The sequence below is a fragment of the Arachis ipaensis genome, chromosome B1, assembly GCF_059453495.1.
Source record: "Arachis ipaensis isolate K30076 ecotype BB chromosome B1, ASM5945349v1, whole genome shotgun sequence".
NCBI classification, from domain to species: Eukaryota; Viridiplantae; Streptophyta; class Magnoliopsida; order Fabales; family Fabaceae; genus Arachis; species Arachis ipaensis.
This window is the reverse complement of record NC_142436.1, coordinates 57,106,921-57,179,009: the sequence shown is the minus strand read 5'-3', so window position 1 is coordinate 57,179,009 and position 72,089 is coordinate 57,106,921. Positions and strand designations below refer to the sequence as shown.

The following is a 72,089-nucleotide window of genomic DNA, read 5'->3' as shown; positions in this document are numbered from 1 at the left end:
ACAAGTCCCGCTCATCTGATTGGAGCTATGTTTCATTGATATTTTAGAATTTATAGTATATTCTCTTCTTTCTATCCTATTTGATTTTCAGTTGCTTGGGGACAAGCAACAATTTAAGTTTGGTGTTGTGATGAGCGGATAATTTATACGCTTTTTGGCATTATTTTTACATAGTTTTCAGTATGATTTAGTTAGTTTTTAGTATATTTTTATTAGTTTTTAATTAAAAATCACAATTCTGGACTTTACTATGAGTTTGTGTGTTTTTCTGTGATTTCAGGTATTTTCTGGCTGAAATTGAGGGACCTGAGCAAAAATCAGATTCAGAGGTTGAAGAAGGACTGCAGATGCTGTTGGATTCTGACCTCCCTGCACTCAAAGTAGATTTTCTGGAGCTACAGAACTCGAAATGGTGCGCTTTCAATTGCGTTGGAAAGTAGACATCCAGGGCTTTCTAACAATATATAATAACTCATACTTTTTCCGAGTTTACACGGCGCAAACTGGCATTGAACGCTAGTTCCATGTTGCAGTTTGGCGTTCAGCGCCAGAAACAAGTTGCAAAGTGGAGTTCAACGCCAGAAACACGTTACAAACTGGCGTTCAACTCCAAGAATAACCTCTCCATGTGTAAACTTCAAGCTCAGCCCAAGCACACACTAAGTGGGCCCCAGAAGTGGATTTCTGCATCATTTACTCATTTCTGTAAACCGTAGTAACTAGTTTAGTATAAATAGGACTTTTTACTATTGTATTTACATCTTTGGATATCTTTGGATTATCTTTTGATCCTTTGATCACGTTTTGGGGGCTGGCCATTCGGCCATGCCTGGACCTTATCACTTATGTATTTTGAACGGTAGAGTTTCTACACACCATAGATTAAGGTGTGGAGCTCTGCTGTTCCTCAAAGATTAATGCAAAGTACTACTGTTTTTCTATTCAATTCAACTTATTTCGCTTCTAAGATATTCATTCGCACTTCAATATGATGGATGTGATGATCGTGACAGTCATCATCATTCTCAACTTATGAACGCGTGCCTGACAACCACTTCCGTTCTACCTTAGACTGAATGGATATCTCTTGGATATCTAATACAGGGAACTGAGTCCGAGTTATTAGTGTCTTCGTGGTATAAGTTAGAACCCATGGATGGCCATTCCCGAGATCCGGAAAGTCTAAACATTGTCTGTGGTATTCCGAGTAGGATCTGGGAAGGGATGGCTATGACGAGCTTAAAACTCGCAAGTGCTGGGCGTAGTGACAGACGCAAAAGGATCAATAGATCCTATTCCAGTATGATCGAGAACCGACAGATGAATAGTCGTGCCGTGACAGAGCATCTTGGACCATTTTCACTGAGAGGACGGGAAGTAGCCATTGACAACGGTGATGCCCAACATACAGCTTGCCATGGAAAGGAGTGGGATTGATTGTATGAAGACAGCAGGAAAGCAGAGATCAGAGGAACGAAAGCATCTCTATACGCTTATCTGAAATTCTCACCAATGAATTACATAAGTACCACTATCCTATTTTATATTTTATTTAATTTTCATCCACTATAATTTCTTAATACAATTTAATCCGCCTGACTGAGATTTACAAGGTGACCATAGCTTGCTTCAAGCCGACAATCTCCGTGGGATCGACCCTTACTCACGTAAGGTTTATTACTTGGACGACCCAGTGCACTTGCTGGTTAGTTGTACGAAGTTGTGAAACAGATATAAGATCAGGAATGTGCGTATTGAGTTTTTAGCGCCGTTACCAAGGAATGGAATGATCACGATTTCGCACACCAGAGACTTATCCTGGTTGGTTTGACTTCTTCAGTTAAACCATGCTTTCTGATAGTGGATGCAGGTATTAGGTTGATGCTTGCCCCAAGATCACATAAAGTTGTCTTGGTTCAATCACCCTCTAATATGCATGGTATCATAAAGCTCCCAGGATCTTTAAGCTTTTCTGGGAAGCTTTTCAGAATGACTGCGCTGCATTCCTTAGTGAGGAGAACTCTTTCAGTTTCTCTCCAATCCTTCTTATGACTCAAGATCTCTTTCATGAACTTGGCATAAGAGGGTATTTGCTCAAGTGCCTCTGCAAACGGAATCTTTATTTCAAGAGTCCTGAGGTAATCTGCAAAGCGAGCAAATTGCTTATCCTGCTCCTCTTGGCAGAGTTTTTGAGGATAAGGCATCTTGGCTTTGTATTCCTCAACCTTGGTTGCTGCAAGTTTATTTCCTACAGAAGTGGTTGGAGAAGCCTTTTTAGAGGGGTTTTTATCAGCACTTGTGTGTGTCTGATCCCTCACTGGCGTTTGAATGCCAGGGTTGGAAGCTTGATTGGCATTGGACGCCAACTTCCCACCTGTTTCTGGCGTTTGAACGCCAGAACTGAGCTTCCATTGGGCGTTTGACGCCAGCTCCTTGCCTGTTCTTGGCGTTTGAACGCCAGAACTGTGCGTGGGTTGGGCGTTTAACGCCAACCTTGCATTCTTTTCTGGCATTTGAACGCTAGAGTTGTTCCTCTCTGGCCCTTACTGTCCTCAGAGGGATTTTGGATAATATTTTGCTCATCCTCTGTTAGTTGTTCTTTTCTTGGCTTTCTGCTGCTCTGAAGTGAGGTATTTAATGTCTTCCTACTTCTTAATTGAACTGCCTGGCACTCTTCTGTTATCTGCTTTGATAACTGCTGTTTTGTCTGATTCAATTGTGCCTCCATATTTTTATTAGCATTTTTAGTGTCTTGTAGCATCTCCTTGAATTCTGCTAGCTATTTTGTTAGAAAGCACAATTGTTGATTGAGTTCAGCAACTTGTTCTGGAGGACCAAGTTCAGTAGACATTGCTTTGGCTTCTTCTTTTATGGAGGACCCATTACTTATGTACAGATGCTGGTTTCTAGCAACTATATCAATAAGCTCTTGAGCCTCTTCAATAGTTTTCCTCATGTGCATAGATCCACCAACTGAGTGGTCTAGGGACATCTGAGCTCCTTCTGTAAGCCCATAGTAGAAGATGTCTAATTGCACCCACTCCGAAAACATTTCAGAGGGGCATTTCCTTAGCATCCCTCTGTACCTCTCCCAGGCATTATAAAGGGATTCATCATCCTCTTGTTTAAAGCCTTGGATGTCCAACCTTAGCTGTGTCATCCTTTTTGGAGGGAAATATTGATTCAAGAATTTGTCTGATAACTGTTTCCATGTCCTTATGCTTGCTGTGGGTTGGTTATTTAACCACCTTTTAGTTTGATCTTTTACAGCAAACGGAAACAGTAACAGTCTGTATACATCCTGATCTACCTCCTTGTCACGTACTGTGTCAGCAATTTGCAAGAATTGTGCCAGAAACTCAGTAGGTTCTTCCTGTGGAAGACCAGAATACTGGCAGTTTTGCTGCACCATGACAATGAGCTGAGGATTCAGCTCAAAACTGCCTGCTTTAATGGGACATATACAGATACTACTCCCATATGCAGCAGTAGTGGGATTAACATATGATCCCAGAGTCCTTCTGGATTGTTCATTTCCACTTAGATCCATGATGGATAAAATGGAATTGATATGAATTACAAGGAAAATATATTTTTGTTTTTATTTTATTGAAGTAGAACAAACCAAATTATTAAGATAAATAAAAATAATAAGATAAACTAAAATAGAATAATTAGAAATTAGAATGTAAATTTCGAAAACTTACAGAAAAATAAATTTGAAAGTGAAAATAATTGCTTAATTGAGAAGATTTGAAAAACTTTGGATATGATTTTTAAAATAAAAATCTAGATTTTTAAAAGTAATTTTCGAAAATTCAATTTAAATTAAAGAGAAAAGATATTTTTGAATTTAATAAGGAAAGAGAAAAACAATAAAAAGACACAAAACTTAAAAATTTTTTAGATCTAATGCTCTTTATTTTCGAAAATTTGGAGGGAAAACACCAAGGAACACCAAACATAAAAAATTTTAGATCAAAACACAAGCAAGACTCAAGAACACCTTGAAGATTCACAAGAACACGAAGAACAAAAATTCAAAGACTCAAAGGACTAAAGAACACAAAAAAAAGAACACCAAACTTAAAACTTGACACAAGATTTAATCAAAGAAAAATTATTTTTGAAAAGATTTTAGAAAGAAAGACTCAAAGGAGCAACTATTCACAAGAACATAGACACGTTCAAGAAATACAAGGATTAAACAAAGAAAAACTATTATTATTATTATTAAATTTTTTTTGGATACTAATAATTCGAAAATACACAAGAAAAAGCAAGAAAACTCACAAAACAAGAAAAACTAAAGATCAAACAAGGAAAATAAACAAGAACAACTTGAAGATTAAGAAAGAACAATGAACAAAAATTCAAAAATTTAAAAGAAAATAAAAAACATACAATTGAAACCAAACTTAAAATATAAAACTAAACTCAAATAGAAAAAATCAATTATTAGTTTATAAAATTTTCGAAAAAAAATTAAAAAAAAAAGAAAATAAGGATCTAAAAAAATTTCAACCAAAAACAATAATAGAAGACTTTAAACCAAAAAGAAAAATTTTTTCTAATCTAAGTAACAAAATAAACCGTCAGTTGCCCAAACTCGAACAATCCCCAGCAACGGCGCCAAAAACTTGGTGCACAAATTGTAAATCACACTTTTCACAACTCGTACCACTAACCAGCAAGTGCATTGGGTCGTCCAAGTAATACCTTACATGAGTAAGGGTCGAATCCCACGGAGATTGTTGGCTTGAAGCAATCTATGGTTATCTTGTAATTCTTAGTCAGGATATCAATTATAATTATCAATTTGGATTGCGAAAAATAAAAGAGCATGAATTAAATACTTGTTATGCAGTAATGGAGAATATGTTGGAGTTTTGGAGATGCTTTGTCTTCTGAATCTCTGCTTTTCCCCTGTCTTCTTCTTCACGCACGCAAGGTTCCTCCTATGGCAAGCTGTGTGTTGGTGGATCACCGTTGTCAATGGCTACCATCCGTCCTCTCAGTGAAAATGGTCCAGGTGCGGTGTCACCGCACGGTTAATCATCTTTCTGTTCTCACTCATGCTGGAATAGGATCCATTGATCCTTTTGCGTCTGTTACTACGCCCAACCCTTGTGAGTTTGAAGCTCGTCACAGTCATTCAATCCCTGAATCCTACTTGGAATATCACAGACAAGGTTTATACCACGAAGATTCTGATTAAGGAATCCAAGAGATACTCATTCAATCGAAGGTAGAACGGAGGTGGTTGTCAGTCACGCGTTCATAAGTTGAGAATGGTGATGAATGTCACGGATCATCACATCCATCATATTGAAGTGTGAATGAACATCTTAGATAGAAACAAGCGTGTTTGGATAGAAAACAGAAATAATTGCATTAATTCATCGAGACACAGCAGAGCTCCTCACCCCCAACAATGGAGTTTAGAGACTCATGCCATCAAAGAGTACAAAGTTCGAATCTAAAAATGTCATCCGATACAAAATAAATCTCTAAAAGTTGTTTAAATACTAAACTAGTAACCTAGGTTTACAGAAAATGAGTAAACTAAGATAGATAGTGCATAAATCCACTTCTGGGACCCACTTGGTGTGTGCTGGGGCTGAGACTTGAGCTTTACACGTGCCTAGGCTGTTTCTAGAGTTAAACGCCAGGTTGTAACCTGTTTCTGGCATTTAACTCCAACTTGTAACTTGTTTTTGGCGTTTAACGCCAGAATGCAACATGGAACTGGCGTTGAACGCCAGTTTACGTCGTCTATCCTTGAGCAAAGTATGGACTATTATATATTGCTGGAAAGTCCTGGATGTCTACTTTCCAACGCAATTGAGAGCGTGCCAATTGGAATCCTGTAGCTCTAAGAAATGCATTCCGAGTGCAGAGAGGTCAGAATCCAACAGCATCAGCAGTCCTTTTTCCAGCCTGAATCAGATTTTTGCTCAGCTCCCTCAATTTCAGCCAGAAAATACCTGAAATTACAGAAAAACACACAAACTCATAGTAAAGTCCAAAAATAAAAATTTTGCCTAGAAAGTAATAAAAATATACTAAAAAATAACTAAAACATACTAAAAACTACATGAAATTAACCCCAAAAAGTGTATAAAATATCCGCTCATCAGTGCTAAAAAGGGAAATTAACTTGCTTTCAAGAAAGGAAATGAATTAAAAGGAAATCAAGCAAGATTGACAAAGCATGAAATAACGAACAAGTTTTTAGCTGATCCGATGAATTATAAAACTTACAAAGAAGGATAACTCAATCAATAGTGATTTCTTAAAGATTCTCAAAGACCCTTTTGATGTATCAAACAAATTTAAAGTTACATCAAGGAGTATATAAGTCAAGGAGAAAATTCTAGACAAGTAAAGGCAGATACTTCAAGAAATTTCAAAAAGACATATGCAGTTAAGATCAAACAAGAATGCATATGAACAAAAGAACAGGGTTGGGAGATAATCAAATTACTTTCCAAGAAAGAAATCACAAACACGAACTTCAAAGCACATCATGAAAGAACAAGTCACATGACACCCGTAGAGTTTCCAGACACCTAATCAAGTAACCTCAAGAATTAACTCCTAACGTTTCCAAAACCCATGATTCGCGTTACCTATAACTCGTATATCGTCTATGATAACCCATTAGTGATTCCATGTACATAATACACTAGTGCTAAGCCGGCCAAACTTAATACCAGGAAGTATGCAAAGATAAACTAATAGCATTAATCAATAGACCATCATGTGCATAAAGCCCTAATTCTCGTTATCCGAACAAGACCTACTACATGACAGACGCTCACAGTATGCAATTGAAGCATAGTTAGTCCATTCCCCAGGCTCTACAAGAAAGACTGCTCTTATACCACAAATGTAACACCCTTGCCACCAGAATATCACGCTACCGGCTGCGCCACTCTAATAGCATGGCAATTACGACGACTTTAATCATATTTAATACTAAGATAGGAGCCTGTTAAAACTTAAAATCATATAATCTTTCCAAAAGAGACTTTTTAGTTGAAAACATAAATATGTACATACAGACCAGATACAATACTTACAAAGTATATATATATATATATATATATACATAATTTTAATTTACAAGCATTGCATATCACAATTCCTATCCCTATTACAAAATTTGTAAAGATAAAGGCGAGAGAAACATAATATCTAAAATAATACAAATTATCGTGTAAACAGAAAACGAGATAAACTCTTCATGACTTCTTCGTCCATGTCCTGAAAAGGGAAAACCTATAGGGGAGTGAGAACATCATCCTCGATGGTTCTCACTATAGAGTTAGAGAATTGCTATAATAAGATAAGTAAAATAAAACAGTGTTCAAACTACAGTGATTGTTACTCGTCTTATTTATCCTTTCAAAAGCCAAAGGTTTACATTCACAAATCCAAATCCTATTTAAAAGAGAAATCAGTTTATTCTTCAAAATCCAAAGCCTTTTTCTTTTTTATAAAATCTTAAAAGTTTTCCTAGACAGTATGAATGACCAACCTGTTCCAAGCATAGTTTCATTAAGTCTATGATGAACCAGTTTGATTCTTCATACTTTACTAGACCACAACTCAAACCAATCACGACCTCCGACCAATCATGGCCTCCGACCAATCACATAATCAATCACGGCCTCAGGCCCAAACAGCTCAATCAACATCCAATTCACCACAATCCAACCAATTTCCATCACAAACACAAGTAATGAGGTTCAAACACAATCAAAGCAGTTATATCAAGTATAGCAATTAGCAGTTAAATATAATTATTCACATAGGCAAACCAATTACAATATGCACACCCAAATAATGTCACATAGATGTATATGATGAATGTCTGTCCTATTGGCTGTCATATCACATTGTCGGTTCAACTGCCAACCCGACACATGGCCATGGGAATGTCGCTTTCGGCCACGAATATAAAGGGGTACCCTTCCCAGGGATATAGTGTCTGGCTCACTTTCCCAAGGATATAGTGCCCGGCTCACTCTTGTGACTCGAAAAGATGTGAGCGGGACATTTAGACTCAGTCCTCACATTACCCAGGGATATAGTGCCCGGCTCACTCTTGCGCCTTACAGAATGCGCCTCAATCAAAACCAAACTCGTCTTTATCCAATTTCAAAATCATTCTTGGCTCATTTTCTTTTAAAAATAAAACATACTCAGTTCACATCTCGCCAAGAGTCACGTTTTCTCAAATCAATTTCCTTTAAAACCAAACCACTTTTGGTAGTTAACAGGCTCCCAAGGGTGTATTGGTAAAGATTTTCTCCAATAAAACCACGTTGCAAGTATAGCTCTACCAACAACAATCTTCAGGGGTCAAATTTAGAGAGGGATTTGGTTGTCACAAGTTCAATCCCAATAGAAATAACCGAAGTATTCAAACCTCGGGTCGTCTCACAAGGAATGGGCAAACATGTGCTTCAACATTGGTTAGAAATTCGGGGTTGTGAGTTATGAGCATGAAAATAAATGGAAATCTTAACAAGCAAGTAATCTTAAATTGCAACAAACTAATTCAACTATCTAAGAAAAACATGAGCAATTCCAATGAACAAGCAACATTCCACTTAATTCTATTATAAACTAAGCAAGTAAATGTAACTAAAGCAAATAATTTGGGAAAATTGGTTTTCAAATATGAATAATAAAAGCAACTCTTGGCTAGGCATGGGAATTGGGGTCACGATCCTTGTCTAACAACCGTATCTTGATAATTATGAGGAACCAAGCTCATTAAGTCTACCCTCAAAGTCTTAAGTACGTGATATCTACTCCTAGACTTGAAGTACGTCAAATGGATTTGATCACATCAACCCATAAGTCCCAACCTACCTACTAATTGGATTAGTAGTGGGTTGGCGTCAATGAGTATCAAATTGACCACCAAGGGCTCCCAAATCATCAAATCCATTAGACCTAATGACTCAAGTTTACCCAATTCCCTTGACCTAGGCCAAGAGTAAAGAAGACTACTCCATAATCAAAGTAAACAATTCATCGAACACTTGGTAAGCATTAACAAAAGACATGTTTAAAATAGCAATTAAATTAAAATCTACAAGTACCCACTAACAATTATCAACATACAATCATCCAAACAACAAGATTAAACATAGAAATCATCAATGTAACATCAACAAGTCAAGATTCACAACATTCATGAAATGGGTATAAAATGACAATTGACAAGAATTCATAAAACTATCACTAGATATAAGCAAAGTTGTAACAAGAAATTCAAATTGAACAATTAAAACTAGTAATTAACAATATCCAATTCATAAATCAACAAGGGAAGATCAAATTAAAACTAGATCTAGAGAGGAACAAGGGTTTCTCTCTCTAGAATAACCAAAGAACCAAAAACTAGCTAAAATTATATCTTAGTGTAAAAATGATTCATCCCCCCTTTCCCCCTAGCATCCTTGGGCCTTTTCCATGCAGAAACAGCTTGAAATTGGGCCTGATGAGCCTCAAATATCGCCAGGCACGATTTCCTTTAATGAGGTCACGTGCAGCTTCCCACGCGTGCGCGCCATGCGTGCATGCGCGTCGATTGCTTTTGCGATCCACGCGTGCGCGCCAAGTGCGCGTGCGCGTCGATAGGAATCTTCTGATCCGCGCGGATGCGTCCATCCTTACGCGCCGCTTCCAGCCAATCCCATCCACGTGTCTGCGTGGAGTGCGCGGGCGCGCCGATGCTGCTTTTCCCAAGATTTCAATTCTTCATGTTCCTCCCTCTTTTTACATGCTTTCTCCCTCTCTTCTAAGTCATTCCTACCCTATAATTCCTGAAATTACTCAACAAATACATCACGGCATCGAATAGCAAAAGAAGAGGATTAAAATATGGCAATTTTAAGGCAAAATAAGCATGTTTTCCATCATGGAGCAATATTGGAAAGTGAACACAAAACCATGCATTTCTTGCGAATAAGTGTGAGAAATATTGATAAAATCCCCCAAAATAATCACAAGATAAACCACAAAATCGGGATTTATCAAATCTCCCCACACTTAAACCAAGCATGTCCTCATGCTTAAAATAAAAAGACCAAAGATCATAATGGAAAAGGGTTTATGAAATGCAAACTACCTAAATGGATGCATGCAACTAATGTAAAATCATCTACCTACTTGGTCAAGAGTAAATCTATCCTCCAAGAATACATGTGAGCATATAGGGTGAAAATAGTATGTGATTCATGAATCCTACCAAATTGAACATCACCATGGAATGTATATGACTTGCTAAACGAACGCTTGTGAAAGCCGGGAACAAGCATTGAGTATCGAACCCTCACCAGAAGTGTATCCGCTCTATTCGCTCAAGTGTATAGGGTTCGTCACTCAATCTTCTCCTAATCATGCTTTCCAAGATTTGTCTTTCATCTAACAATCGACAATTACTTAATGTATGCTTACAAGTATCATGAGGTCTTATTCATGGGTTGTAACGGGGCTAGGGTGAAGGTAAGGATGTATATGGCCACGTGGGCTTAAAATTTGAGTCCTTGATCAACCTAGGATCCACTAGACACATAAAACAACCTATACAACTACAATATATTACCTAGCCACCCTTGAGTTTTACTCTTTTTGCATACTCATGTATTCTTTTCAATTCACACCCATATGCATTGTTTTTGTTACTTTATCTTGGGGCATCTTTGTCCCCTTTCATTGCTTTCTCTCTTTTATTATTATTTTTTTTATTATTATCCCCTTTTTCTTGGGGTTTCTTTGTGAACAAAAGTTTCACTGCATACAGTTTCGTCATTCAACACAAGAGTATGTTCCCAAATCCTAGAATTTTTCAATTACACTACAATTACACACCTATATATCTACCCGAATTTCCCAAGTATACCCTCCTATTTGAATGACACACATTCTAACTTACCTAAGCTAATCATGGATTCAAATTTAGGGACATTCATGGTTTTTCACTTAGGGTTGTTTATGTGCTCTATTTAAGAACAAAAGGGTTTATCATGGGCTCAAAATTGGTTAGCAACAGTAGATAAAAGGGTTAAGGCCATTTGGGAAAAGTGACTATTGAAATGATGGCCTCAATCATGTAAATGCATTCATACACCAAGCAATGGACATATAGAATCAGACAAAGCAAGGATCACAATCATAGCGAGAGATATATGCACACAAGAATGGAAATAATGGTTAAAAGATGTAACCATGCAATAGGCTCAAAACTTTCATGCTTGTGTTCTTAGCTCAATCACTATGTTCTAAAATACATTCTTAAAGCAAGTTTACTGCAAAAAAAAAAATTTCAGAATTTTGGTTGGTCACCCAGAACACAGTTTCTTGAAAAGGAAGTTATTGTTTTGACCAAGTAACTCTATAGAAACTAACTATCATGCAAGGGTATTTACAAGCAAAACTAACTCTACATGCAATATACTAACTTCTAAGCAAAAGATAAATCCATGGGTATTGAGGGGAAGAGAATGTTACCCATGGAGATCGGTCGAACGACCTCCCCACACTTTAGAAATTAGCACGGTCCTCCGTGCTACGAATAATACGCAAGGGACGGTCGGGACCGGAACCTTCACTATCCCCATTATCAGAGCTCCCATCACTTGGATTTGAGGTGGATGTGAAGATTTCGGGTTCCTCCATGCTAGGAGTAACACAACGCAGAAGCTTCTTGATGTAAGTGTACCGGCGGAGGTTGCGCCGCTCATATCTATCAAGCTTCCGGTGAAGATCTTCTATCCTTTGATGTGTGGATCTCAGTGGTGGTGATGATGAACTAGAAGGAAAAAAGAAGTGGTGGGGCCATGTCGAGGCTTGGTTTGCTCATAGGAAGGTGTAGGTATTTCCCACTTGGGACCACATCGCCCTTAGCCGGAACTATGATCTTTTTGTCCTTGGCTTCCCAAGAAACACCCGCAGCAGCAACTAAGTCATACACCAATGCTGGAAATGGCAGATTACCCCGGTCGTGAACTTGACTCATCGCTTGCCTGACAAGAAGCGGAATATTCACCGGCTTCTCCATGAGAACATACCAAACAAGCAAGGTGAGGTCTGCCGTGAGGGACGACTTGTGGGTGCTAGGTAGCACATAGTGGGATAGGATCTAGGCCCAAGCTCTAGCTTCCACAGTGAGAAAGCGAGCGTCAATTCTCTTAGGCCTCATCCGGAGTCGACCTTGGGTCCAAAATGTCCCTGGCTCAACAATGACTCGGAGAATCGAGTCCCAATTGAATCCATACTTCTCTCGCTGACGTAAGACTTCTTGGTAGCCATCCATGTCACTTGGCACTGGTAGGACATTAAGCACTTGCTGAATAGCCTCTTCTGAAACTGAGACTTACTTTCGGCGCATGTATACCGATTGAAGAGAGGGAAGATGGTAGTTAGTGTAGAATTCTTCCACCCAAGAGAGGTTGATTTCCCTTGGTTTCCTCAAAAGGAACTCCCATCCTCGCTGTTCAATGCGGGGAAAAATATAAGGAGTGACCTTGTCCGGCGGAGCGAGTAGATGCTCAGGATAATAGTTTCTTACAGCTATAGAGGGGAATATAAGTTCACAAAAGCGTGCCGGTTTGCCCTTGTCATTCTCATCAAAAGGAGCGGGTGTCTTCCCTTTCTTAGATAGGGGTTTGGCTCCTAATGAAGAGCGCGCCTTAGAATTTGACTTTTGGGGTGCCCTTTTTGCGGCCGGTTTCCTCGAAGCTATCTCCTTGCCTTTCTTGGTGGCCATCCTGAAAAGGAAGAGAAGGAAAGAAAACATTAAACCCAAGAATCAATTTGACAAAAAACATGCAAGTGACTTATGGTGCCCATGATGAATGTAAAAGCAAGGGTCACAACACTTGGCATGGGATGCAAGAGGAAGTAAAGCATGCAATGGCATGAGAAGAGTAGTCTCAAGCATCCATAATAAAGAGCAAGTCAAGTTCAATTAATATCTAATTGGCAAGTATAAACTTTAAGCACACAAATTATACTCAATGCATTTAAGAGAAAGTAAGTGAATGAGGTGGGAGCACCAATTTGAAAATTATATGACTAAAATGAACCAAAATGGTATATGTGCATTTCCTCGAACACTTGGCGTGCAATAATCAAGCAATGAGCAATTATGAGATACTAAATCAATTCAAAGCACAAAATGGAACATCAATCATCACATAAACAACACATAATGGGAAAGATAAGAAAAAGAAGGACAAAAGATCTATTAATGAAAATTAAGCTCAAATTCAATATCCATGGAGAAATAAGGAAAAAGAAAAGGTAAGCAAACAAAAAGCAAGAAACATCATCAGGCAAGTAAAAGGTAAACTAAGTAAAGAAATAAGAAGCATCTAACTAGAGGAAATAATGCAAGAGAAAATAAAGAAGAGAAGTAGAAGAAGTGAAACCTTGAAGAGTATGAAGGAACAAGGTTGAATCTTCTTTTGTGAAGATGAGAAAGAAAATGGGAGAGGTGTAGTGCCACCGGAAAAAGTTGGTTGTCACCGGTGAGTGGCCGGAGACAGTGGTGGTGGGGTAAAGAAGTAGAAGAGGAGAAGGGAGATGATGGAGGGAGAAGGAAAAGAAACTAAGAAAGAAAAGGGTTTGAGAGAAAGAAAAACAGGGCAAGGCGCGAAGTATAAAACTGACTCGCGCAACCGGCGCGCGCGCGCAAGGTGCGTTGGCGCGTCGGTAAGGATGCTAGCAGGGGACGCGTGCGCGTCAGTGGCATGCGCACGCGAGGGGAGTTGTGCCTCAGGCACAGAAGTGGCACAAAGTTGGCTCAAGTCTCTGGTTTTTGTACCAGAGTGAATCAGTGAGGCAGACGCGCGGACGCGCACCTTGCGCAGACGCGTGCTTGAGGTATTCCGCAACTGGTGCGGACGCGCACAATGCTCGGACGCGTCAGTTTTGGCATAAGGTTGGCCCAATTGTGGCACAACTCTCTGGTTTTTGTACCAGAGAGTCCACATATCTCCATCGGCACGCGCGCGCACCGTGCGCTGGCGCGTCGATGGTTGAATTGCAAGGGTGCGTGCAGGCGGCATGTACGCGAACGCGTCGGTGCCTGGCACGAGTTGGGCACAAAGTGGGCATGACTCTCGGGTATTTGGCCCAAGAGTGGAATTTCGCCACTGGCGTGCGCGCACTGTGCGCTGGCACGTCGGTGCCCTTCTTCAAAGAAGTATTTTTGTTTTCTTTATCTTTTTCACATCCTATCTATATGAACATTCTACCTATCCAACAAAAGCAACAGAGCTAGCATTCCTATGCACTCAATCAATCATCAAAAGATCACAAAATCCACAAGAAACTAAAGATACGAACAAGATGGTATAAACAAGGAAGATCTTACCACGGTGGGGTGCCTCCCACCAAGCACTTTTCTTTAACGTCCTTAAGTTGGACGGTCCTTTTCTTAAGGTTCCTCTCTCCTTGGTGCATCCTCCAATATGTACACCTCTAGCTCTCTTGGGGGCTTGCAACCATGATACTTCTTTACTCTATGTCCATTCACTTTGAAAGTTGCTTCACTCTTGGGATCAAACAATTTCACCACTCCGTAGGGCTTCATCTCCTTCACCTTGAAAGGTCCTTCCCATCTAGAACGGAGCTTGCCAGGCATAAATCGGAGCCTTGAGTTGTAGAAGAGGACCTCATCACCTTCTTGAAAGTCCTTCTTCTGGATGTGATGGTCATGAAATGCCTTAGTCTTTTCCTTGTAAATTCGGGAATTCTCATATGACTCGTTCCTCAAACACTCAAGCTCTTCTAGTTGTAACTTCCTAACTTCACCCGCCTTGGCTAAATCCATGTTGCACTGCTTTACCGCCCAATAGGCTCGATGCTCAATCTCCACCGGAAGGTGGCACTCCTTACCGTAGACGATCCGGAAAGGACTCATCCCTATCGGAGTCTTGTAGGCCGTTCTATACGCCTATAGTGCATCTCCTAACCGGAGGCTCCAATCCTTTGTGGATTGACCACTTTCTCCAAGATTCTCTTGATTTCCCGGTTGGACACTTCCGCTTGTCCATTTGTTTGCGGATGATAAGCAGTAGCAACCTTATGCGACACTCCATAGCGCTTGAGAAATGCTTCTACCTTCCTGTTACAAAAGTGGGATCCTTGGTCACTCACGATTGCTCGTGGCGACCCATAACGGCATACAATGTGATTCCTAATGAAAGAAACAACGGCATTGGCGTCGTCAAGGCGGGTAGGTACAGCCTCTACCCACTTTGACACGTAGTCAACCGCTAACAGAATATACAGATACCCACTAGAATTGGGAAACGGTCCCATAAAGTCAATGCCCCATACATCAAATATCTCACAAAACAACATAGGTTGCTGAGGCATTTCATCCCTTTGGGATGCGTTTCCTGACTTCTGATACTGATGGCAAGACACACATAATCGGTTAGCATCCTTGAATAAGGTTGGCCACCAGAATCCACAATCCAACACTTTTTTAGCGGTCCTTTGTGGGCCAAAGTGGCCACCACATTCGGACGAATGACAAGCTTCAAGAATTGGTTGGAATTCAGACTCCGGGACACATCTTCGAATTACTTGGTCTACGCCCCTCTTCCACAAGTGGGGGTCATCCCAAATATAGTATTTGGAATGACTCCTCAACTTGTCCCTTTGGTTTTTTGAAAAGTTGGGAGGGAAGATTCTTGCAACCAAGTAGTTTGCCATTAGGGCAAACCAAGGAAAGCTATCCGACATAGCATGCAAACTATCCAACGGGAATGAGTCATTGATCGAAAATGGATCAATTTTTAAATTCTCAATGCAGCTTAAATGATCCGCAACCAGGTTTTGAGATCCACTCCGGTCCCTAATCTCAATGTCGAATTCTTGCAAAAGCAAGATCCAACGTATGAGTCTAGGCTTTGACTCATTCTTTGTCAATAAGTACTTTAAAGCTGCATGATCCGTGTATACCACTATCTTTGAACCTAGCAAATAAGATCTGAATTTGTCTAAAGCATGAATAATAGCTAGGAGTTCCTTTTCAGTAGTGGTATAGTTGGATTGGCCGCATCTAATGTCTTAGAAGAGTAAGCAATGACATAAGGGAGTTTACCATCGCGCTGTGCAAGCGCGGCACCCACAGCATGGTTTGACGCATCGCACATTATCTCAAATGGTAACGTCCAGTTGGGGCCTCGCACAATTGGTGCCGTGGTAAGAACTCTCCTTAGCTCTTCAAAAGCTTTTACACATTCACCATCAAACTCAAAATCCACATCTTTTTGGAGTAGGCGCGACAATGGCAAAGCAATCTTGCTGAAGTCCTTGATAAAGCGCCTATAAAATCCTGCATGTCCCAAAAACGAGCGGACCTCCCTCACGGATGAGGGGTGAGGCAAAGTGGTGATAACATCGACCTTGGCCGGGTCTACAGAAATGCCTTCACGAGATACTATATGTCCTAACACTATACCTTGTTGTACCATAAAGTGACATTTTTCAAAATTTAAGACAAGGTTAGTGTCAACACATCTAGCTAGGACCTTGGCCAAGCTCTCTAAACAAAAATCGAATGAAGTACCATAAACGCTGAAGTTGTCCATAAAGACTTCCAGGCAATTCTCCATTAGATCGGAGAAGACATTCGTCATGCACCGCTGAAAAGTAGCGGGTGCGTTACATAGTCCAAATGGCATCCTTTTATAGGCAAAGGTGCCAAACGGACAAGTAAACGTGGTCTTCTCCTGATCTTCAGGAGCAATATGTATCTGGAAGTAGCCAGTAAATCCATCAAGAAAGCAGCAGTGAGATTTACCTGCCAAGCGGTCTAGCATCTGATCGATGAAGGGTAAGGGGTAATGGTCCTTCCGTGTGGCGGCGTTCAATCTTCTGTAGTCAATACATACTCGCCACACATTTTGTACTCTTTTAGTGACCATTTCACCGTCGTCCTTCTCGACCATTGTGATGCCCGACTTCTTGGGGACAACTTGAACCGGGCTCACCTACTCACTGTCGGAAATTGGGTATATGATATCCGCATCCAGTAATCGGGTGACCTCTTTCTTCACTACATCGAGGATGGTTGGGTTGAGCCTCTTTTGAGGTTGCCTAACTGGCTTAGCTCCATCTTGGAGAAATATCCTATGCATGCACTTGCGGGGGTCAATTCCCACAATATCCGCTAGGCTCCATCCTATTGCTTTCTTGTACTTTCTGAGAACATCTAGGAGCTTTCCCTCTTCTTCATTTGAGAGCTCACTAGCAATAATGACCGGAAACCTTTGGTTATCCTCTAAGAAAGCATACTTCAAATGAGATGGAAGGGGCTTTAATTCACTTTTTATCTCAAGTTGAGGTTCCTTTTCATCAATCTCATGGGATTCATTCTCAACAACTTCTTCATGTTCATCTTCTTGGTCATCCGTCTCATCAACAATGGGGTAGCACAACTTGTCATGGTCTTCTTCTTGCACTTCCGCTACCACTTCATCAATCACATCACATCGGAGCACGGAATGTTCTTCGGAAGGATGTTTCATGGCTTCCTCTAAATTGAACTTGATAGTCTTGTCTCCAACCCCAAAGGAATATATACCGGTGAAGGCATCTAACTTGAATTTGGAGGTTTTGAGGAAGGGTCTACCAAGTAGAACGGAGGAGGAGCTTCTATTTTCTGTTGGAGGCATTTCAAGGATGTAAAAGTCAACCGGAAAAACCAAATCCTTAATTGCCACGAGTACATCTTCCGCTATCCCATCACTGTGATCACACTCTTATCGGCTAAGGCAAACCTCGCCGCCGACTTCTTTAATGGAGCTAAATTCAACTACACATAGATAGAAAGTGGCATGATGCTTACACAAGCTCCCAAGTCACACATACAATCATGAAAAGTGTATCCACCAATACAACAAGACACTAAGCACGGTCCAGGGTCACCACATTTTCTTGGAATAGGTTCCATCAAGAAAGAAATTAAACTACCCAAGGATAATGTCTCCAATTCTCCTATCCTATCCTTGTGTGTACACAAGTCTTTCAAAAATTTTGCATACTTTGGAATTTGTTGAATAGCATCAAGGAGTGGTATGGTTACCTCAACCTTTTTGAACACTTGAAGCATGTTCAAATCAAGCTCCGGTGTCTTCTTCGCCTTCTTTACCATGGAAGGAAATGGAATAGGAATTGACTCATCCACTATAGCTTTCCTCTTGGGTTCCTTGAGGTTTACTCCTTCTTCCTCATGCCTTTTGTCTACTGCCTCTTCTTCATGTGGAGCTTCAACAACTACCTCTTCCTCATGAATTTCTCCCATGACCCTTGGAGGTATCTTCTCTAATGTAGTCCCCGACCGTAGAGTGATGGCGTTGAGACCGCCTCTTGGGTTTGGTTGGGGTTGGGATGGAAGGTTAGAGGAACTTGAGGGTTGATTGGTGTTGTTATTGGGGGTTGGTGATTGGCTTGACATGTTCATCTTTGAAAGCATGTTGGTGAGGTTGGCCAATTGAGTATTCAAGGCCTCGAATTGAGCCTTTTTGCTCTCATATCGTTTTTCCATAGCGGCTCTAAGCTCATCAACTTGATTGTTGGAAGATGGAGGAGTTTGGTTTTGATTTTGTTGTCTATGGTATGGTGCTTGGTATTTGGTGTAGTTGTTTTGGTTTTGGTTGGAGTGGCCTTGGTTGGCTTGGAAGTTGTTGTTGTTATGGTGGTATTGGGATGAAGATTGGTTGTTGTTGTGATGAGAAGAAGAGTTGTTCCACCTTTGGTTTTGATTGCTTCCTTGTGCATTATCTCTCCACCTTTGATGTTGATTACCACCTTGATGGTAGTTGTTTTGACCTTGAGAAGGGTAGGGTGGACGATTTTTGTAATTCACATTGGCTACCACAAGGGCATGTTCCTCTTGAATTTGATGGCATTGGTCGGTGTAATGTGTGGTGCTAGAGCACAAACCACAAATTCTAGGAGGGCCTTCAAGTTGAGCAATCGGAGGTGGGGCTTGGACGGCTTGGATGGAGTAGTATTCCTTTTGATCCCTTTGGATTTGTGTAAGGATGGTGGTCATATCCCCAAGTGCCTTGGTTAGACTTGCTTCGGAGGGGGATGGTTCTACCACACCCTTGAGAGGATTACTTCTCACCTTGTGTGTTGTGTAGCTTCGACAACATCCTTTATCAAATTCCAAGCTTCTCCCTCCGTCTTGTTTTTCGAAAGGGAACCGCCACTAGAAGCGGTGAGCAATCTTCTATCTTCCGCACAAAGACCTCTGGTAAAGTAGCTAATGAGCAAGTGAGTGGTCATTCCGTGGTGTGGACATGACTCCAACAGCCTCTTGAACCGAGACCAATACTCGTACAAACTCTCTTGGTCTCTTTGCATTATACCCAAAATCTCTTTCCGGATGTAGTCGGTCTTCTCCGGTGGGAAGAACTTATCAAGAAACTCTCTTCTTAAGAAATCCCAATTAGTCACAATCTCATCCGGTAGCGAGTAGAACCATGTTTTTGCTTGCGCTTCAAGAGAGAAAGGGAAGGCAAAAACCATGATAGCTACCTCATCGGCTCCATGCCTTCGAGCCGTAGAACAAGTGATGAGCGGATAATTTATACGCTTTTTGGCATTGTTTTTAGTATGTTTTTAGTAGAATCTAGTTACTTTTAGGGATGTTTTCATTAGTTTTTATGTTAAATTTACATTTCTGGACTTTACTATGAGTTTGTGAATTTTTATGTGATTTCAGGTATTTTCTGGCTGAAATTGAGGGACTTGAGCAAAAATCAGATTCAGAGGTTGAAGAAGGACTGCTGATGCTGTTGGATTCTGACCTCCCTGCACTCAAAGTGGATTTTCTGGAGCTACAGAACTCAAATTGGCGCGCTTCCAATTGCGTTGGAAAGTAGACATCCAGGGCTTTCCAGCAATATATAATAGTCCATACTTTGGCCGAGTTTAGACGACGTAAAAGGGCGTTGAACGCCAGTTCTATGTTGTTGTCTGGAGTTAAACGCCAGAAACACGTCACAAGCCAGAGTTGAATGCCAGAAATACGTTACAAACTACCGTTCAACTCCAAGATTGACCTCTACACGTGTAACATTCAAGCTCAGCCCAAGCACACACCAAGTGGGCCCCGGAAGTGGATTTATGCATCAATTACTTACTTTTGTAAACCCTAGTAACTAGTTTATTATAAATAGGACTTTTTACTATTGTATTAGACATCTTTGATCAGTTTTATGCTATCTTAGACTTTCATGGGGGCTGGCCATTCGGCCATGCCTGAACCATTATCACTTATGTATTTTCATACGGTAGAGTTTCTGCACTCCATAGATTAAGGTGTGGAGCTCTGCTGTTCCTCAAAGATTAATGCAAAGTACTACTATTTTTCTATCCAATTCAACTTATTCCGCTTCTAAGATATTCATTCGCACTTCAACCTGAATGTGATGAACGCGACAATCATCATCATTCCCTATGAACGCGTGCCTGACAACCACTTCCGTTCTACCTTAGATTGAATGATTATCTCTTGGATCTCTTAATCAGAATCTTCGTGGTATAAGCTAGATTGATGGCGGCATTCATGAGAGTCCGGAAAGTCTAAACCTTGTCTGTGGTATTCCGAGTAGGACCCTGGGATCAAATGACTGTGACGAACTTCAAACTCGCGAGTGCTGGGCATAGTGACAGACGCAAAAGGAGGGTGAATCCTATTCCAGTATGATCGAGAACCTCAAATGATTAGCCGTGCCATGATAGGGCATTTGGTCCATTTTCACAAGAGGATGGGATGTAGCCATTGACAACGGTGATGCCCTTACAGAAAGCTAGCCATGGAAAGGAGTAGGACTGATTGGATGAAGACAGCGGGAAAGCAGAGACTCAGAGGAACGAAAGCATCTCTATACACTTATCTGAAATTCTCACCAATGATATACATAAGTATTTCTATCCTTCTTTTATGTTTACTTATTATTTAATTTCGAAAACTCCATAACCTTTTGATATCTGCCTGACTGAGATTTACAAGGTGACCATAGCTTGCTTCATACCAACAATCTCTGTGGGATCGACCCTTACTCACGTAAGGTTTATTACTTGGACGACCCAGTGCACTTGCTGGTTAGTTGTATCGAAGTTGTGAATGAAAAATGATTTATTAAGACGTGCGTACAGAGTTTCTGGCGCCGTTGCCTGAGATCACAATTTCGTGAACCAAGTTTTTGGCGCCGTTTCCGGGGATTGTTCGAGTTTGGACAACTGACGGTTCATCTTGTTGCTCAGATTGGGTAACTTTCTTTTCGTTTTCTTTTCATCAAAAAAAATTTTCAAAAATTTTTCAAAAATTTCTCCTTTGTTTTCGAAAAAAAAAATTTAAAATAAAAATGTTTTCAAAAATATATTTTTCTTTAGAATTTTTAAGAATGAATTCTAGTGTTTCATGAAGCATGTTGAAGCCTGGCTGGCTGTAAAGCCATGTCTAATTCTTCTGGATAGGGAATGTCAGGCATGTCATGTCTGAGTTACATACTAAAGCTTGGCTGGCTATTAAACCATGCCTGACCCTTTGATTGGAGCTTTAGACTAAAGAGCATAAGATTCCTGGAATTCATATTAAAAATTTTGGAATCCTTATTTTTCTTTTTCAAAATGATTTTCGAAAAAAAATTAAAAGAAAATACCAAAAAAATTTAATAAAATCATAAAAATAAAAAATATTTCATGTTTCTTGTTTGAGTATTGAGTCAAGTTGAAAGTTTGGTGTCAATTGCATATTCATCTTGCATTTTTCGAAAAATTCATGTATTCATAGTGTTCTTCATGATCTTCAAGTTGTTCTTGGTAAGTCTTCTTGTTTGATCTTGATGTTTTCATGTTTTGTGTCTTTTCTTGTTTTTCATATGCATTCTTGCATTTATAGTGTCTATACATGAAAAATTTTTAAGTTTGGTGTCTTGCATGTTTTCTTTGCATTAAAATTTTTTTCAAAAATAAGTTCTTGATGTTCATCTTGACATTCAAAGTGTTCTTGGTGTTCATCTTGACATTCATAGCATTCTTGCATGCATTCATTGTTTTGATCCAAAATTTTCATGCATTGAGTCTTTTTCATGTTTTTCCCTCTCATCATTAAAAATTCAAAAATAAAAAAAAAATATCTTTCCCTTTTTCACTCATAAATTTCAAAAATTTGGATTGTCTTTTTCAAAACTTTTTAAAATCTAGTTGTTTTTATGAGTCAAATCAAATTTTCAATATAAAAATCTTATCTTTTTCAAAAATCAAATCTTTTTCATTTTTCTTATTTATTTTCGAAAATTTTAAAAATATTTTTCAAAAATCTTTTTCTTATCTTTATCTCCTAATTTTCGAAAATAACATCATCAATTAATGTTTTGATTCAAAAATTTCAAGTTTGTTACTTGCTTGTTAAGAAAGATTCAAACTTTGAGTTCTAGAATCATATCTTGTGATTTCTTGTGAATCAAGTCATTAATTGTGATTTTAAAAATCAAATCTTTTTCAAAACTAATTTCAATCATATCTTTTCAAAAATATCTCTTTATCTTATCTTTTTCAAAATTTGATTTTAAAATATCCTTTCTAACTTCTTATCCTCTTATCTCTTCAAAATTGATTTTCAAATTTGTTTCAACTAACTAACTAACTTTTTGTTTGTTTCTTATCTTTTTCAAAACTACCTAACTAACTCCCTCTCTCTCTAATTTTTGAAAATATCTTCCCTCTTTTTCAAAATTTCTTTTTAATTAACTAATTATTTTAATTTTTAATTTTAAAATTTCAAAAATTACTAACCTTTTTCAAAAACTATTTTCGAAAACCACTAACTCTTTTTCAAAAATTATTTTCGAAAATTCACTTCCTCCTCTCATCTTCTTCTATTTGTTTATTTATTTACTAACATCTCTTCTTCACTCACCAAAAATCCGAACCCCCTCTCTCTCTCTGAGTTCAGATTTTCTCTTCTTCTTTTCTTCTATTCACACAGGGACCTCTATACTGTGGTAAAAAGGATCCCTATTATTATTATTATTATTATTTTTCTGTCCCTCTTTTTCATATGAGCAGGAGCAAAGACAAGAATATTCTTGTTGAAGTAGATCCAGAACCTGAAAGGACTCTGAAAAGGAAACTAAGAGAAGCTAAAATACAACAGTCCAGAGACAACCTTTCAGAAATTTTCGAACAAGAAGAGGAGATGGCAGCCGAAAATAATAATAATGCAAGGAGAATGCTTGATGACTTTACTGCACCTAATTCCAATTTACATGGAAGAAGCATCTCCATTCCTGCCATTGGAGCAAATAATTTTGAGCTGAAACCTCAATTAGTTTCTCTGATGCAGCAGAACTGCAAGTTTCATGGACTTCCATCTGAAGATCCTTTTCAGTTCTTAACTGAATTCTTGCAGATATGTGATACTGTTAAGACTAATGGAGTAGATCCTGAAGTCTACAGGCTCATGCTTTTCCCTTTTGCTGTAAGAGACAGAGCTAGAGTATGGTTGGACTTTCAACCTAAGGATAGCCTGAACTCTTGGGATAAGCTGGTCAAGGCTTTCTTAGCCAAGTTCTTTCCTCCTCAAAAGCTGAGTAAGCTTAGAGTGGATATTCAAACCTTCAGACAGAAAGAAGGTGAATCCCTCTATGAAGCTTGGGAGAGATACAAAGAACTGACCAAAAAGTGTCCTTCTGACATACTTTCAGAATGGACCATCCTGGATATATTCTATGATGGTCTATCTGAATTGGCTAAAATGTCATTGGATACTTCTGCAGGTGGATCCATTCACCTAAAGAAAACGCCTGCAGAAGTTCAAGAACTCATTAACATGGTTGCTAATAACCAGTTCATGTACACTTCTGAGAGGAATCCTGTGAGTAATGGGACGCTGATGACAAGTCATCTTAGCCTATTTTAACTAGTCTTTTTCTTTTGTTTTCACTTGAATTATGCACTTTCTTGAGCTACAAGCAAGCCAATTGGTTAGATTTTCATGCTTCCTTTGATTTAGTCAACCATAGATAAATTAATGCAATTTCATGAGATTTGATGCCATAATTGTTGCATATTAGGATAGAATGAATATCTCATGATTTTGAGCATAGCTTTGATATATTTGGTTGATTAATGATAGGTGAAGAAAGCTTGGAGAAAGGTTGAAGCAAGAAGGAATGGCTAGGAGTAAAGAGAGGATAATGGAATAAGTGAAATTGAACCAGGAAGCCAAAAGCTGGACCTAAAGTTAACCTCAAACTTTTGCACAAACTTTTGGGTGAAAAGTTAGCCCCAACGTTAGCCCCTAACTTTTGGGCTAACGTTGGAACTTGAAAATCACTCCCTGGGTACCAAAAGTTTGCGCCAACGTTAGCCCCTAACTTTTGGGCTAACGTTGGCACATGAAATTCACCCCTGGGCACCAAAAGTTTGCGCCAACGTTAGCCCCTAACTTTGAGGCTAACGTTGGCATAAGAAAAACCTCCCTGGGCACCAAAAGTTTGTGCCAACGTTAGCCCCTAACTTTTGGGCTAACGTTGGCACATGAAAACTACAAGGGGAGGAGCAAAAGTTTGCGCCAACGTTAGCCCCTAACTTTTGGGCTAACGTTGGCGCCATAAGTGCACCAAGGAAGGCCAACGTTGGTGCAAAAGTTAGACCCCTAACTTTTGCACCAACGTGAGTATCAGCAAATTATGGGGACTAATATGAAAAGTTGGACCAAAAGTTAGACCCTAACTTTTGCTCCAACTTTTGGTCCAACTTTTGCAAAACTCCAACCCGGTTCATTTGGTTCACTTTGGTTCTTCTCCAAACTCCAAGAGCAATCAACCAAGGCCTCTTTCAACCCAATTCCACCAAGAGCAAAGGCCCAACTCAAGGCTTGAAGATCATTTGAAGAAAGTGTATAAATAGGATAGAATTCAAGTTCTTCGGGGAGCTTGCCCTTTGAATTTTCATAATAGTTTTCGGAGAGCTTTGGATATTGAGTGATCTTTAATTTCTTAGTCTTGGGGAAGGAGAATTCACTTCTCTTCCTCTTAGTTTTATTGCTTTCAATTTCAATTACAATTGTCTTGGATCTTGGGTTGGAGAATTGAAGAAATTCTGTTTCAATCTCATCCTTGGATCTCTCTGCTTTATTTACTGCTTGAGTGAATTTAATTTCTGTTAATTGCTCTTCATCTACTTTCCTTGCAATTTACAATTCCCTTGCAATTTTTCTTGATTGGATCTAGGAAGGCATTGAGATCTAGACTTGGTTTTCTAGTCTCTGGGTCCTGAGATCTGAATTTCCAATTTACATTCTGTTTTTGCTTTTCATCTTCATTTACTTGTTTTGCTTCAGATCCGATTCAACCCAAACACTCTTTTACTTTTCTGTTTGATGCAATTTACTTTTCCTTGTTTAAATTCTGCAAATCCAATTCCCAATTCCCTTTACAATTCCAGCCGTTTACATTTCTTGCACTTTAAGATTCCGCACTTTACATTTCTTGCATTCTAAGGTTCTGCCATTTAATTTCTTGTTCTTTAAGATTCAGCACTTTAATTTCCTGCTCTCTTTAATTTCATGCAATTGACCCATTCCCTTTACTTTCCATGCAATTTAATTTCTGCAAATTACAAATCACTCAACCAAATCTTGATTCGCTTGACTAAATCAACCACTAAACTAAAATTACTCAATCCTTCAATCCCTGTGGGATCGACCTCACTCCCGTGAGTTATTATTACTTGATGCGACCCGGTGCACTTGCCGGTTAGATTTGGGTGTTTTGGGAGAAATTCGTTTCTCCGCGAAAATATCCCATCAGACGCCTATGAAGAAGGGAGTTCTTGAAATTGATACTCTGAATGCCATACTGGCTCAGAATAAAATATTGACTCAGCAAGTCAATATGATTTCTCAGAGTGTGAATGGAATGCAAGCTGCATCCAACAGTACTCAAGAGGCATCTTCTGAAGAAGAAACTTATGATCCTGAAAACCCTGCAATAGCAGAGGTGAATTAGATGGGTGAACCTTATGGAAACACCTATAACCCCTCATGGAGAAATCACCCAAATCTCTCATGGAAGGATCAACAAAAGCCTCAACAAGGCTTTAATAATGGTGGAAGAAATAGGTTTAACAATAATACACCTTTTTCATCATCCACTCAGCAACAGACAGAGAACTCTGAACAAAATACCTCTAATTTAGCAAACTTAGTCTCTGATCTATCTAAGGCCACTGTGAGTTTCATGAATGAAACAAGGTCCTCCATTAGAAATTTGGAAGCACAAGTAGGCCAGCTGAGTAAAAGGATCACTGAAATCCCTCCTAGTACTCTCCCAAGCAATACAGAAGAAAATCCAAAAGGAGAGTGCAAGGCCATTGATATAGCAATCATGGCCAAACTCACAAGAGAGGAGGAGGACGTGAATCCCAAGGAGGAAGACCTCCTGGGACGTCCAGTGATCAATAAGGAGTTTTCCTCTGAGGAACCAAAGGAATCTGAGACTCATCTAGAGACCATAGAGATTCCATTGAACCTCCTTATGCCATTCATGAGCTCTGATGAGTATTCCTCTTCTGAAGAAAATGAGGATGTTACTGAAGAGCAAGCTGCCAAGTTTCTTGGTGCAATCATGAAGCTGAATGCCAAATTATTTGGTATTGAGACTTGGAAAGATGAACCTCCCTTGTTCACCAATGAACTAAGTGATCTGGATCAACTGACATTGCCTCAGAAGAAACAGGATCCTGGAAAGTTCATAATACCTTGTACCATAGGCAACATGATCTTTGAAAAGGCTCTGTGTGACCTTGGTTCAGGGATAAACCTCATGCCCCTCTCTGTAATAGAGAAACTGGGAATCTATGGGATACAAGCTGCTAAAATCTCATTAGAGATGGCAGACAATTCAAGAAAACAGGCTTATGGACAAGTAGAGGACGTGTTAGTAAAGGTTGAAGGCCTTTACATCCCTGCTGATTTCATAATCCTTGATACTGGGAAGGATGAGGATGAATCCATCATCCTTGGAAGACCTTTTCTAGCCACAGCAAGAGCTGTGATTGATGTTGACAGAGGTGAATTAGTCCTTCAATTGAATGAGGACTCCCTTGTGTTTAAAACTCGAGGTCATCCTTCTGTAAACATAGAGAGGAAGCATAAAAAGCTTCTCTCACTGTAGAGTCAACCAGAGCCCCCACAGTCAAACTTTAAGTTTGGTGTTGGGAGGCCACAACCAAACTCTAAGTTTGGTGTTGAACTCCCATATCTAAACTCTAAGTTTGGTGTTGGGGAGTCTCAACAATGCTCTGAACATCTGTGAGGCTCCATGAGAGCCCACTGTCAAGCTATTGACATTAAAGAAGCGCTTGTTGGGAGGCAACCCAATTTTTTATTTATCTAATTCTATTTTTCTTGTTCTTTCATGTTTTATTAGGTTCATGATCATGTGGAGTCACAAAATAAATATAAAAATTGAAAACGGAATAAAAAACAGCAGAAGAAAAATCACACCCTGGAGGAAGACCTTACTGGCGTTTAAACGCCAGTAAGAAGCATCTGGCTGGCGTTCAACGCCAGAACAGAGCATGGTTCTGGCGCTGAACGCCCAAAATGGGCAGCATCTGGGCGTTTGAACGCCAGAATTGCACCCTGGAGAGGAGCTGGCGCTGAACGCCCAGATCAAGCATGGTTCTGGCGTTCAACGCCAGAAATGGGCAACAAATTGGCGTTCAATGCCCAGAACAAGCACCAATCTGGCGCTGAACGCCCAGAGTTGTGTGCAAGGGCATTTTGCATGCCTAATTTGGTGCAAGATTGTAAATCCTTGAATACCTCCGGATCTGTGGACCCCACAGGATCCCCATCTACCTCCACTCACTTCTTCTCACCCCTCTTTCACACAATCCCATAAACACTCTTCCCCAAAACTCTTCCCCATAAACCTACCTCATAAACCCCACCTACCTTCAAAATTCAAAATCAATTTCCCACCCAAAACCCACCCTTATGGCCGAACCTTACCCCCCTCCCTTCCCTATATAAATCCCTCCATTCTTCTTCATTTTCACACAACACAACCCTCTCTTCCCCTTCTTGGCCGAATACACCCCTCCCCCCTCTCCTTTATATTTTCTTCTTCTTCTTCATCTATTCTTTCTTCTCTTGCTCGAGGGTGAGCAAAATTCTAAGTTTGGTGTGGTAAAAGCATAAGCTTTTTGTTTTTCCATTACCATTGATGGCACCCAAGACCGGAGAATCCTCTAGAAGATGGAAAGGGAAGACAAAAGCTTCCACCTCCGAGTCATGAGAGATGGAAAGATTCATCTCCAAAGCTCATCAAGACCACTTCTATGATGTTGTGGCCAAGAAGAAGGTGATCCCCGAGGTCCCTTTCAAACTCAAGAGAAATGAGTATCCAGAGATCTGACATGAAATCCAAAGAAGAGGTTGGGAAGTTCTAACAAACCCCATCCAACAAGTCGGCATCCTAATGGTTCAAGAGTTCTATGCCAATGCATGGATCACTAGGAACCATGATCAAAGTAAGAACCCAAACCCAAAGAATTATATTACAATGGTTCGGGGGAAATACTTAGATTTTAGTCCGGAAAATGTGAGGTTGGCGTTTAACTTGCCTATGATGCAAAGAGATGCACGCCCCTACACTAGAAGGGTCAACTTTATTCAAAGGTTGGACCAAGTCCTCATGGACATATGTGTGGAAGGAGCTCAATGGAAGATTGACTCCAAAGGTAAGCCGGTTCAATTAAGAAGACTAGACCTCAAGCCTGTGGCTAGAGGATGGTTGGAGTTCATCCAACGCTCCATCATCCCCACTAGCAACCGATCTGAAGTTACTGTGGATCGGGCCATCATGATCTATAGCATCATGATTGGGGAAGAAATAGAAGTTCATGAAGTCATCTCTCTTGAACTCTACAAAATAGCCGAAAAGCCCTCTCCTGGGGCAAGGCTAGCTTTTTCTCATCTTATTTGCCATCTATGTTACTCAGCTGGAGCTTTCATAGAAGGAGACATTCCCATTGAGGAAGAGAAGCCCATCACTAAGAAAAGGATGGAGCAAGCAAGAGAGCCCATTCATGGATCTCAAGAGACGCATGAAGCTCATCACCATGAGATCCCGGAGATGCCTCAAATGCATTTTCCTCGACAAAACTATTGGGAGCAAATCAACACCTCCCTAGGAGAATTAAGTTTCAACATGGGACAATTAAGGGTGGAACATCAAGAGCACTCCATCATCCTTACTGAAATAAGAGAAGATAAAAAAGCAATGAGGAAGGAGCAACAAAGACAAGGAAGAGACATAGAAGAGCTCAAGGACATCATTGGTTCCTTAAGAAGGAAACGCCACCATCACTAAGGTGGACTCATTCCTTGTTCTTACATTCTCTGTTTTTCGTTTTCTCTATGTTAAGTGCTTATCCATGTTTGTGTCTTCATTACATGATCATTAGCATTTAGTAACTTTGTCTTAAAGTTATGAATGTCCTATGAATCCATCACCTCTCTTAAATGAAAACTGTTTTAATTCAAAAGAACAAGAAGTACATGAGTTTCGAATTTATCCTTGAACTTAGTGTAATTATATTGATGTGGTGACAATGCTTCTTGTTTTCTGAATGAATGCTTAAACAGTGCATATGTCTTTTGAAGTTGTTGTTTAAGAATGTTAAATATGTTGGCTCTTGAAAGAATGATGATAAGGAGACATGTTATTTGATAATCTGAAAAATCATAAAAATGACTCTTGAAGCAAGAAAAAGCAGCAAAGAACAAAGCTTGCATAAAAAAAAATATAGGCGAAAAAAAATAATAAAAAGAAAAAGCAAGCAGAAAAAGCCAAAAGCTTTTAAAACCAAGAGGCAAGAGCAAAAAGCCAATAACCCTTAAAACCAAAAGGCAAGGGTAAATAAAAAGGATCCCAAGGCTTTGAGCATCAGTGGATAGGAGGGCCTAAAGGAATAAAATCCTGGCCTAAGCGGCTAAACCAAGCTGTCCCTAACCATGTGCTTGTGGCGTGAAGGTGTCAAGTGAAAACTTGAGACTGAGCGGTTAAAGTCAAGGTCCAAAGCAAAAGAAGAGTGTGCTTAAGAACCCTGGACACCTCTAATTGGGGACTTTAGCAAAGCTGAGTCACAATCTGAAAAGGTTCACCCAGTTATGTGTCTGTGGCATTTATGTATCCGTGGTAATACTTGAAAACAAAGTGCTTAGGGCCACGGCCAAGACTCATAAAGTAGCTCTGTTCAAGAATCAACATACTGAACTAGGAGAATCAATAACACTATCTGAACTCTGAGTTCCTATAGATGTCAATCATTATGAACTTCAATGGATAAAGTGAGATGCCAAAACTATTCAAGAGGCAAAAAGCTACAAGTCCTGCTCATTTAATTGGAGCTATGTTTCATTGATAGTTTGGAATTTATAGTATATTCTCTTTTTTTTATCCTATTTTATTTTCAGTTGCTTGGGGACAAGCAATAATTTAAGTTTGGTGTTGTGATGAGCGGATAATTTATACGCATTTTGGCATTGTTTTTAGTATGTTTTTAGTAGAATCTAGTTACTTTTAGGGATGTTTTCATTAGTTTTTATGTTAAATTCACATTTCTGGACTTTACTATGAGTTTGTATGTTTTTATGTGATTTTAGGTATTTTCTGGCTGAAATTGAGGGACTTTAGCAAAAATCAGATTTAGAGGTTGAAGAAGGACTGCTGATGCTGTTGGATTCTAACCTCCCTGCACTCAAAGTCGATTTTCTGGAGCTACATAACTCAAAATGGTGCGCTTCCAATTGCGTTGGAAAGTAGACATCTAGGGCTTTCCAGAAATATATAATAGTCCATACTTTGGCAGAGGTTAGAGGACGTAAAAGGGCGTTGAACGCCAGTTCTACGCTGTTGTCTGGAGTTAAACGCTAGAAACACGTCACAAGCCAGAGTTGAACACTAGAAATACGTTACAAACTGGCGTTCAACTCCAAGATTGACCTCTACACGTGTAACATTCAAGCTCAGCCCAAGCACACACCAAGTGGGCCCCGGAAGTGGATTTATGCATCAATTACTTACTTCTGTAAATCCTAGTAACTAGTTTATTATAAATAGGACTTTTTACTATTGTATTAGACATCTTTGATCAGTTTTATGCTATCTTAGACTTTCATGGGGGCTGGCCATTCGGCCATGCCTGAACCATTATCACTTATGTATTTTCATACGGTAGAGTTTCTGCACTCCATAGATTAAGGTGTGGAGCTCTGCTGTTCCTCAAAGATTAATGCAAAGTACTACTGTTTTTCTATCCAATTCAACTTATTCCGCTTCTAAGATATTCATTCGCACTTCAACCTGAATGTGATGAACATGACAATCATCATCATTCCTTATGAACACGTGCCTGACAACCACTTCCGTTCTACCTTAGATTGAATGAGTATCTCTTGGATCTCTTAATCAGAATCTTCGTGGTATAAGCTAGATTGATGGCGGCATTCATGAGAGTCCGGAAAGTCTAAACCTTGTCTGTGGTATTCCGAGTAGGACCCTGGGATTGAATGACTGTGACGAACTTTAAACTCGCGAGTGCTGGGCGTAGTGACAGACGCAAAAGAAGGGTGAATCCTATTCCAGTATGATCGAGAACCTCAGATGGTTAGCCGTGCCGTGACAGGGCATTCGGACCATTTTCACAAGAGGATGGGATGTAGCCATTGACAACGGTGATGCCCTTACAGAAAGCTAGCCATGGAAAGGAGTAGGACTGATTGGATGAAGACAGCGGGAAAGCAGAGACTCAGAGGAACGAAACCATCTCTATACGCTTATATGAAATTCTCACCAATGATATACATAAGTATTTCTATCCTTATTTTATGTTTACTTATTATTTAATTTTGAAAATCCATAACCTTTTGATATCCACCTGACTGAGATTTACAAGGTGACCATAGCTTGCTTCATACCAACAATCTCCGTGGGATCGACCCTTACTCACGTAAGGTTTATTACTTGGACGACCCAGTGCACTTGCTGGTTAGTTGTATCAAAGTTGTGAATGAAAAATAATTTATTAAGACGTGCGTACAGAGTTTCTGGCGCCATTGCCTGAGATCACAATTTCGTGCACCAACAAGCAACTTGAAAATCCTTCAAATGTCGGATGGGGTCTTGACCCAGCAACCCATGATTTATCAAGGTTAGGAAGTAGATTTATCAAGCTACTCTTCAACTCAAAGTTTGGATCAAGGTTAGGATACCTTGCTTGCAACAGTTGAAGTATGATATCCGGAGCTCCTTGCTCATGCAAAGTGATCCGGCGTGGCTCCGCCATGTGTGGCTCACCTGTAGGATGCAAAGATGTATTAGTAGTGTCAACAGAAGAATAGGAAGTAGCGGACTCTAAGTCACTCTCGGTGACGTCTAGTGATTTGGTATTTTCCTCAAGAGAGGCCGAAGTACTAGGCGTATAGTCCAACCGTCGTCTAGCTTGCCGAGTGTGTAACAAAGTTCTTTCGATCTCGGGATCAAAATTGGCTAAGCTAGAATTCGGTTGAGACTGAGTCATCAAACTTGAAAGTCATAGCACAAATGCAAAAGAAATATAAACTATAGCTAAGTATTGAAAGAGGTAAAATATCTACAATATTCACATATTCACATAACCAATATCAAGGCATATGTTGTAACCATTCCCCGGCAACGGTGCCAAAAATTTGACAGGCTCCCAAGGGTGTATTGGTAAAGATTTTCTCCAATAAAACCACGTTGCAAATATAGCTCTACCAACAATAATCCTCGGGGGTCAAATTTAGAGAGGGATTTGGTTGTCACAAGTTCAACCCCAATAGAAATAACCGAAGTATTCAAACCTCGGGTCGTCTCACAAGGAATGGGCAAACATGTGCTTCAACATTGGTTAGAAATCCGGGGTTGTGAGTTATGAGCATGAAAATAAATGAGAATCTTAACAAGCAAGTAATCTTAAATTGCAACAAACTAATTCAACTATCTAAGCAAAACATGAGCAATTCCAATGAACAAGTAACATTCCACTTAATTCTATTATAAACCAAGGAAGTAACTGTAACTAAAGCAAATAATTTGGGAAAATTGGTTTTCAAATATGAATAATAAAAGCAACTCTTGGCTAGGCATGGGAATTGGGGTCACGATCCTTGTCTAACAATCATATCTTGATAATTATGAGGAACCAAGCTCATTAAGTCTACCCTCAAAGTCTTAAGTACGTGATATCTACTCCTAGACTTGAAGTACGTCAAATGGCTTTGATCACATCAACCCATAAATCCCAACCTACCTACTAATTGGATTAGTAGTGGATTGGCATCAATGAGTATCAAATTGACCACCAAGGGCTCCCAAATCATCAAATTCATTAGACCCAATGACTCAAGTTTACCCAATTCCCTTGACCTAGGCCAAGTGTAAAGAAGACTACTCCATAATCAAAGTAAACAATTCATCGAACACTTGGTAAGCATTAACAAAAGACATGTTCAAAATAGCAATTAAATTAAAATCTACAAGTACCCACTAACAATTATCAACATACAATCATCCAAACAACAAGATTAAACATAGAAATCATCAATGTAACATCAACAAGTCAAGATTCACAACATTCATGAAATGGGTATAAAATGACAATTGACAAGAATTCATAAAACTATCACTAGATATAAGCAAAATTGTAACAAGGAATTCAAATTGAACAATTAAACTAGTAATTAACAAGATCCAATTCATAAATCAACAAGGGAAGATCAAATTAAAACTAGATCTAGAGAGGAACAAGGGTTTCTCTCTCTAGAATAACCAAAGAACCAAAAACTAGCTAAAATTATGTCTTAGTGTAAAAATGATTGATCCCCCCTTTCCCCCTAGCATCCTTGGGTCTTTTCCATGCATAAACAGCTCGAAATTGGGCCTGATGAGCCTCAGAAATTGCCAGGCATGATTTCCTTTAATGAGGTCACGTGCAGCTTCCCACGCGTGCGCGCCATGCGTGCGTGCGCGCCGATTGCTTTTGCGATCCCCGCGTGTGCGCCAAGTGTGCGTGCGCGTCGATAGGAATCTTCTGATCTGCGCGGATGCGTCCATCCTTTCGCGCCGCTTCCAGCCAATCCTATCCACGCGTCCGCGTGGAGTGCGCGGCCGCGCCGATGCTGCTTTTCCCAAGATTTCAATTCTTCATGTTCTTCTCTCTTTGTACATGCTTTCTCCCTCTCTTCTAAGTCATTTCTACCCTATAATTCCTGAAATTACTCAACAAATACATCACGGCATCGAATGGCAATAGAAGAGGATTAAAATATGGCAATTTTAAGGCAAAATAAGCATGTTTTCCATCATGGAACAATATTAGAAAGTGAACACAAGATATTGATAAAATCCCCCAAAATAAGCACAAGATAAACCACAAAATCGGGGTTTATCAAATCTCCCCACACTTAAACCAAGCATGTCCTCATGCTTAAAATAAAAAGACCAAAGATCATGATGGGAAAGGGTTTATGAAATGCAAACTACCTAAATGGATGCATGCAACTAATGTAAAATCATCTACCTACTTGGTCAAGAGTAAATCTATCCTCCAAGAATACATGTGAGCATATAGGGTGAAAATAGTATGTGATTCATGAATCCTACCAAATTGAACATCACCATGGAATGCATATGACTTGCTAAACGAACGCTTGTGAAAGCCGGGAACAAGCATTGAGCATCGAACCCTCACCGGAAGTGTATTCGCTCTATTCGCTCAAGTGTATAGGGTTCGTCACTCAGTCTTCTCCTAATCATGCTTTCCAATATTTGTCTTTCATCTAACAATCGATAATTACTTAATGCATGCTTACAAGTATCATGAGGTCTTATTCATGGGTTGTAACGGGGCTAGGGCGAAGGTAAGGATGTATATGGCCAAGTGGGCTTAAAATTTGAGTCCTTGATCAACCTAGGATCCACTAGACACATAGAACAACCTATACAACTACAATATATTACCTAGCTACCCTTGAGTTTTACTCTTTGTGCATATTCATGCATTCTTTTCAATTCACACCCATATGCATTGTTTTTGTTACTTTATCTTGGGGCATCTTTGTCCCCTTTCATTGCTTTCTCTCTTTTATTATTATTTTTTTTCTTTTTATTATTATCCCCTTTTTCTTGGGGTTTCTTTGTGAACAAAAGTTTCATTGCATACAGTTTTGTCATTCAACACATGAGTATGTTCCCAAATCCTAGAATTTTTCAATAAGACTACAATTACACACCTATATATCTACCTGAATTTCCCAAGTATACCCTCCTATTTGAATGACACACATCCTAACTTACCTAAGCTAATCAAGGATTCAAATTTAGGGACATTCATGGTTTTTCACTTAGGGTTGTTTATGTGCTCTATTTAAGAACAAAAGGGTTTATCATGGGCTCAAAATTGGTTAGCAACGGTAGATAAAAGGGTTAAGGCCATTTGGGAAAAGTGACTATTGAAATGATGGCCTCAATCTTGTAAATGCATTCATACACCAAGCAATGGACATATAGAATCAGACAAAGCAAGGATCACAATCATAGAGAGAGGGAGAGAGATATGCACACAAGAATGAAAATAATGGTTAAAAGATGTAACCATGCAATAGGCTCAAAACTTTCATGCTTCTATTCTTAGCTCAATCACTATGTTCCAAAATACATTCTTAAAGCAAGTTTACTGCAAAAAAAAAAAAATTCAGAATTTTGGTAGGTCACCCAGAACACAGTTTCTTGAAAAGGAAGTTATTGTTTTGACCAAGCAATCCTATAGAAACTAACTATCATGCAAGGGTATTTACAAGCAAAACTAACTACACATGCAATATACTAACTTCTAAGCAAAAGATAAATCCATGGGTATTGAGGGGAAGAGAATGTTACCCAGAGAGATCGGTCGAACGACCTCCCCACACTTTAGAAATTAGCACGGTCCTCCGTACTACGAATAATACGCAAGGGATGGTCAGGACCGGAACCTTCACTATCCCCATCATCAGAGCTCCCATCACTTGGGTTTGAGGTGGATGTGAACATTTCGGGTTCCTCCATGCTAGGGGTAAAACAACACAGAAGCTTCTTGATGTAAGTGTACCGGCGGTGGTTGCGCCGATCTTATCTATCAAGCTTCTGGTGAAGATCTTCTATCCTTTGATGGGTGGATCGCAGTGGTGGTGATGATGAGCTAGAAGGAAAAAGAAGTGGCACGGCCATGTCGAGGCTTGGTTTGCTCATGGGAAGGTGTAGGTATTTCCCGCTTGGGACCACATCGCCCTTAGCCGGAACTTTAATCTTTTTGTCCTTGGCTTCCCAAGAAACACCCGCAGCAGTAACTAAGTCATACACCAATGCTGGAAATGGCAAATTACCCCGGTCGTGAACTTGACTCATCGCTTACCTGAGAAGAAGCGGAATATTCACCGGCTTCTCTGTGAGAACACACCAAACAAGCAAGGCGAGGTCTGCCATGAGGGACGACTTGTGGGTGCTAGGTAGGACATAGTGGGATAGGATCTGGGCCCAAGCTCTAGCTTTCACAGTGAGGAAGCGAGCGTCAATGCTCTTGGACCTCATCCGGAGTCGACCTTGGGTCCAAAATGTCCCTGGCTCAGCAATGACTCAGAGAATCGAGTCCCAATTGAATCATACTTCTCTCGCTGACGTAAAACTTCTTGGTAGCCATCCATGTCACTTGCTGAATAGCTTCTTCGGAAACTGAGACTTGCTTTCGGCGCTTGTATACCGATTGAAGAGAGGGAAGATGGTAGTTAGTGTAGAATTCTTCCACCCAAGAGAGGTTGATTTCCCTTGGTTTCCTCAAAAGAAACTCCCATCCTCGCTGTTCAATGCGGGACAAAATATAAGGAGTGACCTTGTCCGGCGGAGCGAGTAGATGCTCAGGATGATAGTTCCTTACAGCTATGGAGGGGAACATAAGTTCACAAAAGCGGTTGGGGAACCTTGAGGAATCTTTTGCCGGTTTGCCCTTGTCATTCTCATCAAAAAGAGCGGGTGTCTTCCCTTTCTTAGATAGTGGTTTGGCTCCTAATGAAGAGCCGCCTTAGAATTTGACTTTTGGGGTGCCCTTTTTGTGGCTGGTTTCCTTGAAGCTATCTCCTTGCCTTTCTTGGTGGCCATCCTGAAAAGGAAGAGAAGGAAGGAAAACATTAAACCCAAGAATCAATTTGACAAAAAATATGCAAGTGACTTGTGGTGCCCATAATGAATGTAAAAGCAAGGGTCACAACACTTGGCATGGGATGCAAGAGGAAGTAAAGCATTCAATGCATGAGAAAAGTAGTCTCAAGCATCCATAATAAAGAGCAAGTCATGTTCAATTAATATCTAATTGGCAAGTATAAACTTTAAGCACACAAATTAGACTCAATGCATTTAAGAGAAAGTAAGTGAATGAGGAGGGAGCACCAATTTGAAAAATATATGACTAAAATGAACCAAAATGGTATATGTGCATTTCCTCGAACACTTGGCGTGCAATAATTAAGCAATTAGAATTTATGAGATACTAAACTAATTCAAAGCCCAAAATGGAACATCAATCATCACATAATCATCACACAATGGGAAAGATAAGAAAAAGAATGACAAAATATCTATTAATGCAAATTAAGCTCAAATTCAACATCCATGGAGAAATAAGGAAAAAGGAAAGGTAAGCAAACAAAAAGCAAGAAACATCATCATCCAAGTAAAAAGGAAACTAAGTAAAGCAATAAGAAGCATCTAACTAGAGGAAATAATGCAAGAGAAAATAAAGAAGAGAAGTAGAAGAAGTGAAACCTTGAAAAGCATGAAGGAACAAGGTTGAATCTTCTTTTGTGAAGATGAGAAAGAAAATGGGAGAGGTGTAGTGCCACCGGAAAAAGTTGGTTGTCGCCGGTGAGTGGCCGGAGACAGTGGTGGTGGGGGTAGGAAAGAACAAGAGGAGAAGGGAGATGATGGAGGGAGAAGGAAAAGAAACTAGGAAAGAAAAGGGTTTGAGAGAAAGAAAAACAGGGCAAGGCGCGAAGTATAAAACTGACTCGCGCAACCGGTGCCCGCGCGCAAGGTGCGCTGGCGCGTCGGTGAGGATGCTAGCAGGGGACGCGTGCGCGTCAATGGCGCGTGTGCGCGAGGGGAGTTGTGCCTCAGGCACAGAAGTGGCACAAAGTTGGCTCAAGTCTCTGGTTTTTTTACTAGAGTGAATCAGTGAGGTAGGCGCGCGGACGCGCACCTTGCGCGGACGCGTGCTTGAGGTATTCCGCAACTGGCGCGGACGCGTCAGTTTTGGCACAAGGTTGGCCTAATTATGGCGGTCCCTGGATCGAAACTAGGCTCTGATACCATAATGTAACACCCTAACTACCAAAGCTCACGCTTCCGGCTGCGTGACTCTGATAGCTCGGACATTACGACGACACTTATATTATTTAATACTAAAATATGAGCCTGTTTAAAACTTTAAACCTCAATACCGTTCCCAAAAATACTTTCGCTATACAACGTACATCCATACATACCATACAACTTACAGAAACTCGTAGAGTACATCCATATATATACATACATATATATAAATAATATTACAGACATTAACCAATACAATCCCTATCCCTCTTACAAAATATATCAAGTTGAAGGCGAGGGTACAATAAATAGTAATCTAAAGCAACACAGAGCATTTCCACAACAATTAAATAAACTCTTCGTGACTTCTGCATCCATATCCTGAAAGGGGAAAAATGTAGGGGGTGAGAACATCATCCTCGAAAGGGTTCTCAGTAGAGGGTTTTTGGGAATTACTGTAATAGGATACGTGAAGATAAACCGTACCAGTGATTAATAACTGACTTATGCCTCTTTTTAAAAATAACGGTTTACAGTAAAAGAGAAAATCTGAAATCCTTTTCTGAAAGAGGAAACTGTTCATTTAAAACAATATTTCGAAAGCCTTTCAAAAGGTTTATCTATGCTAAACCAAAAATAGCCTTTCATACTATTCCAAATCAGAAACACAAAACCGAAACCAACCATCGGTCCATCTCATTTCAACCACGGCCCCTAGGCCCAAACAAACCAACAACAACCAATCACCACAATCCAACAGAGTCCCAGTTACAAACACAGATAGGAGGTTCAAGCACAAACAAACAGTTACAGCAAGTAGAGCAAGTAGCAGATAATCTCAAATAGTCACAAAGGCAAACCAAGTACAATATGCACACCCAAACAATGTCACATAAATGCATATGATGCATGCCTGTTCCTAGTGGCTGATGATATTATCTGTCGGTTATAGAGCCAACCCGACAAGTCCTGGTATCAAACCATTGGACTGTCCCTCTATCGTGTCTCCCCAACTCGAGTTATACTCAATATAAACTTGATCATAATTATGATCCATATCCATCACCCTCACTGGTGAATATTTATGGGGGTGAGCTCATCCGGGGCTTTCACAGTGCCCGGCCACCCTGACGACATAGGGTCAAAAGAGCTTCAAGTCTCAACCTGGAGCACGTGGTGGCTAGCCACTGCTTTCTCCCAGGGAAACTCTTATCTCCGATAGTGGAAGTGCAACATTCACATTTATCAATGATTCAGCATATACATGCATTCAATCTCATCCATGGATCAACATCCATCTCAGCCATCCGGCTCACGGTTCAGTCCAGAACCAGCCAATATTCATATCATACACAGCCATTCTGGCTCACGGTTCAATCCCGAACCAACCAATATTTATAATCATACACAGTCATTCCGGCTCACAACAAAACAGTACTTCCACATTCAACATCATCAATTCATAAAATCGGCATTTAAGCCATAAATCACTTTTTCCCAAATTATTTCACTTTGAAATCAAGTTCCAACTCTTTTCAGCCTTGGCTTTAAAGATCTCATTTCTCAAATCATCTCAGGCTCATAAGCCACTTTTACTCAAGGTAAATTCCCCGTTTAAAACCATGCCACTCTCGGCATCCTCTTTTCAAAATTTCCATAACCATGGAAAGTTAAAGATTCATTTTAAAACATTCAAAATCATCCATCCAACAATGGGATTTTATAACAAAGTTTATCGGCAAGGTCCCAAGTCCTTAGGGGAGAATAGCATAACTCATTTCGCCAAATTCATTTAAAATCGTTAAAACCTTGGCTTTCCGATTTGAGTAATAAAATAGGATCTAAGCCAAACCGAGTCACGTAATCATTTACTTCTTTCAAGCCGTTTCCTTTACTTAGGCAAAACCAACTTCAACCCCCATGATAAATTCTAGAACATTTCAACTGTTCAAAATTGTTTAAGTCTTGCAAGAATTCAGAGTTCAAAGAGTACTTAAAACCTTTCTCAAAACATTTCAAAATGAAACTTGTCAATAGACATTTAGGTTCTTTCAACATCATTGAAACTCCTCTAATTGAAACCCTCAAGTCAAATTCAAAGGCATTGCCCTTGTCACATTTAAAACAGCTTTAAAACATAAGTTTTATCTAAACAACTTTCTCTTGAAAAAGATACAATGCCTTTCTTAAGAAGCAAGACTAAATCACAATTCCCTCTTTAATAATTCATTTCAAAATCATGAATCATCCTTTTCTTGATATTTCAACTAAAATAGTAGAAGCCTTCAGCTCATCATTTTTCCCAGACAACATTTCAATAAAGACTCAGATTTTATAGAAATTTCGGCAGCATCTCCCCTAAAACTTGGACTTTGCCACCCGGTCCGGGTCCCAATAAAACCATTCCACAATTTTTTTCCAACAGCCCAGAATCCAAAATCAATTCAAAGGCAAGCCAAAATCCAACAGTTAATCTCAATACCATATTTCAAGAAAACCGTTTCAAAAATCAAATCATTATCAGTCGAATAAACTCATTTCTAAAGTTTCAAAGAAACGGTTCAGTAAAAATCATTCATCAAAAACCAGATCATTTAAAGCAGGCCAGGCTGAATTCAAGAGTAGGTTCTATTTTTCACATTCTCAATAAAATTAACTCAATTCAATTCTCAACGGATTAAACTCGATCTCAAAGCTTTAAAAGAATCAACTTGAAAAGCATTTCGTTTCACAAAACCACACAACAATTCAACCAACAGACGTTCATAATCAATTAAGGCAAATCAAGCCATACATAAGGCAGATACAATCACCAAATACACATTCTCTCACATCAGTATCCATATGTAATAATTCCAATATATAAGAATATAGTTTTTGGAAAGCGCCTCTACCTCAAAACGCAAATCCATAACCCAAACATCTCACAGAGTCCCTTTCACCTCAACCCGAAGTGACGGCAACCAACAACTCGGCTCCACTTGCTTTCTCAACAATCTCAACGACTCTAATCGCAACATACAACAACTGAAACTCAATCTTATAGCAATTAATGCCACAAATCTCAGCGTGAGATAACAGAACAATAACGAAAGGGCTTTCAAATCAAAACGCTTACCGAACCGAAGAAGGAACGGCTAAACCAAAATAGCGGCGGTCTCCGAACCGGTTCGGCAGCAGCCCGGTAGCCACCTCAAATAGCAGCGGCGACCGGACTCCGGAAATGGTGCCTGGAACCCATATACAGAGACGTTAAAGCTTCCAGAATCTTAAACAAATGAAGACCAAATTCAAAACCCTTACCGGCAGAGTTTTCCGGCGATGGCAGTGGGGTTTTCCGGCGACCAGGCGCGGCGGCGATAGCTCTTTCTCAGCAAACCGAGACAGCAGACATGGAGGAGGTTTCATCTCGCTTCTTCTTCGCTGCTGGCAGGGACAACAACTACCCAGCTCCGGCGACGGCGAGCTCGCAATAGCAGCGGCGGTATCCAAGTGCGACGGCGGCGCGCAAGACAGCGCCCCTCTCTCTTCACCGCGAGCTCCCTCCCTTTCTCCCGCGATGGTGGTCCTCTGATGCGACACCAGTCACAACAGGGATAGCGGTGGTGAGGCTCCAACAACGCCGGGGCGGCTCACTCACTCTTCCCCGTCGCGTTCATCTTTTCTCCTCGGGTTTCTCTGACGACAGTGGCACGAACATCAGCGACCACTGTGGCTGGGAGCAGCTCCTTCGATGGCGAGGAACAAGGACCCAACGGCGACTACAATCGGTAGCTCTTCCCCCCTCCGCGGCCCCCTTCTCCATCTGTCTCTCTCTCTGCTTTGTGCAGTGTTGGCAGAAGCTCGGTGGGACTGCGGCAGCACGAGATTGGCAGCGACAATGCGTGGGTGACGGCCCCTCCAGCAGCGACAGTGAGATGCCGATGATGACGGTTAGAAGATGGTGCGGGTGAAGTTCCCTCTCTTCGACGCCGCTTCTTCTGGCTCGATCCCCCTCTCTCACCATTTCTCCATGGTTGCTGCGCATGATTTGGGAAAGGAAAAGTATCTGCATTGTTGCTGTTGGGCTCAGAGGGAAAACGGGTTCTGATTAGGGTTTTCAGGGTTAGGGTTTCATTTTCAAAAATTAGGATTAAGGGTACTTTGGTAATTTCACTCAAAAATAGGGATAATATAGTAATTGAAACCCAAATTAAATCCAACACTAATTATGTATAGAAAATACTATTTGCTCCTCATTTTTACAAATTATTTTCAATAAATTGTCCAAATCAAATAATTAGAAATAATATAATTAAATCCTTTATTTTCTCAAAACAGTAGTATCAATATTCTAAAATACTAATTATTTAGTCCAAAATCATATAAAAATCCTTATTATTTCACAACCACCAACTTTGTGGTTTAAATATAGAAAATAATTCAATAATTATAAAATTGGATAATAATCATAACTTATCTCAAATTCAATAAATCAAAACTTGCCTTAATTATCTTTAATAAAATAATTTCTGAAATTAAGGCTATAAATAATTATATGATTTGAGACTTGATCATAAAAAGACTTTTTAAAGGTTCTGGGTATTACATTGTACCCACCTTACAAAAATTTTCGTCCTCGAAAATTGATACAAAACGAAAGAAATTTCATAACAGTTCACCCTTGAACACATTTAAGGAAGAAGCAAAAATATCTCAAAATATAAACATATATATTGTTTTTCAAATACTTGGATGGTCGTATGCATAACGATACAAAGGTAGGAGTGTGATTGCAAAGCAAACGTTACAAGATAGGCTCAATGCACAAGGTCATATGATCTCAAAGCTTTACAAAAACTTGAGGTGCCAAAATAGGGTGCAAATCAAGATAGGCGTTCACAAAGCAAAGTGGTAATTAGTGTGGTAAAAGGCTGCAAAGCATGTTGGTATTTAAACAGTGACATAACGTTCGCTGACAATTCTCGTTCCCACTTCAGAACTTCAATTTCCCAACTCCACCAATCATTTTACAACCTCATAGCCAATCATAAGCCTAACAACCGCGAACTCGTTCGCAAGGAACAAAACACCCACAACTCATAACGTTTTATACCTACCGCTTCACCTTCCACACACACATATCACGTCTTAAAGAATTAATGCATCACGCTACTACGTCTACAAGTTGCACGTGATATCAGAACAATTCTCGAGTCTACTCAGAAGGATACAAGATTTAGAAAGGAGAGTCAAATGTCAAGGGTAGTACTCATAGATTTGAGAGAATGTATCCAATTCTAGATAAACAAGGATACTCAAGTAATGAAGTTTGCTAAACACAATTCCATTGACAACTTCAAAAATAGCCCTTGGATCAAGAAAATTCAACAGGACAAATAAGAAGAAAGTCAACGCATTAGCTTGATAATAATTCAAGCAGAGCCAAAGTAGTATGAGATTTACAGAAAAGAATATCTCAAACCCAAGACAAAACTCACAGAACTTAAGCGCATGATTAAAAATACATCCAAATACATTGTTCATAAAAGAATCGAAAACTTGCGGAAAATCACTTCGCAATTTAGAAGAAAAGCTCAATAGCAAACATTCCTCAAGAGGGCAACAAAAGCAATAACGTGGCTTTGCTCTAATTCAACTTTATGTTGAAGTAGATTATGCAGAGTTTTAAAAACAAAATGCACCCAGATTTGGCTAAGAGCAAAAATATTTTCATCAAATATTTTAGAAAGTTAGTTGGGTGCACAATCTTAACCAAAAGTAGTCACAAAAAACTCGGAAGAGAAATCAAATGCTTGTTTAAAAATTCCCGAAGTTCATATTCAAACAAGCGTGTATAAAAATTATAGCAAATACAAAAGAGAAAATTAAACTCTTTTTAGAAGGGAAATTCCGAGGTAAAAATTTGCTTACAATCTGGTAAGGAAATAAGTGGTGCGTTACAAGCAAACCGGTTTCCACTAAACAAGGAAGCTTTTCAAAACTTCATTTAAAATAGTGCATGCCAACTTTAAATTAACTTCGTCAAAATTGAACAATGGTTTCAATCTAAATCAAGCAACAGAAAATAAATTCCGTTTAAAACTTCTTACAAGAGAATTCAAAACTTCTTTAAAAGGTTCAAAACAAGACTCCAAAAGTGTTCTTGAAATCACCATCTCAGAAGAACATTCAAGAAGTTTAAGATGTACTAAAAAGAAGTCAAGCCATGCAAGAAAGGATCTTAAACCAAGATAGCTCAAACAAGATCCACTAGGCATGAGACATCAAACAAGCTTTCAATTGATTCAAAAGAATACAAAAGTCATAGAAAAAGACAACTCAACCATTAGTAATTTCTCAAGGATAAATCTTTGACTAAAAACTCTTGTAGAGATAATGAGAGGATAGACGATGCTCGAAATTGAAACAAATCAAGCTGACTCACATAAGAGTGAGATTCACAAGAGAGGAAAAACCAAGATCAATGGTAATGTTCACAAGATGTAAAAGATTAGTTAAAAATAAAGTCAAACACGACATTCATGGAGATGGAAAGCTTAAAAGAAAATGAGTCCATTCATAAGAAGAAAGCTGTGAGTCCAACACTTTCAAAAGAACAACAATGGCATGAATCATATAGCATGCTAAATCAAACTCAATTCAAAATAAGTTGAGTAAAGCTTACCAAACGAAACTCAACCGGGATAAAAGTGAAAAATTCTTTTTTTCCAAATTTATTTTTTTTAAATATTCAAATACATAATCAAATGAAGATGTGCATTAGAAATATAGTAAAATTACTAGAAAGTCAAATTGTAATTTAAGGTAAATGCAGTTCCATAAACCAGTAAAAGCACAGGCGAGGTATTAAAAATAAATAGTTGTTAAACTGTATAAGAAATCTTCAAAGTTCATATATAGATAAGTATGTATCTAATCAACAGCAATTTTTATAAAATCTCAAAATTTGTTGTGATCACCGTTAAATAAGAGAAAAAACTGAATCAACAATTCCTCTAAGAGTGGACTCAGAATCCAGAGTAAAATGCACAGTGCATTAGGACAAGTTCAAAGCCATATCAAAGGATACATTAATCAAGAGGAACTCAAACAGAGAAAGATAGATACAACAAGGATTTCAAACAAGCATATGCACTTAAGATCAAACAAGAATGCATATGAATAGGAGAATAGAGTTGGAAAATCAAACCACCTTTCTAAAGGATTAGCAAACAAGAACCTCAAGTTAGGCTATGAAAGAATAGGTCGACTCGAACTAAATTTAAGACACACAACTGAATAGCCTCGAGAAATAATCTCCAACGTTCCCAAAACCCGCGATTCGCTTTACTCAAAACTAGTAGGTCATCTAGGATAACCCATTAGTGCTCTCATATACATAATTCACTAGTATTAAGCCGGCCAAACTTAATATCAGGAATTATGCAAAGCAAGACTAACAGCGTTAATCAATAGACCGTCATGTGCATAAAGCTCTAATCCTCGTCATTCGACAAGTCTTAGTACATGACAAACGCTCAGAGTATGCAATTGAAGCATAGTCGGTCCATTCCTCAGGCTCTACAGGAAGGACTGTTCTGATACCATAATGTAACACCCTAACTACCAAAGCTCACGCTTCCGGCTGCGCGACTCTGATAGCTCGGACATTACGACGACACTTATACTATTTAATACTAAAATATGAGCCTGTTTAAAACTTTAAACCGCAAAGCCGCTCCAAAAAATACTTTTGCTCGATAACGTACATCCATAGATACCATACAACTTACAAAGACTCACAATGAGTACATCCATATATATATATAACATTACAAGCATTAACTAATACAATTCCTATCCCTTTTACAGAATATATCAAGATAAAGGCGAGGGTACAACAAGTAATAATCTAAAGCAATACAGAGCATTTCAACAACTAAATAAACTCTTCGTGACTTCTACGCCCATATCCTGAAAGGGGAAAAATGTAGGGGGGTGAGAACATCCTCGAAAGGGTTCTCAGTAGAGGGTTTTTGGGAATTACTGTAATAGGATACGTGAAGATAAACCGTACCAGTGATTAATAACTGTCTTATGCCCCTTTTCAAAAACAAAGGTTTACAATAAAAGAGAAATCTGAAATCCTTTTCTGAAAGAGAAAACTGTTCATTTAAAACAATATTCAAAACTCAAATAATCATACAAAACAAATACCCATAATCATACAAAACAACCAAACAATACATAGGACTGATACAATCACCAAATACACATCCTCACATCAGTACCCATATGTAATAATTCCAATAATAAACTATAGTTTTCAGAAAGCGCCCCTACCTCAAACCACAAATCCATAACCCAAACGCCTCATTAAGTCCTTTTCGCCTCAACCCAAATTGACGGCAACCAAAACCTCAGCTCCCAGCCACTTTCGCAATAACCATATCAACACTATTCGTAACATATAATAATCAGGACTCGACCCCACGTTACCAAAACTCATATTAATTAACCAAACACAACGAAATACTAACGCGAGGCTTTCCGAAACATACTTACCGAAGAAGGAATGGCTGAATCGAACAGTGGCGGTCTCTTGAACCGGTTCGGCGGCAGTCCGTCAGCCACCTCAAGTGACAGCGGCGACTGGACTCCGGTGTTGGTAACTGAAACCCACATACAGAGGCGATAAAGTTTCCGGAATCTTAAACGAATGAAAACCAAATTCAAAGCCCTTACCGGTAGAGTTTTCCGGCGACGGCAGAAGTACCCAGAGGCTCCGGCGGTGGTCCCGAAAGTCACAGAACCACTCCCGGCGGTCAGTATCACAGAGACGCAGCTCCCTTGCCCGGCAGCGGCACCTATGGCGGCCTGAACACTCTTCTGGCTGCAGTTCAGCTTGCCATCACCCGCAGCGGCGAGGTCAAATGGTGGCGGACACAACCCTCCTCCTCCTTACTCGTTCCGATCTCCCTCTCTCCAGCGGTGACGCAGGTGGATTCCTTTCCTGTCAAAGCACCCTTCGTGTGCTGTTTCCCCCGGTTCCCTTTCCCAGACGTGTTATCTTCCCCAGCAGCGGCAAAACTACACCTCCTCCCAGCCTCAGACGCGAGTTCTCCCTCTCCTTCACTCATCATGCTCGACGGCGACTACAGCCCCTTTCAGAACAGCGACGGCGGCGAGGCGTGAAGCAGCGCCCTCTCCTCCTCTTCGTGGCGGCTTTATCGGCAACAACAGTAGCACCGTTGGAGGACATGGAAGCAATGGCGGCCGAACAAGAACACGATGAGGCTGAGGACGAATGGCGTCGACGAACCGAGGTGGTGGCTCCCTGGATGACAGCGACGCGATGGCGGTGGTGAAGCCCGACGCGCCAGCGACGCTCCTTCCTCCTCTCTTCCTTCCTTCCTTCTCCGTTTATCCCTCACCCCACTTCCCTTCTGTTTCATTCTTTCCCTCTTCTGGTGGCTGGGTGTGTGTGTGTTTAGAGTAGAGAGGGTAGCAGCTGCGGCTGCTTGGGTTTGGGGGGCTAGGGCTTCATTTTTGAAACTTAGGGTTATGGGTACTTTTGTAATTTCAAATAAAAGTAGGGGTAACATAGTAATTTGGAATAAATTTTAATCCAACAAAATTAATGTATAGAAATACTATTTGCTCATCAATTTTACAAATTATTTTCAATAAAATGTCCTAACCAAATAATTAGAAATAATATACTTAATTTCTTCATTTTCCAAAATAGCAGTATTAATATTTAAAATATTAATTACTTAGTTTAAATCATGTAAAACCCCTCTTATTTCATAACTGCCAAATTCATAATCTGAATATAGAAAATAACCCAATAATTATAAAATTGGATAAAAATCATAACTCGTCTCAAATTCAATAAATCAAAACTTGCCTTAATTATCTTTAATAAAAATAATTTTCGAAATTAAGGCTATAAATAACAATATAATTTGAGACTTGATCATAATAAGACTTTTCAAAGGTTCTGGGTCTTACATTCTACCCACCTTATAAAAATTTTCGTCCTCGAAAATTGAGCATAACCCATGAGTTCGGGCTCTGGCTCTGATACCATCTGTAACAGCCCAGACCACCTGCTAGTATGATATTGTCCGCTTTGGCACACAAGGCCTCACGGTTTTGCCTTTGACGATAGGAATGATAGCCGAAGACCCCACACTCACTCGTCAAAACGCGTCATGCTAGGGAGAGGTATCCACACCCTTATAAGGCATGCTTCGTTCCCCTCCCCAACCGATGTGGGCCTTACAATCCACCCCCTAAGGGAGCCCAGCGCCCTCGCTGGCACATCAATTCGGGTTCTGGCTCTGATACCATAATGTAACACCCTACCATACAGAGTCTTATGCTTAAGTCATAATTCCGAGATGGCAAGGTATTACGACCTCTAGAATTAAAATTTAGTACGTATAATAGTATGAATGATGTTTATAACTAGGAGCCTTTGAAGAAAAAAGGGATAAACAAAAACCGTAACTCGAAAGCGCAATGTAACATCCCGCATTTTTGAAAATCTAAATATAAATAAATTGTGATTTTATCTTATTAAGTTTAAACTTTATAATTTTAGAAATTATTTTGTTAGAAATAATTAAATAGATTCGGAGATAGTTTTATTTTGAAATCAATTAATATTTTTAAGTAATCTTATTATAATAGAATATTTTGTATAATTTTAGTAATTGAAAAATAAGAAAGAATTGTATAATTTAATTTAAGTAACTTTTATTCTGAAAAGGTTACGATTTATTTTATTGATTTGATATCTTATTTTATAAATTAATCAATTGAGAGTAATTAAATTAGTTTACTAATATTTGGAGTTAATTCAATTAATATTCTTGTGTAAATTTTTATAGTTGGTTATTTTATATATTTTAAAAATTGTATAATTTAATTTAATTAATTTCTATTATGGATAAATTATGGTTTATTTTATTAGTTTGATCTCCTAGAGATTAATTTATTAGGAATGATTAAATGGATTTTTATAAATACTTTAAGTTTAAGTAATTTTATTATAATTAGATATTTTGTAAATTGAAATTAAAGTTTCGGTGATAGAAAAATAATAAAAAGTTATATTATTTAATTGGAATAATTAGTTGAGTTTAAACTACATTTTATAAAAATGTAATTAGTATATTTACTTTATGATTTAAATTAAAAATAATTATTTGAGCTCGTTAATAGATTGATAGATAAAATCATATGCGTTTTAAAAGTAATCTTTATAGCATTATATTTAAATTCTAAATTGTTATCCTATCATAAATGTTTTATAAAATTGTTAAATTACTCGTATATATTTTTCTTAGTCTTATGTTTCTTATTTTATACGTACTATTAGTATCTAATACGTGTACTCCCAAACCAATTAAACGCACACACGCACTGGTATACTCATCTCCTCCTTATAACCCCACGTTTATCCACTCTCACAGTTTATCTTCAAAAGAACGTATATTATATATATGTTGATAGCAAAATAAAAGGGGAAGGCAAAAATTAGAGTGGGAGTGACGGAGAGGGAGAGTCCGAACCAAAGGGAGCCAGAGGATGAGAAGGAGAGGAGAGGGGAAGGGAAGGAAGAGGCGTTGCCGGTGATGAACACAGCCACCATCGCCGCTGTCTGACCGCCACACCACTAAACCCTAGCCATCATAGAGGAGAGGGTGATCGAAGTAGAGAAGCACCGCGTGAAGGAGGGAAGTTCCATCGCCGGCGCTGCTGTTAGTGGAAGCCGCTACCACCGCAGCGGGGAAAACGAACATGGGAGAAGAGGTTTCGTTGATGCTGTCACAGAGGAAGAGGACGAGACATGTGTGAGAGAGTGACGCACCGAGGAGGGACCATTCCTCTGCCGCTGCTGCCGCCGGAATTTCTGGTTGCCGCCATGATTAATGGTGAGTCAGTTAAACCCTAGCCATGAGAACCACCATCTCTGAACCTTTATTGCTCTGTAAATACCCTGTATCTGCCCTTTATCTCTGATTCTATTATCTTGGTACTGGTCTAATCTTTTCTTTGGGACTTGTCCATTTGCACGCTCTGTTTTGGCACTAGTATAGTTGTTATATTCTTGTTTTAATTCAATTTTAGTTTTTACTTTGTGGTCAATTCCCAGGGCTGTTTCTGCCCTTGACTACATTAGATTCAAATTCTTGTCCTGCTGCAACCATCATCATTGCCGCGAAATTAAAGTTGTTGCTGTTCCAGCGGTGTCCTTGATTGCATTAGGATTGTTGTCACTGCTGTAAATTAGGAACGAAACGGGGGCAGTTGTGTTCAAATTCTGCAATTACGTCATCGAGGTAGGGGGTTTAAAACGATTTCAATTTAAGAATGCCTAAAAGGTTTATTGAATAACTGCAAATAGATTTAATAGATGTGAGTAATTGATTGATTATGTGAATATTGAATTATGGCTGAAATTGTGATTGGAATGGTTGAGATTGTGATTTGGAATTGTTGATTGGTGATATTGATTGATTATGTAGATTGGGAATAGTTTGATGACTTATTGTTGAGAATTACTGAATTTTAATGGGTTATATTGGATTTGTTGCTGTTGAGCTATTATTGTTAATGAGCTTGGTTGGTGGTTGATTTTGGAATTGGTTTTGAGGGGTATTGAAGGGTTGGATTTTGAACACTAAATGGTTTGCTGAAAATCCGGTTCTCTTAAAATTAAATGGCAACTTTGAAAGTGAATCAGTGACTCTATAGTGACTGAAATGATAAGAATTTAAGTATTAATGAAATTATATTAAATGTAATTGTGAAAACTCAATTTTTAAGGTTTCGTATCAACTAAAGAATTAGTTATGATTTTTCAAAGTTGAATTCTAAAATCTGATTTTCTGCATAATTTCTAAACTGAGTCAGCAACTTTGAAAAGCTATAACTAATTCTGTGATTATCGGAATTGCATGGAACTAAGTCCGGATTAAGCTTGGGAATATAGGGAGATGAACTGGTGAATTTGAGACTTTTTTATTAAGTTTATGATTTATGGTAAATTTTTGAATTATGGATGTCAAATCTGGTTTTTCTGCAGAACGTTTAACACAGCAGCAACTTGTTTCCTCTATTGGAATTTCTCCAGTTTGAATTTTGAAATGGAACCAATTTTAAATGAAATTATGGTCCTAATACTTCAATTTCACAAAAATTTAGAATTGTTAGAGTTGTGGTTTTAAAGATTTGGATTTTTAAAGTAAGATGTATTATGCAGTAAAAGTCAGGTTTTGTTTTCTAAGTCAGTAACTTTGAGACTTTATAATTTTTAATTCTGGAATGATATTCAGATGCAACCAATTGAAGGTAAAAGTTGAGTATGTTTAGTACATATGATTCAAATTTCGGGGTTTTCCATGTTTTAATAAGTGAGTTATGAGACTTGGAAGAGGTTGTGTTTAATGATTTGTAAAACAGAATTCTGCAGAAAATTACCTAACTTCCAAGCTATGTAACTCCTTCATTAAAAATGGTATGACCCTGGAACCAATTGAGAAAGAAATTTGGGTAAGTTAAGTTTAATCACATTAATTTTGAAGTTGGTTGGATTCAATTTGGATTTTATATGAAATTTCGAATGTTGTATGCTGCTGCTGTTTTCTGGATTTAGAACACTGTAGAGCCATCACGTTTTTGCTTATATTCCCGAAGCTAGAGTCAACAAAAAATTATGATTTTTAGTTTAATAGAAAGCTTAATCCAAGACGGTCGCATGGATATAAAGTTTGCGTAATTCTGAATTCATTTGATATTTTAAAAACAAAATGGAAATCAGGCTGCCAAGTTGTGTTGGTAATTATTTTGGATATGGAATTTAAGAAATAGATTTTCTATTATCAAATATTTTTGAGAATATATTGCTGTGGCAATTGCTGAAAGAAGGTGATGAAATGTTGAGAAAGAAGGAACCCGTAAGGGTGGATAAGTCCTATTTTTAAAGGAGATTATGTCCAAATTTTTACAAAAGTATAATGACTTAATCAAAATCAATATTTAAAGCTTATTTAATGATAAAAACTTCAATGATTCCTGTAAGAAGAAATTATTTGGTATACGAGATTGTTGGCAAGGGCGTGGGTTTTGTCCCGCTTGCATATTTACAATTACAAAAGAGTAAAGAGATAAAGAGAAAAAGAGTAATATAGATACAGATGAAAGAGTAATTAAAGAAAAGTAAAGGGATACAGAGAACAGAGCAACCAGAGTAGAGTAAAGAGATGCAGAGAAAAGAGAAACCAGAGCAGAGTAAAGAGATATTTGTATATATATATATATATATATATTAGTTGCTTGATGCAACCCAGAGTTATATTTATATATATTAGTTGCTTAATGCAACACAGAGCTTTTGTAGGGAAACTAAGTTACCTATAGCCATTTTCCGCTTCCCCAGAGTAGAGCAGAGTATATATATATTTTCCTGCAGTAAGCAGAGGCTGTCTCAAATGAGTGGCTATTATTATATGCGCATTTATTTAGGAACGAAAAATCGTATCTGGGAAAATCGGGACTACTCGTGATCGGATAAATGTCGGGATTGCGGGTAGCCAACCGACACATGAGCTCATGGCCTGTACTAGGACTAGACATTCATCATATGCATCTATGTGATATTGTTTGGGGTGTATATATTGTAATTGGTTTGCCTAAGTGAATAATCCTGTTTAATTGCTAATTGCTATACTTGATGTAATTGCTCTTGATTGTGTTTGAATCTCATTACTTGTGTTTGTAACTGATTGGTTGGATTGTGGTGAATTGGGTGTTAGTTGAATTGCTTGGGCTTGAGACCATGATTGGGTTGTGTTTGAGGTTTAGTAAGTATGAAAGATTGAGCTGGTTCAGCATAGACTTAATAAACCTATGCTTGGAACAGATTAGTCATTCATACGGCCTAGGAAAGCTTTACAAAATTTTTATAAAGGAAAATATGGGTTTAGAATTTTGGATAATTAACTGATGCTTTATAAGATTTTGGATATTTGAATGTTATGCCGTTGGTTTTCAAAATAAAAGGTTGATAAGGCGAATAAAGATCACTGCAAATGAAAATAGTTTTTCTTTTAAATATTTCTGAATGAAATTAACTATTTGCGTTTTACTCTTTACTTTCACGGCATTCTCTGCCTCTACTGAGAACATGTGGTTTGGTTCTCACCCCGAAATTTTCCACCCTTTCAGTGACAGGTTTGAAGACGCAATTTGAAGCTGCGAGCGATTAGTAGGCTTTCTTTATGGTTTTAATTGCTTTCATAGAGTCCCCTCGCTCTTGTCCTTTGAAGTTTTATTTTAACAAAGGGTTAGGTGTTGTATTTGGGTTTATATGACTTCTTATGTATAAGAATTACTATTAATAATACTTATGTGATTGTTATTATTATTTGCAATGTTTATCCTTGATACATGTCACTAATGAATAAAAACAAAATTTTCTGGCATTTTCCTAAAACTGAAACGCGAAATCGATACAAAGGATCAGTAATTAAGTAGTTAATATTAGAAAAGGTCACGTAACGTTCTTTCTAGTAGAAATACCCTGAATTAAGCAAGGTATTTTGCTGGAAGGGATGTTACACACAACACTCCGATCGATAACGTAATGAACAGGGATAAGCTAACGCGAGATTATATATATTCAAAAGAGTGTCAAAAACGGTAATATCAAAACTCAAATCCGGATGCGAAGATAACCGGTCCGAGCATAGCAATATATACATATAATAAAATAAGGAAACCCCAAAGGAAACCCAAAGGGACACAAATACAGAAACCTATTCTCCAAAATCTCCTATAAGAGGAGTCATCACAGTTTGTATTATTTAATGGAGATAAAAGTATCTAAGCAAAACATATAAACCAAAACAAAGTCTCGAGAACAAAGGATCTTCGCTAATCCAGAAGTCTCCAGCGTGCTTCAGCGAGAAACCTCACGTCCTGCATCTGAAAACCACAAAATCCGCATGGGTGAGAATCAGAGGTCCCCAACATGGTAACAGTTCCCCATATATAACATGTAATAATAGAGGAAAGCCGAAGGCAATCCTAGAACTTCCTCCAGATAAAATCAAAGCTTATAAACAAGCTAAACCATAAGGGCATCTGACTAAAGATCCTTCAGTCTAACTAATACTTCCCTTTCCAATTCCTTCAGTCCTCCCAACCACCAGCAGGAGTATAATATAGCAAACACAGTTATATCAGACAAGAGATATACAAATAGGAACGAATAAGGCATTTAGACAAATAGCAAGTAATATGCAGTCAAATAGGCAATCTGAAACAATTCACATAGTATGCATATGATGAATGCCTGTCCCTAATGGCTGATGATATCATTTGTCAGTTATAGAGCCAACCCGACAAGTCCTGGTAGCTAACCATTGGACTGTCCCTCTGTCGTGTCTCCCCAACTCGAGTTATACTCAATATAAATTTGATCATAATCATGATCCATATCCATCACCCTCATTGGTGAATATTTATGGGGGTGAGCTCATCCGGGGCTTTCACAGTGCCCGGCCACCCTGACGACATAGGGTCAAAAGAGCTTCGAGTCTCAAGCTGGAGCACGTGGTGGCTAGCCACTGCTTTCTCCCAGGGAAACCCTCATCTCCGATAGTGGAAGTGCAAACATTCACAATTCATTCAACAGCATATATGCATTTATACTTGGACATAATCCTGGCTCCGCCGTAACACGGCAATAATCTAGCCATCCGACTCACGGTTAAATCCATAACCAGCCAATTCATTAACAATTACGGCCCTTCGGCCCATGGCATAACAAACACTTCCACCGCCATCCTCCGCATCTCACATAATCATCTTTGATCCTCATTGATCATTCTTTTTTTCCCTTGCTTCACTCGCAAGTTACCACATTCACTAGCTCCTTGTCTTATTGCTAGGCATATCATAATGATTTAAGACATAAGTGGTGAGATCAGAGGCTTAGAAGTATGAAATTTGACTTTTAAAACTCAAAAATCAACTTTGGGATGAAAACAGGGCCACGTGTACGCGCACTCCACGCGCACGCGTGGATGGCCACAAAACTCATTGACGCGCAAGCGTTATACGCGTGGACGCGCGGATTGAAAAATAGCCAAACGACGCGTACGCGTCAGCTGTGCGTACGCGCGGGTACATTTGTGCCCCAGGCACAAAACTGGCACAACTCTGGTACAACTCTCGGAAAAATGGCTGGGCATTTGGTGTAGCGCATCGACGCGCCCGCGCACACCACGCGCAAGCGTGGATGGTGCTTTCTTGAAGAACGGCGCGTACGCGCCAAGTGCGCCTACGCGCGGAGGGTCATTCTGCTAAAAATTTTCTAAGTTAAAAGCTGCAGAATTTACAGATTCAACCCCCAATCTTCCGACGGACATAACTTTCTCATTTTAAATCGTTTTCCACCCGTTCTTCCAACGGCATGGACATCCCGGATCCAATTTCATTTCTAAATAAGTTTGATACAAAATGGGAATCCGTAGTCCAAGTTATGTCCCGTCAAAATATGCCCAAAAACCATGTTTTCATACAAAACCACAAGGTGCCATTTTAAAAACAAACCATATTCAAATCTTTTCAAAATCAACCAAAACATGCCAAATTTCAACCCTTTTTGAAATCAATCAAAATGTACCAAAATCAACATCAAGCCATCCTCAACTCACACATTGACACTTTACCAAAATTCCCAAAACCACCATCCAACCATTTTAACACTTCTCAATCAAATGGCTAAAGGACAAACACAATATCATGTCATACATACTTTCTCATCCCAATCTCCCATGATACCACTTTCAATTAACCATCATTACACATACTCAATATCATACTCACCATCAACATGGTGTTACCCACAATTCAACCTCAATTACTCATCAAGCATATATCACAACATGCATATTTCTCATACATCATACCATCAAGGCATCAATAATCATCATCACATATATGACCACATCATATATCTCAACCATTCAATAACATCAACAATTCAATGCCTATCTTAGGGCCTCTAGCCTAAGTATTTTCTACCACATTACATATTAGATACGAGAAACCTAGACCATACCTTAGTCGATTTCCCAAGCTCAACCGGAGCACTTCCAAATCATTTTTCCTCAAGCTCTCAAGGTCTCAACACCTCCAAGAACAGATTTTATCACACAAAACTCCCTTTTCAAGCTTTCCAAAGTCACCAATCAAGCTCCAATATTCACATATACACAACCTAAGCCACAATCATCATACCCATACACAATATCTCAATACCCAATCATCATAGAACAACAAATTACACTAGGGTTGAGAATCTTACCACACCCAAGGACCAAGAAGACAAGATTAACCTTCTCCTTCAAGAGAGTTGGGTCCTATAACATCAAAGAGCCCAAAATCTCAACATTTTACCAATGAACCTCGAAAATAAGGGCTGGAATTTCGAAGAGCGAAACGTGGCTTACCTCAAGATTGGTTGTATGGGTTTTGTAGAGCTCTCCGCGGAGAATGCATGGCCGCAAACAGTGCGGCGATCGGAGCTCTAGATCAAAAGTTATGGTGGTTTGAAGATCAACGAAGGGAGAGAACTTGAGAGAGTGTTCTTCCCTCCATGGCCTCCATTTCAGCGTGTGTGTGTAACAAATGAGGAGAGAGAGTGCTGAAAACTAGGGTTTGGTTTAGTTTAGTTGGGCCAAGGGCCCACTTTGGGTCTGGTTGGACTGGTTTGGCCTGTTCGGTCCAATCTTGGTCCGATTTCTATAAAATTGGTACCGAATTTCTCGTCTCAATCTCCTCCATCATATTAAGCCATAAAAATCACATTTTTGGCTTTCTAGAATAAATTCTCATTTATGGGTTAATTAGCCGTTAATTAACCGGGTTTTACATTCTACCCACTTAATTGGGAATTTTGCCCACAAAATTCAAATTCAATTACCTGAGAATAAGTGCGGATAATCCGATCGAATCTCCGACTCAAGTTCTCAAGTGTGTTCCTCAACACCGCCTCGACTCCATGCCACCTTGACTAATGAAACCTCTTTTCCACGCAACCGTTTGATACTAGTATCATCAATTCTGACTGGAGCCACTGGAAGCGTCAAATCTTCTCTTAACTGAACCGATTCAGGTTCTAACACATGGCTAGCATCAGGAGTGTACTTCGGAAGCTGCGACACGTGAAACACGTCGTGCAGGTTCGAAAGATGAGGTGATAGAGCCATCCAATATGCCACTGGTCCAACCCTTTCCAGGATCTGAAATGGACCGATGTACCGAGGATTCAACTTCCTTGCTTTAATTGCCCTACCTACTCCCGTGGTTGGAGTAACCTTAAGGAGAACATGATCTCCTTCCTTAAATTCCAAGGGCTTCCGTCTCTGATCAGCGTAACTCTTCTGGCGACTCTGCGCCGTAAGCATCCTATCTCGAATTTTCTTGACTTGTTCAGTGGTCTCAGCTATCATCTCCGGCCCCAACAAGCCTTTCTCTCCAGCTTCATACCAACATAGCAGAGATTGACATTTCTTCCCATACAATGCCTCATACGGAGCCATTCCGATACTCGCATGGTAACTATTATTGTATGTAAACTCCACTAACGGCATATACCGATCCCAACTCGCCGGTTGGTCCAAAACACAAGCTCTCAACATATCCTCTAGTGTTTGGATTGTCCTCTCGGATTGACCATCTGTTTGAGGATGGTAAGCTGTACTCAAGCTTAGTCGGGTTCCGAAAGCTTTCTGAAATGCACCCCAAAACCTCGAAGTGAAGTGAGGATCTCTATCAGAGATTATAGTAGTCGGTACGCCATGAAGTCTCACAATATCCTTTATTTACAACCGTGCTAGTTCCTCAAGGGTGTAAGTCATCCGAATGGGTAAAAAGTGAGCTGATTTCGTCAGTCAGCCCACAATCACCCAGATAACATCAAAACCAGTCCTAGTCCTTGGCAATCCTGACACAAAGTCCATTGCAATACTTTCTCACTTCCATTGCGGAACCTCTAAAGGTTGCAACATCCCGAAAGGTCTTTGATGTTCAATCTTTGCCTTTTGACAAGTTAAGCACTTTGAAACATATTCTGCCACATCATTCTTCATGCCTGGCCACCAAAACATCGCCTTTAAATCATGGTACATTTTAGTACTTCCTGGGTGAATGGAGAATCCGCTTTTGTGTGCCTCCTTTAAGATATCTTGCCTCAAAGTGCCAACATCCGGCACAATGATTCTATCCTTGAATCTCCATAACCCATCTTTTTCTTCCGACACTCTCCACTGTTTTCCTTGCTCGATAGCTGGTAACACCTTTCATAACGCTTCATCATTTTCATGAGCCTTTAGGAGTTCGGACTTAAAGTCACTTGAGATTTCTAATCGGCTCAAACACAAAGTTCCAAATACTTCTCGAGCACCAATTTTCAGACTCTCGAATCCCTTGAGCAACTTCTCCTCTTGAAGCATCATCCAAGCCGCATATAACGACTTCCGACCTAACGCATCCGCCACTACATTCGCCTTTCTCGGATGGTAACTCAACTCAAAGTCGTAGTCCTTCAATAATTCCATCCACCTTCTCTACCTCATATTAAGCTCTTTCTGATCAAAGAGATATTTCAAGCTCTTGTGATCGGAGAAGACTTGGAACTTAACCCCATAGAGGTAATGCCTCCACACCTTTAGCGCAAACACGACCGCAGCGAGTTCCAAATCATGCGTAGGGTAACTAACTTCATGCGGTCTCAACTGGCGTGAGGCATACGCCACCACATTATGATGCTGCATTAGCACACATCCTAGACCCTTTAGTGAGGCATCACAGTACACCTCAAACGGTTCGTTCGGCTCAGGTAACACCAACACAAGTGCAGTAGTCAACTTTTTCATCAACGCCTGAAAGATCTCCTTACACTCAGGAGTCCAAACAAATGGTGTGTCTTTGCGAGTTAACTTTGTCAACGGCAAGGCTAATTGCGAAAAGTCTTTGATGAATCTTCGGTAATAGCCAGCTAAGCCCAGAAAACTCCTTATTTCAGTTACTGTGGTTGGTTGCTTCCAATCCATCACAGCCTCCACCTTAGCTGGATCTACGGCTATTCCCTTCTTACTCACAACGTGACCCAAAAACTTTACCTCATCCTTCCAAAACTCACACTTAGACGGTTTCGCATAGAGTTTATTCTCCTTTAGAATCTGCAACACGGTCCTCAATTGTTCCGCATGCTCTTCTTTAGTCTTGGAGTAAATCAGTATGTTGTCAATAAAGACAACAACGAATTTATCCAGAAATGGATGGAACACTCTGTTCATATAATCCATGAATACTGCAGGAGCATTTGTCAACCCAAAACACATTACAGGGTACTCGTAATGACCATAACGAGTCCTGAAAGCGGTCTTAGGGATATTGATAAACCTATATTTTATGATATATTTTATGCTCAAATTAAGTGATTTATTCAATCCTTCACTCACTTATTCATGAAAATTGCATGGTTTTACTTTCCCTTCCTTATTATGTGATGTATGTGAAAAAACATGTTTCCTATGCTTTAAAAATAATTATTTTAATTACCCTTTATTTCCATTCGATGCCGTGATTCGTGTGTTGAGTAGTTTCAGATCTTCTAAGGCAGGAATGACTTAAAGGATGGAAAGGAAACATACAAAAATGGAAGGAAAGCACAAAACGGAGTTTTTGGAGAAACTGGCAGTGACGCAATCGCATGGACGACGCGGCCACATGCCAGCGCGAAATGGCAGTGACGCGACCACGTGATTGACGCGATCACGCGCCTTAAGCGAAACGCATATGACGCGGACGCATGACTGAAGCAATCGCGTGATAAGGAAAACTCCAGATGACGCGATCGCGTGACCCACGTGGACGCGTGACAGAGGCCACGCACCAGAAATTACAGAAAACGCTCCTAGCGATTTCTGAAGCCCTTTTTGGCCCAAATCCAAGTCCAGAAGGCACGGATCAGAGGTTATGAAGTGGGGGAATGCATCCATTTGAGGAGAGTCTCCAATTATTCACTATTCATGATTTAGATGTAGTTTTTAGGGAGAGGTTCTCTCCTCTCTCTCTTAGGATTAGGATTTAGGATTTTTCTTGCTTTCATGATTGCCCCTTTTTATCAGGTTCAATATTCCTTTTTAATTACTTATTTTCTCAATTCAATTTATGAATTCTTCTATGTTACAGATGATTCATTTAATTAATGTTATTTGAGGTATTTCAGTTTATTATTGCTCTCTTTTATTTATGTTACTGTTGCTTCCAATCTGAAGAGATTTTTATTCCAGTAGATTTACTTTTTCCCCTTTTGACCTTGGTTAAGAAATCAGTAACTCAGGAGTTATCAAACTCAACATGATTGATAATTGTTACCTTTACTAATTGAATTGAACTTCATTAATCCCAATCTTTTCTTCGGAAGTAACTAGGACCTGAAGATCAAACTAATTAGTCGCTTGACATTCCTTTGCTTTAAGTAAAGGTTAACTAAGTGGAATTAAGATTCAATTTTCATCATCATTGATAAGGATAACTAGGATAGGACTTCCAATTTTTCATACCTTGCCAAAAGTTTATTTTACAGTTATTTATTTATTTTACTTGCCATTTAAATTACTTGTTCCTCATCTTCAAAACCCCAATTTACAATCTTCATAACCAATAATAAGAACATACTTCCCTGCAGTTCCTTGAGAAGACGACCCAAGGTTTAAACACTTCGGTTATCAATTTTTAAGGGGTTTGTTACTTGTGACAACCAAAACGTTTGTACGAAGAGATTTCTGTTGGTTTAGAAACTATATCTACAACGCGACTATTTTTATAAAATTCTTTACTAGCAAAAATCCTAACGTCAAAATGGCGCCGTTGCCGGGGAACTGCAATCTTGTGCCTTATTATTGGTTATTATAAATACTTTTCTTTTGCTTATTTATTTGTCTTTATTTTCCCTTTTTTTATTTTTATTAGCTACTATGAATACTCACCCCTCTCGCTTTGAGTTTGGTTCTAATATTGTTGAAAGGAGTGAAAGTTATAACAAGAACATGCATCAAGGTCAGAGCAATCAAAGATGGATGGAGCCAAGAGGATCTGATCAACCCTTTAGGCAACAACACCCTCCAAGATATCATTGACAAAGACCATTCTACAATACATACCAAGCCAATAGACATGGTGGACAACCTTGTAGTTACCAACAAGTCCCACCCTGTGCTTATAGGCCATCCTCTCAACATAACTTCGAACCACCACACTCACAAGCTCCTTTTCACCATTCACCACCATATGATCCTCATTTACCCCAATTCCAATCCAATTACTCCCAAACACCATCATTTCCCCATGTACCACGTCCAAATCCATCACCCTGAGAATCAGATGTTTGCCTCAAGGAAACAGTAGCTCAACTTCAAACAACCCTTCATCAACTGGAGCAAGCAGTAAGTCAATTATCTTCTAGACGTTCGAACATTCAAGGACCTCCCACAGCCCCATGTGGACAATCTAATGAAGAGCGTAGTATGAAGGAGATACTAGAAACTCCATTAGACAGAACAGGGCATGACTTCGTACTGGAACAAGTAGAGGAAGCTATCATTGTAAAAGAAGAAGAGTTGGTTGAAGACTTAGGAGAAGCTGAACTTCCATGGGAATCCAGAATTGTGGAAAATCCTGTCAAAGACGTTACAATTGATGCTAAGGAGGATAGTGCACAACTCTCAAAGCAAGTCTTTTATGAAGAACTAGACGGAATAATCCAAGAAGCAAGTTTCCTTGATGATGATAACCTCAAGTCAAGTTCTCCTAGTAATGAACTTGCATCCGCAAGTGAATTCTCCGAGATTGAAGAATGTTCCCCAAGTGAATATGAAGATGATGCGGAGGTAGATTTCTCTCAACCACCCGTTTATGACTTAAGTGACGAGGAAGACATAGAAGGCTTTGATTAGGACATGGATGCATTTGAAGAAGTCTGCAAGGAAGTGAAGAAATTCACAGAAGAGTACAAGGGAGTAGAACTTACAGAACCACAGGAAACACCTATCCCAAGGCCATTACCACCCAATACAAGCTTCAAGTGGGTACAATCCTTAACCTTTAGCTTTATTTTTTCACTTGAATATGGGTTGCTTGAAACAGATGGCCAGCTTAGAGCTCTCTGCGGCTTTAAGAGTAAGAAGGAAATGGCTTGTACTCAGAGTTGGCGCACAAGGTTCAATAAGGTTCCACGCTTCAACTCGAAGTGCACGGATTGGCATCATGATCAATCGAATGGATCTCGAAAAACATTTGGTCACCATGGTGAGAATCTACTTTCTAAACCACCAGGATGGAAAAATATAGATCAAGACGGAGGCGGATTTAAAAGCAAAGTTTGGGATCCTAGAATCTATTCTGACATTCGCCACCCCGAGAACCTGAGAATCTGTTTGAAGCTGCTCAGAAGCTTTACATGCCTAGTTTGGGACCCCGGAGGCCATTGGCATTCCAAACATTAGTGGAGATTTTCGGATGAATTTAAGCATAAGCCGTCATAACAGGAAGCTCATCCAATGTCCAACTTAAGGACTTTAACTAAAAGTGCTAGGTGGGAGACAACCCACCATGGTATGGTCGTTCCTTTTTCAGTTTTATTTCGTGTTATTTATTTTTATTTCCTTTTCAATTGAACCTGAATATTATTCACTCGCATTGCATACTGCATAATTACATACCTGCATAAAAAAAAAGAAAAAAAAAAGAGAAAGGGCGCGCGACGCGATCGCATCACTCATGCGATCGCGTCAGTTGCGAAAAACACTTCCCACGCGTCCGCGTCATTCACGTGGCCGCGTGATCTGGAAATTGGCGTAAGGATCCAACGCCCAGAAAGTTGGGCTGGAATCGTGCGGCTGTTGCGTGTTTCGCACAAAACGACCCACGCGGTCGCGTCCCTGACGCGATCGCGTCACTTGCACAACACCCATCCCACGCGAAAGCGTGAGCGACGCGATCACGTCGCGTGGATTGCATAACACCCCAAAGGAGACAGAGAGTTGCGCTGAAACGACGCTGGAATTGTGCGTTTAGCACAATTTCCAGCGATGCGGTCGCATGTCTCACGCGATCGCGTCATTCATCATTTTACCCATTCCATGCGATCGCATCACTCACGCGATCGCGTCAACCCCCATTCCACCCCAGCCACGCGACTGCGTGCCCCCACGCGATCAACGGATTCAAATTCGATAACACCCAGCCACGCAAAACCCTACCTATTCGTGCCCCCCAACCCCTTTTCCTTCCTCCCTTCTCTGCAACCAACCACCACCAACTTCCAGCCACCACCACCGACCACCGCCCCACCGTCGACCACCCAGACCCCACCGCAACGCCAGCCCCTTCTTCCTTCCCTCTCTTTCTTCTTCTTCTTTTCTCTTCTTCCCTCCACCACCGCTACCCCCTCCGCGACAACCACCGCCCACCGCGCCGTCACCGCCGTGCCTCCACCCACCACCCACACCCCTCTTCCCTTCCTTCCCCCTTAAACCCTACCCCCATTACCCTACCCGAAACCCCCTGCCTCCGAATAGCCACCACCGCCGTGCCAACCACCCTCAACCACCGCGTCAGCCACCACCGCAGCCACCCCTACCATCTCTCTGCCCCACTTTCATTCATACGCCTACCAGGTTCCACCGAACGTCACCATTCTTTCAATTCATAGTTAATACCATAATTTTTTTGTTTATGTTCATAATTAGGCTAGTTAGATATGCATGTTGTAGTGGATTCTTGGTGGTTAGGTAGCCTAGGATGTGGTTAGTGGGTTTAGACCTGATTAATTGCGCTGTTCATGCTACTTGCTTTATACTTTTCGCAAATCTGCTGTTGCTGTGCTCTACGTATTGTTCATATGATGTTCTTACTATTCATGCTGCTACTGCGAATGTTCCTTCATGTTCATCTTATTTATATCTATTTGTAGTTTATTTTAACTTATATGAACTATTCTGCTGCTGTTTATTTTCTGGGAACCTCCAATTTTAGCCGGAATGCTGCCCAAATTTCTATAAACCATTTTGATTTTCATTCATGTCTTGGTTTTGGCAATTTGCACTCTGCTTTACTCTGCTTTTACCAAACCATTGCATGAATACCAGGGCAAGCTTTCTTATTCTTTTTAATTTCCTAGATAATAATCTGCATTTTTGATGTTTAGATTCCAATTTCTGCTATTTCTATATCCATATGAATCATCATCAACTTCCTTGTTTGAATATGAGTTGCTTGTAGCTTATAATTGTGAATCCTTGTTACTTAGATACCAATCATCATGCCGCTTACCTTAACTTTCTTTTTACTAACTCACTGATTTTTTATTTCTAACCTCTTTTTCAATTTCACACCACTTTTAACTTTCTAACAACCCCCTCTGCTTTCTGACTCACTCTTTACTTTTATTTTAACTCAAGGCATGTTTGTGGTTTTCCTAATTAACATGAATTCTATGGATCTTACATTTTGGATTGCGAATTTTTCTTCTCAGTTTTCTAACTCCTATACAATCCTTAATGCACATTTACTTAACTCATTTTCATCATTCTACTGCTCCTTTGCCATTATGTGCTTCTTTTGTTATTTGCCTCCTTGTTTCCTGTTTTTATTATATCCTTGATTCCTGTTTTCAGGATGTCTGACACCCAAAGAAAAGGAAAAGGTAAGGCAACAACTGGCAAACGTAAAAGAGGAGAATCCTCTATGTCCGTCCTGGACATCATAAATGATGACTCCTGGCGGGAGAAACACTTTACCCCACAGGAGAAGGCTGACCAGCTACTCCCTGCTACTGATCCCATCAAGTTTGCAAACAAATACTGCGAGTTAAAGTATCTGGTGTTTACAACCTCCAGGAACCTGTACCTGGAGCGGACTCTAAAAATTCTGGATGAACTCCAGCAATACACCTCTGATCAGATCAAACAAAGAGGCTGGTTCTTCCTGGAGAGAAACCTGACTGAGGTCAATGCTTCTTGGGTAAGAGAGTTTTACTGCAATTACTTCAAAACTTCCCTAGATGCAGTGAACCTAAGAGGGAAGCAGATACTGGTCACTGAAGAGGTCATTGAGGATATTCTGAAACTTCTGCCTAAATCTGATCAGCCAGATGGTTATCAAAAGGCTGAGGAGGACATGCGCTTCATGAGGTTTGACTGGGATGCCGTCAAGGCAAGGATAGCCCTTGACCCGACTGTTCCATGGGTCATGGGTCAGAACACCACCATGCCTAAGGGAATCAAGCGGATTTACTTAAATGATGAGGCTCGGCTATGGCATCAGATCCTGAGCAACTTTGTTATGCCAAGTTCCCATGAGACAGAGCTACCTGCCGCTATGATCACCCTCCTATGGTGTTTGATGGAGGGTAAGGACCTGTACCTGCCACGCTTCATCCGGTACTATATGGCCAGGGTCCACGTCCGAGGTACTTTCCCCTTTCCATATCTGATTACACAGCTAGGCCGTCGAGCTGACGTGCCTTGGGAGGATGCTGATGAGAAGCCACCTGCTGCAGAATGCAAGAAGATTATCCCTCACAGCAGGAACTTTCTGGCTTTGGGCTACAGACCTCCATTCCTCACAGCTTTTGGTAAGATAGCCACACCGTCTACTGGCCCCTCTTCCTCTACAGCTACCCCAACTACCCCTGCTACCACCACTGCACCTCCACCTGCCTCAGAGCTAGTTTATCACCTAGTACACTACCTATTTCAGCAGCTAGACCAGATGGAGCGCCGCAACCGGCGCCGATATGAAAGATCTGAGCGTCGCAGCAAGCGACACTATGAGCACCTGAAGCTGATGATCCATTCTGGCAGCGACATCCCCTCCGAGCCTGACACACTATTAAAGCCATCTGAGGAGGAGGCGGATGATCACGAGGTGGAGACCCATCCATAGAAAGAGGCTGCACAGGCAGGCACAGAGCAGGCTACATCATAGCAGGAGGCCCCGCCTCAGATTCAGGCTGTAGACCCAGAGATTCCTATTCAGTCAGCACCTCCTCTGCAGCAGGCAGATCCTCAGACCACCCCCACAGAGACTCCGGCTACCCATCCTTCCAGTGATGACACCCCTTCACACCCTGCTTGAGTGAGCATCAGGGACGATGCTTCATTTTAAGTGTGGGGAGGTCGCCATCTCTGGCGTATTTTTTTGGTGAACCACTACAGACTCTTTTACTTTATTTTGCTACTTTTCTGTATTTTTTCTTTTTATTTTTTATTTTCTCAGTACTTATACATTACTATTTTCATGTATTTTTACTATATTTCTGCATGTTGCACTTTAGTTCATATTTTAGCCATTTAGTTTAGTTGCAATTCTAACTTATTAGTTATAGAAAATGTGGATTAATTAGTATAGTTTACCCTTTTTAGCATAAGATAACTTAGTTTAAATTGAAAATATAAAAAGTAAGTAAACTAGAGACTTTAACATAATAAAAACAATCCACACACCTTGTATATAGCATTACATGTTAGTTAGTTAACAACATTTCATCAAGGAGAAACACTAAAACTTTAAAGCCACCTTAAGATTTACATTGAGAATAATGGGAACTCTTAATTTTTACTTGCATGACATATATAACTGATATATAATTTTTGAGTTAGAGAACACACAGCCTGTGAGTTTTGAGCTTAATTGTATGGTTACATTCAAACCATAATTTTTATTCCGGTGTGTTCCGCCCTTCTTTTCTATTCTGGTGTTCTTTACTTTGTTTTAATCTATATGTCCGATTATAGAATATAGATACATACCAAGAAAGTGATTGAGGCCACTATTTGATTCTAGCTCACTTATCCCAAATTAGCCTACCTTTTACATCACCCTTGTTAGCCCCCTTGAGCCTTTAAATCCTCTCTTATTCTATAAACCACAATACTAGCCTTAAGCAGAAAAACAAAATAAAAATCCCAAATTGAATCCTTGGTTAGCTTAAGATAGAAAGTGTGTATTGTTTAAGTGTGGGGAACCCATTGGGAACATGGATGATAAAAACAAAGGGTAGAAAGTTAAAAAGAATAAAATAATTCAAAATAAAAATTTTTGGGAAGCATGCTCATGTGAAATCAAAATAATTGAACTACCATGTGCATTAAAAAAAATTTATTTTTTAGTATTTGAATAAAGGGGATACAAAAGAATTTCCCAAATGCAAAATAAAGCAATGCACATGGGACAAAATTAAAACTAATGCATGAGCATGTAACATCAAAAGTGGGAAAATTTGCGTGAATAGGTAAAGAAATTCTTGCCTTACAAAGTATGTATGTTAGGTGAGATCTTAGACTAATCAAGGATTCACTTATTAGCTCACTTAGCCTTATACATATACCCTTACCTTTACCTTGGCCATATTACAACCTTAATTAAAGACCTCATAATTTTTGTATGCCTATATTCTATAATTGTTGATTGATTAGATGAAGAACAAAGTTATAGAAAGTAAAGATAAAAAGAAGAATAGAGTGATTAACCCAATAAACACTGAGTGACTAGAGAGTAAACACAAAATCCAGCGAGGGTTCAATAGCTCATCAACATATATCTCTGCTTAAATTGTTAATTGTCTTGCAAGTTTGTAAAATATTTTTCTTTCCCATCTCAATTGTAAAAGTGCTTTATCATTATGTAAGGTTTGGCTATGCATATATGATTCCTTGAGAATGTGAATTAATTTAACTACATGTAAGTTTTATATACAAGTGAATAACAATTAGAATTGCATGATTCATTTAGGTAGTTGCATTTAGAATAGATCGCATTGCATGAGATTCCACCACTTTAACCTTACCTTAATCTTTATCTTGGATTTAGCATGAGGACATGCTATTGTTTAAGTGTGGGGAGGTTGATAAACCCATATTTTATGATATATTTTTTGCTCAAATTAAGTGATTTATTCAATCCTTCACTCACTTATTCATGAAAATTGCATGGTTTTACTTTCCCTTCCTTATTATGTGATGTATGTGAAAAAACATGTTTCCTATGCTTTAAAAATAATTATTTTAATTACCCTTTATTTCCATTCGATGCCGTGATTCGTGTGTTGAATAGTTTCAGATCTTCTAAGGCAGGAATGACTTAAAGGATGGAAAGGAAACATACAAAAATGGAAGGAAAGCACAAAACGGAGTTTTTGGAGAAACTGACAGTGACGCAATCGCATGGACGATGCGGCCGCATGCCAGCACAAAATGGCAGTGACGCGACCACGTGATTGACGTGATCGCGCGCCTTAAGCGAAACGCATATGACGCGGACGCATGACTGAAGCGACCGCGTGATAAGAAAAACTCCAGATGACGCGATCGCGTGACCCACGCGGATGCGTGATAGAAGCCACGCACTAGAAATTACAGAAAACGCTCCTAGTGATTTCTAAAGCCCTTTTTGGCCCAAATCCAAGTCCAGAAGGCACAGATCAGAGGTTATGAAGTCGGAGAATGCATCCATTCGAGGAGAGTCTCCAATTATTCACTATTCATGATTTAGATGTAGTTTTTAGGGAGAGGTTCTCTCTTCTCTCTCTTAGGATTAGGATTTAGGATTTTTCTTGCTTTCATGATTGCCCCTTTTTATCAGGTTCAATATTTCTTTTTAATTACTTATTTTCTCAATTCAATTTATGAATTCTTCTATGTTACAAATGATTTTTTTAATTAATGTTATTTGAGGTATTTCAGTTTATTATTGCTCTCTTTTATTTATGTTACTGTTGCTTCCAATCTGAAGACATTTTTATTCCAGTAGATTTACTTTTTTCCCTTTTGGCCTTGGTTAAGAAATCAGTAACTCAAGAGTTATCAAACTCAACATGATTGATAATTATTACCTTTGCTAATTGAATTGAACTTTAATAATCCCAATCTTTTCTTCGGAAGTAACTAGGACCTGAAGATCAAACTAATTAGTCGCTTGACCTTCCTTTGCTTTAAGTAAAGGTTAACTAAGTGGAATTAAGATTCAATTTTCATCATCATTGATAAGGATAACTAGGATAAAACTTCCAATTTCTCATACCTTGCCAAAAGTTTATTTTACAGTTATTTATTTATTTTACTTGCCATTTAAATTACTTGTTCCTCATCTTCAAAACCCCAATTTACAATTTTCATAACCAATAAAAAGAACATACTTCCCTGTAGTTCCTTGAGAAGACGACCCGAGGTTTAAACACTTCGGTTATCAATTTTTAAGGGGTTTGTTACTTGTGACAACCAAAACGTTTGTACGAAGGAATTTCTGTTGGTTTAGAAACTATATCTACAACGTGACTATTTTTATAAAATTCTTTACTAGCAAAAATCCTAACGTCAGATATCCTCACCCCTCATCCTTATCTGGTGATAACCGGATCGCAAATCGATCTTGGAGAAAACCCCAGCTCCTTGTAACTGATCCATGAGATCATCAATCCTTGGCAACGGGTACTTATTCTTTATTGTGACCTTGTTCAGCTGCCTGTAATCCACACAGAGCTGCATACTCCCGTCCTTCTTCTTTACCAGTAACACTGGAGCACCCCACGGGAAAACACTTGGTCTGATAAAGTTCTTACCCAACAAGTCCTCTAACTGAGACTTTAGCTCGGCCATCTCTAACGGTGACATTCTATAAGGAGCACTTGAGATTGGTCCCGCCTCATGCACCAATTCAATAGCAAACTCGACCCCTCGGTTAGGTGAAAATTCATCAATGTCATCGGGAAACACCTCCGGAAACTCACACACCATCAGAATCTGTTCCATCCTTTGATCATCACCCGAAACACCCGCGGTTAACAACAGGATACCCTGACATTCGATTCCGGAGCAGTTCACCATCATCAAATTCAAGTAATAATTATTCACCACGACCGGCCTTTCTGTATCTTCCGGCTTAAAGTACACCGACTTTGTAGAACAACCAAGCAGAACATGGTTCTCAGATAACGAGTCCAATCCCAAGATAAGATCAAGACCGATCATCGGTAAGCAGATTAAGTTATGGACAAAATCACGCTACTTGAACCTAAACAAAACTTTCAGGCATCCTAGCCTAGTTACCATGGCTTCATGGGTAGCATTATACACTTTTAGGTCATAACCTAAGGTTACGATCTTCAATCCTAACTCATGGGCTTTCTCAAATGCAATGAATGAATGCGATGCTCCCGAATCAAATAAAGCATTTAAAGTTTGACCAGCCATTTCACAGTTACCTCAGATAAGTGCCTCAGATCCCTCAGCACCTATAGCTGAAGTGGTGAACACCCGACCAGTCTGCTGCGCCTTCCCGACACCTTGTTTCTGCTTCTCCGGACAGTTTGGGACCTTATGTCCCGCCTTACCACACTAATAGCACAAGCCCCACCCGGCTTTGCATGGGGCTCTCAGATGGTGACTTCCACACCTAACACAAGCTTGCTCATTCTGAGGCTGCTTTCCAAACCTTTTCCCTCGGGAGTTGTTGTTGGGCCTCCAGAAAGAACCTCCCTGCCTGAAAGGCAGATCTCTAGGAGCAAAGCTCTTCCCTCGATTTTGTGGGAATGGTCCCTTGTGACTTCCTCTCTCAGTGGCTGCCTTCGGCACACACCCTTCAGCAACCATACACTTGTTCACCAACACAGAGAAAGTTCTGATCTCTATTGGTCCCTGAGCTCTATTTCTGTCGTTGCCACGTATACGCGTGGGAGCTCTTTGAGGGTGATGGATATGGATCATGATTATGATCAAATTTATATTGAGTATAACTCGAGTTGGGGAGACGCGACAGAGGGACAGTCCAATGGTTAGCTACTAGGACTTGTCGGGTTGGCTCTATAACCAACAGATGATATCATCAGCCATTAGGGACAGGCATTCATCATATGCATACTATGTGAATTGTTTGAGATTGTCTGTTTGACTGCATATTACTTGCTATCTGTCTAAATGCCTTATTCGTTCCTATTTGTATATCTCTTGTCTGATATAACTGTGTTTGCTATATTATACTCCTGTTGGTGGTTGGGAGGTCTGAAGGAATTGGAAAGGGAAGTATTAGTTAGACTGAAGAATCTTTAGTTAGATGCCCTTTATGGTTTAGCTTGTTTATAAGCTTTGATTTTATCTGGAGGAAGTTCTAGGATTGCCTTCGGCTTTCCTCTATTATTACATGTTATATATGGGGAACTGTTACAATGCTGGGGACCTCTGGTTCTCACCCATGCGGATTTTGTGGTTTTCAGATGCAGGACGTGAGGTCTCTCGCTGAAGCATGCTGGAGACTTCTGGATTAGCGAAGATTCTTTGTTCTCGGGACTCTATTTTGGTTTATATGTTTTGCTTAGATACTTTTATCTCCATTAAATAATACAAACTGTGATGACTCCTCTTATAGGAGATTTTGGAGAATAGGTTTCTGTATTTGTGTCCCTTTGGGTTTCCTTTGGGGTTTCCTTATTTTATTATATGTATATATTGCTATGCTCGGACC

At 39.6% G+C, this 72,089-nt stretch overlaps 1 long non-coding RNA gene and 1 other non-coding gene across 2 annotated transcripts; one reads left to right on the top strand and one right to left on the bottom strand.

The window, feature by feature from the left end:
• Positions 1-23,653: 23,653 nt before the first annotated feature.
• LOC148576676 (small nucleolar RNA R71) lies at positions 23,654-23,757 on the bottom strand. The gene has a single exon (XR_015904442.1). It is a non-coding gene; the product is annotated as a small nucleolar RNA R71 (small nucleolar RNA).
• A 26,244-nt stretch (positions 23,758-50,001) lies between these two features.
• LOC107630493 (uncharacterized) lies at positions 50,002-53,857 on the top strand. Its single transcript, XR_002361587.2, has 3 exons — positions 50,002-50,425; positions 50,647-50,833; positions 53,721-53,857. It is a non-coding gene; the product is annotated as an uncharacterized LOC107630493 (long non-coding RNA).
• Positions 53,858-72,089: the final 18,232 nt, after the last annotated feature.